Source organism: Protomyctophum parallelum (assembly GCF_964188405.1).
Source record: "Protomyctophum parallelum genome assembly, chromosome: 13".
Taxonomy (NCBI): Eukaryota; Metazoa; Chordata; class Actinopteri; order Myctophiformes; family Myctophidae; genus Protomyctophum; species Protomyctophum parallelum.
Genome location: NC_139708.1, coordinates 46,414,893 through 46,469,878, shown reverse-complemented (window position 1 = coordinate 46,469,878; position 54,986 = coordinate 46,414,893). Strand labels below are relative to the sequence as shown.

Genomic DNA, 54,986 nt, shown 5'->3' with positions numbered 1-54,986 from the left:
AAAGTTAACCTTCCACTCTGTACTTGGCCTGCTCTTTTTTTCCTTCTACACCAAACCTATTCTGAAAATAGCTGATCTGCAAGTTGTGAGCTTGTATATGTGCTATTTTTGGCCCGAGTTCTCAGAATAGGAATGATTGGATCTGTCAGACTAATTATGGGTTGTGATTAAATGTACTTTTTTTTTTTTTGCGTCTTGAAAATGTTTAAACAAAAAACACAACTTTTACTGAATTCCCACATTTCATAAATACTAGTGGAAAATGTCAGAGCTACAAGCTGCTTGCAATGAGTTGAGGTTGGAGATCTGCTATTTTCACTAGTTTGGGTTCTGGGCAAATGGTAGTAATAGTAACGTTTCCGTGATAAGAATACTATAAATGCTAGGTTTGATGTCTGTTGGCAGCTACTGTAGCCTGCCTACTTTTAAGCATATCGTTTCCACTTAGTATATTTTCTTCAGTGGCACTCAAACATTTTCATATCGAGGACCCCCAAATTGAATTGGTGGTCACATTTGGCTGTGTTCCCTCCATATAAAACCGTCAATACTGTAGTCATGTGAATTGGCTTGTAGATGTTAAACTATTTATATTTGAATGCACTTTATCTAGTGCCAAATCATTTGTCTCAAAACGATTTACATCGTTGTCATCGGGCAGAAACCTCGTATCTATACTTGTTAAGTTGTTTCAACTAGAGCAAGTTTTCTTATCTTTTTATTTTAAATGGCTGAGCTCACATGGAGGCGTGATGTAACACATGAGCTAGTAGATTAGGCTATTGGAGTTTATTTTTCCATTTCCTGGTAACTATTTTGGACACGAGTTTCCACCCAACGTCTACGATATTGAGCAGAGAGTAGAGACATGACAGACGCATGGCCATTTAAAATAATTGCCCAGTAAGACGATGCATTCAATGTATTCATCTTCACAGATACTTCAGTAAGCAGGATCTGAAGGAACTGCTCGGCCTGCAGGAGACGCGCTAGCTTCAGCCGCAGAGCCTCCAGTCCAGCCACCGCCTGGATGAACACACAGCGCACCTCCACGCCATGGAGATGTTCGGCATCTCGGATCACCATCTAATCTTCTCGGTAAAAAAATTGCTCAAACAGTGGTCATTCCTTATTGCACCATATTTATTAAAGCTTATTGCTACCAACATTCAGAAGACATCCCCCCCCCCCCTCCTCATTCGTTATTCCAGCTGTATTAACCCATTTTGGGTGGGAACCCCTTTTGGTATTTTAAACATTATGTTATAATTTAGTTATTGAAAAATAGCAGATCTACAAGCTCATAGCGCGCCACTGAGTGGCGCGCTACGAGCTAGTAGGTCTGCTATTTTGGAAAAATCGTAAAAATGTGTTGCAAATATTTGAATATGTTTGCTGCTTGAACCTGTGTAGGTGTATAGGTAGTGACCATGTACCTTCATCTTGATTCTTTGAGGTGGTGGTCAGCGACGAGGAGGACGACGAGGAGTCTCGGCGCCAGATCGAGCCCAGAGTGCAGAAGGCTGAGGAGAGGATGAGGGTGGAGTCGACGCTCCATGCTCAGCTGGCTGAGACGGATGGCTCAGGATGGAGCTCCAACGTCCTCTCGGAAACGAGAGAAGCCAAGGACTCCTGCCCCCTCCCATTAGTGTCCCCAGCCTGATGTGGTGGTGGACCTGGACATGTCCACATCAAAACTGCCTTCCAACTGGAGACGGGAGAGCAAATTCCTCTGCTGGGCTTCAACGTTCTGGTCGTTCAGAGAGTATATTTCACCGTCTAAGTCTTCAGCCCAACGCTCAGAATAAGACATTCCTTGTCAACTCAATTTCTTTAAGAAAGGTTCACAATTTAATATCGGATTCTAAATCGGCACTTCCCATTTTGATCTCGGATAGTTCTTTCTAAAACCCAGGCCTTCACAAAACGGCACCACTTCAAGTTCTCCATAAGCGACAAAGAAAAGTAATCGCAGGGCATAATGCAAAAGTACATTTTATTTATAGAATACAACAAACTCAAAGGTCTTCGTCAAACTCCTCTTCCTCCTTTGGAGACTTCCTCAACCTCTTCCTCACCCTCGTCAAGGACCGTCTAAAGAGGACGAGACGCGAAGGCCGTACGGGTGACGCCATGTTGCTCACATGGTGCTCCATGGAAGGAAAGAAACATGCGCAGTTGAGACCAGGAAGTTGCCCGTACGGTCTTCGCGTCTCGTCCTCTTAAATGTAGTACTTTTTCCACCACTGCAGATGACAGAATGAGGAGAGAGAGGAGTCTGGGTAAGAAGAGAGTCCATCTTTAATTTTCAATTAATCAGAACAAGACATACAAATAAACACTTCTATGCAAAATATTATATAAAATTAAAATAAAAAAGAAACCATCAAATACACCATTGTTTCCTCTATATGCCAGGGGAATTCAAACATTGTGTGGCCAACACACAATCATGACCAGCCACCACAGTATGATTATAGTAACGTAGTATAGGCAGCCGCGAATAGGAATAAATAAATAATAACATGTTAAAATTATAAACAAGAAAAAACAAAGTAAATATATATATATATATATATATATAAAAAAAAGACGCGAAGGCCGTACGGGCGACGCCATGTTGCTCACATGGTGCTCCATGGAAGGAAAGAAACATGCGCAGTTGAGACCAAGGAAGCTGAACGAGGAAGTGTTGGCTGCATAAAGCCCATTGCGCATGTTTCTTTCCTTCCATGGAGCACCATGTGAGCAACATGGCGGCGCCCTTACGGTCTTCGCGTCCCGTCCTCTTTAGACGGCCCCTGACCCTCGTCGGAGCCTTCTTCACACTCCGTTTCCTCAAGGTCTTCCTCTCCACTCGTTTCATGTTATCCTGTGCTGCCCTCGTCAGCGTCCAGGTCTTCGATGAATGACTGATCAGAGAGCGCTTGGAGGCCACAGAAGTGTTCCTTCCACTGCTCTTGTTGGAGTTGAGTGGGGTGGATCCAAGAGGGGCAGAACATAAGAAAATAAAACGGTGCCAATGTAGTCTAAACTAAGTATGCACCCCACTCAATCTTGGGAGTTCAGAACTAAGTGTGCAAGGAGACTATATATATATATATATATATATATATATTCAACTTTCAACAAGAGTGGGTCCATCAATCTTTTGGATGTTTCTCATCTCACGAGTATAAATAAATAATGATAACATGTTAAAATTATAAACAAGAAAAAACAGTAAATATATATATATATATATAAAAAAGTATAATAATAATCTTTCATAATCCTTAATTTATGTTTATGTTCGAAAAAGGAGTAGGAAGAAGTTTATTGAAAAAGACAAATTTGAGACAAATTATTTGGCACTAGATAAAGTGCAATCAAATATAAATTTATAATTCCACACAGCATACCTGAAGGGGTTCTTCAAAGTAGCATATAGCCTTAACGTCCAAGTGGTTAAATAGTAGATAAATAAATAAATTATTAATAATAATAATAAATAAATAGTAGTTAAATAAATAAATAATAATAAATAAATAGTAGTTAAATTTAATAGTGGTTAAATAGTTTGTTAATGTGATGGTCTCCTGCAGGCCGAGCAGTTCCTTCAGATCCTGCTTACTGAAGTATCTGTGAAGATGAATACATTGAATGCATCGTCTTACTGGGCAATTATTTTAAATGGCCATGCGTCTGTCATGTCTCTACTCTCTGCTCAATATCGTAGACGTTGGGTGGAAACTCGTGTCCAAAATAGTTACCAGGAAATGGAAAAATAAACTCTAATAGCCTAATCTACTAGCTCATGTGTTACATCACGCCTCCATGTGAGCTCAGCCATTTAAAATAAAAAATATAAGAAAACCTGCTCTAGTTGAAACAAGTAGATTACGAGGTTTCTGCCCGATGACGATGTAAATCGTTTTGAGACAAATTATTTGGCACTAGATAAAAATCTATATATATAAAAATATAAATAATAATAATCAAATATTAATTTCGGGGCGTGTCAGCGGCCCTTTAAACAATGTTAAACTCACTTTTTGCATGTTGCTTTGACACTCTATGTGCCATTCACTTTAAGCATGCGCATACCCTCTAGTCTATATGGTCCTATAAGGTCGAAACATTGCATTTTGTAGCCTCTAAATAAAGTAAGTCTCGGAGCTCGTGAAACTACCAGTGTGCGGATGTTCTCTCTCTTCCTTCTTAAAATACTAACCTTGGACCAAGACTGTCAAAAAGATATTCTTGGTACGAGTCGGGGTTAGTAAAATAAGTTCACTCGACACATTTGTGTTGAATGTGTCTTTCCGTGCTAACGGCTAGCAAGCGAGCAACTTGTTTTTAACAAACTTGGTGACATTACGAAAATTAGTGGTAGTTTGTTTCAGATTGTTGGAACGGGTTTCAGTTCTTGGTTCAGTTGGTTGCATAACACGTCTTTACATCTTACCTTTAAAGTGTGGAAATTCTTGATCTAATGTTGATTCTGTGCTTCGTTGCTCGTTTCTTCCTCCACGCAGCCGTTTTCAAACCACAATCAACAAAGGTGGTGTTATGTTTGAAGCAGTCTACAGAGGCTTTTATTGACTGCACATGCTGTGTGCTGATAGGCTGCAGCTGGGTGCCTATTCTGGCCACGTGAGACTAGCTAAACCTAATCGCGCGATAAAAGGAGTATTGACAAGATAGTTCCAGTTATTTTATATTAGTTTTATTTTATATATAAAAAAAATAAGTTCCAGTTATACATTATACTATATTGTTTCATAATGTTAGCTACATCAGTATCAGATAAATGTACCCTTCAACTTCTTGTTTATCCCCAAAATGACCATGGCTATAAAAGGTGTGCAATTTGTTGCATCTGAAGAAATATTGTGCCTTAAATGTATGTGTTAGTAAAACATTTGGCTCCTCATTTGCCCTAGGCCCTAGGGTAGATACCTCACAAAAACATGCCAGGGCCATCAGATTGATCACCTGGTCCTCTGAAGTGACCATTTTGTATGTAAGGTTCGTTACAGTGACAGTGTTGCTCCCTCCATGGTGTGAGTTTTGCCGCTCCCCGTCTGGCCGTACGCAAAACGACAAACGTTGTAACCATCCAGGCTGTACAAGGAGGGAGAGCTCTTCAAAGACCTCTTGCTGTGAGGAATGGGGCCAAAGACCTCTTGCTGTGAGGAATGGGGCCAAAGACCTCTTGCTGTGAGGAATGGGGCCAAAGACCTCTTGCTGTGAGGAATGGGGCCAAAGACCTCTTGCTGTGAGGAATGGGGCCAAAGACCTCTTGCTGTGAGGAATGGGGCCAAAGACCTCTTGCTGTGAGGAATGGGGCCAAAGACCTTGTCGAAGGAGAAGGAGTAGTTGTTCTGCGTTTCCAGGGTACGACCTGTATGGATGTGGCCACCCATCCCTCCAGCCAGAAGAGGGCGCACTCTACAGACAACTCTGATGTTCCCCTTGAGCTCCTTTCCCCTCCATCAGGCGCCCCGGCTGGCCAGGGGGAGGCAGTTTAGAGACCAGGATTACTGCATGTTTTTTGTGAGGGTACCTACATATACCCTAGGGGACACGGGGAGAACATGCAAACTCCACACAGAAAGGCCCTATCGCCAACCCCCGCCTCGGGTATGGGCACTGATGACGCGGAGGAGGGAACACGCCGCCAGTGCCCACAGCGTCCCCAGCGGGAATCGAACCCAGGACCTTCTAGCTGTGAGGTGACAGCACTACCAACTGTGCCACTGTGCCCCTAAATAATGCATTATTATGAGGTATAGAGAGGAAGAGTTGCATTGACACAGACATATCATTTAGATAATTGTACTTGTATGTACTGTATGTATATATAATATGCCAAATGTATGTATTATATTAAATATATAAAGTATTTTTATTGATAATATGATATATAGATTAGAATACATTATAGAGCATATGTTTATAAATATATATGACTTGCACTATTACATTATTTAATTATGTACTTAATTTCTCTGTTGTGAATTATTGTTTTGGGAATATTTTATTTGTTTCTATATTGCACTTATTTTATTTCTTTGACTTTTTTGTCTAATTTTATCATGTTCGGAATAAAGTTTTTCATTCATCTTTGAAAAGTTTGCTTTCATACTGGATTATTATTGCTCCTTCCATATTTCCCTTCCTTTTGATCTGATCCTCGGTGTAATATTTGCATTGATTGTGTATTGTAGAAATTATTTTCACGATCAATATAATTATCCATATCATACAATTTATGTTCTGTATATTCAAACGTTTTCAGTCCCAATGTCTCAATTAGTCCATGGTCATTGTTGTTCATTGTCTCCGCTTGGAGACAACTGGTTTATATCGATGCTTGTCATGATTCATGACACTCCAAAACCAAACGCCATGTCATAACGAACTCTATGCAGAAGAGTATGATTCAAAGAGAAAAGAAAAAAAGACATGCAAAAGAGGTCTGTATATTAAAAGGTAATAGGGTTGTTATAGAGACTACATTTGTTTTTGGAGGTAATCTAATAATGGCAGGCTTTATGAAAAGAAAAGTCCTTAAAATTTTACATTTTATTGCTTACAGCAGCTTTAATGTTGTTTAAACCCAGTGATTCATTTCCAAGTCAAGGACCCCCGAATGAATAGATATATTTGTCTGCGGAACCCTCATCTGAAAGCATGTTATGCCATGCAGGAACCCATGATACAAGATATGTGTTGTTAAAGGACAACTTTAGTTTTTTTTCAACCAAGGTTCACCGTTGACTACTACTGGTAAAATGTCATAATTACTCAACCAAGACAATAACTCCCTTTTTCTGTTGAATTTCTTAAACTCCAACTTGTCAGTACATGACGACATGGATGGACTCATCACAGGTCAGTTCATGGTTTCTCAACTAGTGGAAAGAACATTTAAAACAAATCCTACATTACTAAATGCATGGTCAGGGACCACATGCAATACCTCCACGGACCACCAGTGGTCCACGGACCACCTGTTGAAAACCCACAAGTATTAGAGAAATTATAAGGTGAGTGTATTATTTTTTTTCATTTGCGGCTTTCTTTCGTTTTGGATATTTTAGTTGTTTTTGACAGGGGGGCGGGGGCATTTGAGCATGGGGCTAAATATGCATTTCTTTATTTCTTTATTCTTTACTATAGTCCAATTAATAGACCCCACAAAAGATCACGGGATCTACTGAATGTGTCAAACTGGCATATTGAGCCTATGACACACAGTGTGGCTTGCCCCAGTAGGCTACCTTCACATTCAGTAGATCCTGTGATCTATAGTAAATAATACAAAAATAAATCGCTATAAAATTGTAAAGAAATACATATTTAGCCCCATGCTCGAATGCCCCTGTCAAAAACAGCTAAAATCCCTAAAACGAAAGAAAGCAGCAAATGAAAAATAATTAACACTCATATTTAACTTTCTCTAATATCAACCTAAAACATGAACCTTGGTTGTCCTTTAAAAATATTAAAATATATATATATCAAATAATCAAACATTTTTCAAATTAATAGCAGATCTAGAAGCTCACAACGCGTCGCGACGTTTTAAATGGCGAGGGGGAGGGGAGGGGAGGGGAGGGGGGCGGGCTTGTTTTCATAGACCTGGGTCGCTTCGCTTGTTTCTCTCACACAAGCTGGCAACACTGGCTTGAGAGCCAGCCCCCCGAAAATGTTCGTGTGTGTTGTGAGCTCTCGAAGGAGGAACGGAACGGGGGGGACTTTGCGATAAAAAAAAAAAATAATAATACAGTTTTCGTCCGCGAGGAAAGCCGCGACGACGCGGACCACGGATTTCAACACCGTAGCTCGGCTGTCCTCCGACAACCCGGGTTGTTGGAATCGCTGTTTTATCGGGGCGGGCCGGCCCGAGCGGGACGCTTGCGTTGACCGTTTTCCCCCCACGGAGTGATGTCGAATCCTGGGACTCGAAGGAACGGGTCCAGCATCAAAATCCGCCTGACAGGTAAAAAAAAAAAAAAAAAAAAAAAGGGGGAATAAAAAACGGGCAGTGAAGGTTCCTGCCTGTTCACGTCCCGTGGGGTTCTTTTGGTACGCAAACGAGCTGTTGCTACAGAAGAAGGTTCATCTGAGCCGTTGCTTGCTTTCATGCTTTGCCTAAACATCCGGTTTTTGTGTATCGCCAAACATTAGCAGCAGCAGCCAGCCAGCGATGCTAGCGCGTTAGCATAGCGGCTAACCAACCAAACTGCCGTTAAGCTGCCGAGTGGAGTGGAGAGAGAGGACAAGAACCCAACACACAGACAGACAGACAGGCTGCTGACTGGCGCGTTCACACACACACACACACATCACGAAAAGCAATAGAAAAATCACTCTTATCTGATAGCAATATGTTAGCTCTGGTCCATAATAGAGCTATGGACCAGAGCTAGTAGTGTGTGTGTGTGTGTGTGCCATTGGCAGGTTACTAGCTAACATTAGCGGATTTCGTTACTCTAGTTAGCTAGCTACACCCATTTTTTGGGGGGGGGGGTGGGGGCTGACCAAGACCAACCGAGTCCGTCGTTTGTTTGACCTGATGATGAGCTACACACATGACACAGTGAAGTCTTCTGTTCATTTTAACTCCCGATAGTGTAGAATTGAATTGTTGGGGGGGTGTGCATTTATACACTCCCGGAGTTACACACGGGAGGAGTAGGATTTCACGGTGTGTAGTGTAGTGTAGTGTGTACGCTCCGTAGCCAAACGCAACTGTTGCTAATCGATCTCGTCGGCATATTTGACACGGGCAGCCTGGGAATTATGCACGGATATTGATTGGCACTTTTCCTCTCTTCCATCTTTAGTTTAGAGTTAGACAGATGTCTGACTCTTTTAGCGCCGGCCAGCCGGGAAAAGCTTTTTGACACGTTCGGGCTCTCTTCTTTTGATACAATCATTGCTGTGTTGTTCAGCTTCAGGGTCAGACTCCTCTGTTATTTGATGCTCACATGGCAGATGGGCGCGCGCGCGCGCACACACACACACACACACACACACACACACCACTGGAACAATGGGGTTTACTGTAGCTGCCATTGTAGACCTGCTGGGCAACCAGGGGCCTCTTATTCAGATGGAAATGACGACCCTGTGCCGCTGGGCAGACGCCTTGTCCTCTGTTCTCCCAGTTCACAGTCAAAACAACACACACACAGCTGAGCAGACCATGTAGTGTGGCGAGTCAGTCTACTCTGCAACACGCCAAAACAAGACAGTCTAGTGTATGTTTGTGATGGATGGGTTTTGTTTTGAGTAGTAGTGTTTGTCCAAAATGCTGATGTTTTGCCGTGCCCATGTGTTCCCAACTTAGATCAACAACCTCTGTGCCATATTTATTTGCAAGACACAACTCTTGACACATCTTGTGATTGTCCTTGTCACACTGTCTGCTCTGCTCGAGTGCAGACTCTGCTCACTTGCATACAAGAGATAGCTGAGCCTCAAATGCGTGAGTTTTTGTTTGACTGTGTGCTTTCATTTGAGTGAAAAATGTATATCTTTGAAAGTGTGTGTGTGTGTGTGTCTGTGCGTGAGTGGCTGCGTGCGTGCGTGTGTGCACAGGGCAGGCATGGACTGGATGAGGGAGAGAGAACGAGTCATGTGTTTGTGTGTGTCAGCCAGCCATTATTTCTCTTTGGGTACAGGCAGGCAGAGGTTATTGCCCCCACTGTGCCCCGCCCCCACAGGTATGAGAGGAATTCTAATTGGCTGAGGAATGTGCAATGAGCCAATGGGAGTGCAATGCTGCCTGGCTGCCTGGCCAACAGACAGTGTGTTTAGTCTGTGTGTAGAGGTTGTTTGGCCTAGATCAGAGCGAGCAAAGACAAGACCGTGTAGGTTTGTTGCATAGTCTTGGATCTCAGAGCCAAGACTACATATATGGACAGTCACATTGCAGCTAATAGAGCGCCGCAGTCCCGCCCCCTTTTCAGAACGACGAGTGGCCCCGGAAATGATTCTCCATTCATTTTCTCCATAGGTTTTTCAAAAAATACTTATATAAAGACGGTTATGTCCCGGACAAAGCCAACTCGGATCGTGACAAATCATGACAACAAATAAAGGCAGGATACAACACTTTGTTTTGTTTTTCTTCTTACTAATTATTTGATCGGCCCAAAACATTGTAATTATTGTCATGATTTGTCACGATCCGAGTTGGCTTTGTCCGCGGCGTAACCGTCTTTATATAAATAAAGAGCGAGGCTCTATTGAGACAGTGTTGTGTCCTTCGTACAGTGTGTCACTATTTCCCCCCAACAATTACGCCTGAGCTACCAGGGAAGTCTGCTATGTTTTTTTCTAGTGATGGGAGATTAATTGGCAAACACGTCGGTATCGTCCGATTCTAGTTGTTTTTAGATTAATCGGCATCGGTTTCATTAACCCATTCTGACCTGAGATCAGATTCATACAAGGTTTCCACTGGACACACACTGGTCTGATTAACCCATTCTGACCTGAGATCAGATTCTAAAAATGTCAGTCGTTCTTTAACATGATGCTAACACCAAAATGGGTTCCCGTTCAGAATGGGTTAATCAATCAGACCGATTAATTAATCGGTCCGATTAATCTGTCTGTCTTTACAGATAAACAAGCCCAACTTAACAGGTTGAACAGATCTACAAGCTCACAATATTAAATATAAAGGAATTAAAGTTAAATCTGACTTGCCTAACTAAGCCTGCAGTGCAGACACCCTGTTAAATGTATTTTTCAGAATGGACAAAATTATTATTATTCTTTAAATACAGAATGAGATCATATCGACAATCGGTATGTTATCGGCCATAACGGCAATTAATTATATCGGATATCGATATCGGCCAAAATGCCTCATCGGCACATCCCTAGTTTTCTCCATAAGAACTCTGCTGTTTTCAGAGCAATATGGTTGAATGACAAAGTATGAATTAGGCTTAAAAGCTTAAATGTAAAAAAAAAAAGAAATCAAGAACAAATTTAACACTATTCCAAATTTTATGAAATGTTTCTTTTATGTCCCTACTATAAAACTATGTAGGCTAATATGGAGAAACTAGAAAGTTGTTCATCTCTGTTCTACCCTATTCACAGGAGACCGGAGTATTGTCACTGTTGGGGCCGATTCATACTCCTATTTTAGAGCTGAATAAAAGTCGGTTCGGCGCTGCTGTACAGCCTACAATGTGACGCCATTTGAGGTTCGGGGGGGGGGGGGGGGTACCGTCCTAATGTCGGCTCTTCGGTGCTACTGAACATTTCTGACGAGCCAAAATCATTTCGGCACTACAGCGCCGAAACAGCGGTAAAATAGGAGTATGAATCAGCCCTTGACTCAGACTTACTCCACTCACCTGTCACCGGAGGTGTTTTATCAGGCAATTAATTACGCTACAATATGGCCTAATGTATGAATAATAGATAGTTGTCTGCCAGCGGTAGGCCACATTCATCACCCACAGCCAGAACATACCAGCATGCCATGCGGCAGGTGGCTGGACTGGTGCTAATTTCTCATCGCGTCTAGCCGTCTACACAAAAGCTGGATAGAGTTCAGTTTGGGGACCTCGGCAAAGCCTTGTTCAATTTACGGATGGAAAAAGGAGGGCAATGTCTTTGTCCAGCCCGTTTGTGACAGCCTGTTCATAATCTCATCACATCTAATGTGATATGCAATGTGAATACCAGATTCTGGTAAGAAACTAAAGAAAGCTATAGCATTGTTGGTCTCAACCAGCTTAGTTTTTTATATATACTAGTCCTTACCCGTTGTGAGATATTTGCCCCCCCCCCCCTTGTGGCCGTGAAGGGTACTGCGCCTGGGTGCGTTTGTAATTGACTAATAAATAAATTAATAATCAAAAAATCGAAAAAAGGGCTTCGTTACGCCCTCCATATTCATATGGTCAATGCCTGTCTGAAAAGTGGGAGTGATTGGTGCAGGCAGTAAGGAGTTACGGCACTGTTTCTGACAGACACACGGACACACGGACACACAGACATTCGGTTAATTATAGTATGATGTCTAGTAGAGAGAGAGCACCGAAGTCCTGACGCTCATCCCTTCGATTCCCCTGGTTCGCGGAAGTAATTTTTCTATGGAGTATGGAGAATAACATGGGGTGATCTTATATCGTCTACTATAAGCGTTGTGGTCCAAAAATAAACAAGCTGTCTCAGCGTTATTGTCAGGGAGGTGTCTCTGTATCGTTTGCAACAGTCAGTCACTCATATATGATACAGTCTGCTTCTAGCGAAAATGTAACTAATTCAGTAGCAGTAACATTAGCGTTTTCTCTGTCAGTTGATTATTCATATCCATATGAGTGAAGCGGCCGGGATGACATTTTTCAAATACAGTTCTTATATGAGGCGATCTAAAATCCCCCTATGGGGATTTTAATGCAAATAAAAAGTACATGAACCTGTGGATTTGCGCCCTCTACCGATATTGATGTCAGACTTCGGTGCTCTATTAGGATAGCATATAGCAAACATGAAATATCTAATTGAGCAAAATGGCAAGAAAAATAAGACTGTTTCCTGCAGGAAAAGGCCTTGGCATGGTGCTGGGCGCGGCAACATTTTTTATTAATTAATTAATTAATTTGATTAATAAATTAAGATTAATTTGTATTATTGCTCTTGTATTGCTATTGGGGACAATGGGGAGGCACTGGGGTGGCACTGGGGGGGCACTGGGGTGGCACTGGGGGGGCACTGGGGTGGCACTGGGGGGGCACTGGGGAGACATAGGGAGACACTGGGGAGACACTGGGGGGACACTGGGCAGGCACTGGGGAGACACTGGGGAGTCATGGGGAGGCACTGGGGGGACACTGGGCAGGCACTGGGCAGACACTGGGGAGGCACTGGGGAGACATGGGGGGACACTGGGCAGGCATTGGGAAGACACTGGGGAGGCACTGGGGAGACTGGGGAGGCACTGGGCAGACACTGGGGAGGCACTGGGGAGAAACTGCAGCCACTGGGGAGACATTGGGGAGGCAGTGGGGAGGCACTCAGGGGGACACTGGGGAGCCACTGGGCAGACACTGGGGAGGCACTGGGCAGACACTGGGGAGGCACTTGGCGGAAACTGGGCAGACACTGGGGTGGCACTGGGGGAGGTACTGGGGAGGTACTGGACATTTCATATCACACACACTATGATTCACTATCATAGTGTGTTTTAAGCTTGGCATGGCGCGATTTATTTCAAGCATGGCGCAGCGCCATGCCAACAACATTGTGCAGGAAACCCTGTAAGACTCTTAGTTTTAAGACTAAGATTATTATTATTAATGGGGGACAAAGTCAATTCATTTCTGTGAATAAAAAAGTCCCAGTTGAATCACTTTATCCCATTTTAGGCGGTAACCCCTTTTGGTGTTAGCTATTGAAAAATAGCAGATCTACAAGCTCATAGCGCGCCACCGAGTGGCACGCTACGAGCTTGTAGGTCTGCTATTTTTGAAAAATCGAAGAACGACTGACATAGAAACATAGCATTTTCAGGAAACTGTCAGGATGTAGAAGAACATTTTTAGAATCTGATCTCAGGTCAAAATGGGTTAACGGGGGACAAAGCCAATTCATTTCTGTGAATAAAAAAAGGCCCAGTTGAATCACTTTATTGTGAATGGTCGTTTTCCCTGATCTGACAGGATCTTTTGTAATTGGCCCGGCGGTGGAGGAGGCACGTGTCGCTGAGGGTTTAACGCTAGCTTGTGCCAGGTACTCTGATTGGATACTAGCCCATTCTGACCGGGCACCCATTTTGGTGTCAGCATCATGTTATGCTTTATCTATTGAAAAATAGCAGATCTACAAGCTCATATCGCGCCACCGAGTGGCGCGATACGAGCTTGTAGGTCTGCTATTTTTTGAAAAATCGAAGAACGACTGACATTTTTAGAATCTGATCTCAGGTTAGAATGGGTTAATCAGACCAGTGTGTGTCCAGTGGACACCTCGTATGAATCTGATCTCAGGTCAGAATGGGCTAGCAGCACCTTGGCCCAAAGCTCAACACGCAGACCAGAGCCAAGACGGGCCAGACGACTGATACTCTCAAAGAGCTGGATGGGACAGACTTGGAAAGAGGGCAAAGAGGTTAAGGAATGGTTTGGCGGGAGCTGTGCAAGGGAAGCCTTCTAGAGAGCAATCGAAAGCAGAGAGAAGTGGAGAGTAAAGGGGCAAAGGAAGTCCAGTGTACTTATGAAGGAATCGGATGCATGCCAAATGTATACTTATTACTTTACTGCTATATTGCTTGGGGGGGAAAAAAGGTGTCTTGTTCCCCGAAGCATAAATTAGGCCTAATCTACTGGTTGACTGAGGCTGGGGATGCCGCACAATCGCACATGCATTCAAACATGCACATTGCACAGTTGCACACACGCAAAGATATTGTGGGTGTGTATTTGTTTTGCTTGCTTCTCTTGTCTTGTTGGTCAATGGTAAATAGAGATCTACTTTTCTTAATCGTATGCATTGAGCATAAAGAACCATTAGTCGTGTGTTTGAACATCAACATAGTGCTTTTGGCAAGCAGGTGAGATGTTTGCTTTAATAGGACGGTGTCTTTATGCTACTGCTTTTCTTTTGTTTTTTAAAGGGACAATTTTAGTCAGGAAGTAGCTTACCATAATTGTAACCATTTTCTTTGCAACCACAATCTTATTGTGGTTGCCACTTGAGTATCTGTATCTGAGTATCTGAACATGCGTGTCAAAGTTTTAATAAACTATTAACTCACTTAAAAAGTAGAAATATATGAATTTTGTTGTCTTGTCTGAGAAAAAAAGAACACAATTTAACATTACAATGCATTACATTAGGAACTCTCACCCTAACTTACTCAAACCTCACAGGGACAAATGGTTAGTATTTGGCTTGGGTTTCAAAGATGGGGAAATGACAATAATGCAGATAATACATTTTATGCACAAGTATTTATTCATCGATCTGTAGGAAAAGTTTGTGTACAGTTACGTTTATGCATATTGTATATTGTGCTATTGCCATCGAACCTGATAAAACGAAGCCATACTTAACACTGATGCAATGCACACTGTCAGATTAAAATAGGGTGCATCTGCATCCACGGAATGCACTACTGCACTACTGTACTGTTTTTTATTCTAGTTTATTTTGCTAGCTTTAGTTATAATAATCATTTCTTCTTCTGTCTTCTACATCAATACAAACACATTATAACCATATGAAATGAAATGGGAGTTAAATGCTGCAATTTGTAAAAATGGCAAAATATGACGCTTAGCATTTTTCCAAGTAGCACGTGTGCTCCTAAGTCTAGTAGCACACAAATTATTTTAGGAGCACGATGGAAAGTTATCAAATGTGTTTTTGAGGGCTCCTATATACAGCTTTAGTCCCCACACGTCTCAATATTTGCCATTGACAATGAACGGAGAAATTAGGTTAGAATTCCGCTAAATATGACGTAAATTAAACATCAAAACATTAAACGACATTAACATTGAAAGGACAATTTACGTCATATGTAAACGAACAAAGTATGGCCAGTATGAGATGATTCATGATGTATGATGATAAGAGTGCCCCTCACTTCACACAGGTGTGATTTTTCTTTAATAAAGTGATATGAGGTGAGGTAGGGGCGGGCAATATGGCAAAATATTATATCACAATATCTTTTCAGAAATGATCACAATATAGATATTCATCTGGATATCATATTTGTTTTATATAATCTTTATAGTCAATTTGTTTTTATACTGATAGACTATTAGTTTGGTATGCAGATAGATGGATAGATAGATAGATAGATAGATATAGATGGATAATCAATTCATTTTATGAATGGATGGACAGACAGACAGACAGACTATCCGTTTTTATCTTGCTGTTCTATCATGTGAGTGTGACATTTAGTGCCGAGGCTACTCGATGGTGAACATTCTCCTTGGCTTTGACTGCTTCAGTTCAGACAGAACATCGGATATATAGGCTACACCTCGGCGTGGTGGAAGGAGGTGGTGGGGGGGATCTTTGCCTTTTTTTACGTTGCTCGATATGCAGGCCAGTAAGGCCACTGACTAGCTCTGGTCCATAGCTCTAGTCTAATGCGTTGCATTTCGAGTTATGGACCTGAGCTAGCCACTGACTAATATATCCAGCCAGGTCGGTCATTCGTATTGTGCTGCGCACATGCTTTTGTAAGCGAGGTGCTAAGCAAGGGTTGTTTTGGTATATCAATCAATCCGTCCACTCCATGTGCGTGCGCACGTGCACTCTTTACGTGCGCGGCTGCATGCTGTTTCACCCACGTTTGGTTAAAAGTTATATCAAGTGATGTTTTAACATTACAAACTTTCTAAATAACTTTAGTATTCAACGTGTCAGGGTCCTAGCAACTCCTTCTGTCTTCTGTGCTACCATGCTATCCTGCTGCGTTCGCTCCGCTGCTGACAGGGAAGAGAACTGAGCAGCAACACGGGGAGGGGCGGGGCGGTGGGAGCAAAGGGGACAGATCTTCAAATGAACGCCACATTGAGCCTCGACACGTTGTTAGCGTGTAGCTCTGCTCTTTTTGGCGAACGACACCGCCGTTCAGAAATATAAATGTTGGTATAGAACCGCGACTATAGAATGTGCACTTGCTGTAGACAGAGACTTGTCTTTATCACGATTGAACGGTCAAATCCTGTAGTCGCACCTGTGCTACAAATTTAATTTTACAACTCGCACGGTGATATTTTTAGTAGCAAATGCGAGCACCTAGTCGCACTGTCGAGCCCTGCCTACAAGCTCACAGCGCTGCACTCGGTGCCGCACTATGAGCTTGTAGATCTGCTATCTTTCAATAGCTAAAGTATGACATAATGCTTAAAACACCAAAGGGGTTCCCGCCCTGAATGGGTTTATAACGCTGCTTGCTCTGTCAATTGTCTGCAGGTTTAAATGTAGCCCAATGGTTAGGTCAGGTGTAAAGGTTAGCCCTGCACTGGGATTCTACTAGCAGAGCTAGTATATCATAGACAATATAGATGGACTGATTTAGAACTCCATGATTACAATCACATTAGAAGAGATTAAGCAGCCAGAAAATGTACAGTCAGTCACACAGACAGCCAGTGTCAAGAGAGCCGTCTAGCGGTTTAGGATGTGGCGTCTGTGGTGGTTTGCGTGTGTGTGTGTGTGTCTGGCCTAGCCTGTTCTATATCCTGTGATTAATTAACCCATTCTGACCTGAGATCAGATTCATACGAGGTTTCCGCCGGACACACACTGATCTGATGAACCCATTCTGACCTGAGATCAGATTCTAAAAAATGTCAGTCGTTCTTCGATTTTTTCAAAAATAGCAGACCTACAAGCTCGTATCGCGCCACTCGGTGGCGCGATATGAGCTTGTAGATCTGCTATTTTTCAATAGCTAAAGCATAACATGATGCCGACACCAAAATGGGTGCCCGGTCAGAATGGGTTAACATTGCCATGATCCGACACTGTGCGTTCCTGCTGCGAGTGGGACTGTTGGACACATTGGACACGTGTGTAGCATCTGCGTCCATGTTGCATTTTCAGCATAAAACTGGATCTCTTGTCCACTATAGTCCCTCCCTAACATTTTAGTCTAGTTTTTATTTGTCTGACGAAATTGTCAATATATTTAGTCATAGTTTTAGTCGTCGTAGTTTCCAACTTTCCATTTAGTTTTAGTCGGTGAAAAAAGGTAGTCGTCGTCGTCAACGAACATTTCTCGTCTTAGTTTTTAGTTGAAGAAATCAGCACTGATCTATTCTGCGTAGACACTACTGTCACTACTGTTCCAAGACACGGCAGTGAAGTGCAGGTGCCCGGAAGCTTTTCGTAAATTATATTTGTACTGTACTGTATATTTGCTGTCTGCTTGTCATGAAAGTTTATAGTTTAGAGAAATTCAAAGTCCAGCCGTCTGCTGTCCAGCCTCTCCCACCCCTCACTGGGGAAAGTTCTGGGAGGAAAACAGAAACGGGGTGAGTTGTCTTGTTACCCCCTGTCTTTCAACTATCATGACACATAAGGCTGACGAAGCGCTAATTATGTAGCAGTAATTACTAACAAGATTTGACAAAACACTAGTATCGCAGGAAGATAATGTGAAATTGTACGTTTTTGTTTTTTATTCCTATTGCAATATGTTAACCAGTAACGTCAGGGCTACACTGGGCTACACGGAATTGGCGAGTCTGCCACTATAATCAATATATATATATATATATATATATACGGTATGCCATATTCAGGTTCATATATGTGGATATAAACTTAGGAAATATATGTCTCCATATAGCTTATGCAATTTACATTTCCATGTGGGGGGGTGCGTCAGCTAGGTTGGGAGGTAACAGGGGGTGCATCAGCTAGGTGGTGGCCTTGTGGTCAGAGTGTCCGCCCTGAGACTGGGAGGTCGGGGTTCAATCCCCGGGCCGGGTCATACCAAAGAGGGGACCCAGTGCCTCCCTGCTTGACACTCAGCATCAAAGGGTTGGATTGGGGGGTAAGTCCCTGCGACATACTAGCCTCATGTCCAGGGGGTGTACTACTTGTACATCATGTCCAGGGGGTGTACTTGTACATCAAGCTGCCTCACGCTACAGAAACAGGAGATGGGCTCCTGCCCTATGGGCCTCATGGCTCGGCAAGGCTACTTACTACTTACATCAGCTAGGTCGGGAGGTAACAGGGGGTGCATGGCCAAAAAGGATTGGGAACCGCTGCTCTAGTGTCTGTCATCTTGCACTCGACTCTCCATCATTGTTCTTGAGAGAGAGAGAGAGAGCGATAGAACGAGATGTCGGAGAAAGGGGAGACAAAACATTGAGAAGAGGATATATTGAGATGAACTGAGTTTGCCTTTTGGCCAGTTGTGACCTTGTACTAACTAGAGTGAGCCTGTTCGTCTTCACACTGAGAAAGGGCTGGTCACAAACACACAAGCCTCTCAGCAGGCATGTGCCAGAGAAAGGGATGTGAGGGATGTCTTTTGACTAGACTAGACTGGGTCTAGTGAGAGAGGGAGAGGGAGGAGAACACACATAGCAGCAACAGAGTGAGAGAAAGCCATCCCTACTGCAGGTCTAGAGGAGGAAGCAGTCTCTCTCTGTGTCTTTAACGCTGTGGCTGTGGCTCTGACTCTCTCCTACCTTTTCTTGATCTCTGTGCCTTTTCTTTTGCGTCTCTTGTCTCTCAAGTCTCTACCTCCTCAGTGTCTCCGTCTTTCGTTCTGTGGAAGTGATGATGATGGAATGTGTGAGTCAGGGAGGGGGGGGGGAGGTGGAAGGGGGAAGTATGTCCTGCAGCCATTCTCCACGGGTTAATCACAGGATATAGAACAGGCTAGGCCAGACACACACACGCAAACCACCACAGACACCACATCCTAAACCGCTAGCCGGCTCGCTTGACACTGGCTGTCCGTGTGACTGACTGTACATTTTCTGGCTGGCTAGAGAGACTGCCAAGTGCCAACTTTCTAAAAGTACCGTAGGGCCACAATGTCATATTTAGGTATCCAAAACTAGCAATTTGTCTGCAACAATGAAAACGGGCAGACATGGAATATAAATGTTATTTTTTGTGTTTTTTTTTACCCACCACCATACTGTTATTCTTGCTATAGTCAACCTCTCAAAAAGTTTGTCTACATAATTTCAGTCGTCTTACAATCCTGACTTTCACTGCTCCGCTTGTTTTGTCCTCAAATTGAGTTATTGGGTAGGAGTCTCTCTAAAAACCCAAGGCTGTCACCTATCACCTGGAAGGGATTTCCCTGTGCGCTTTGGGCCTCTCAGCCACACAAACGGATAAAGATTAACCAAAATATGATATCCGATTCAGTGGACCTGTGTAGAGTGTAGACATGTAAACTGCTTGGCCCAGGCGGTGGCGTAACCGTCTGGGCACCCGACTGGTAATCCAGTCTCAGTGTGCCGCGGGTTCGACTCCCGAGCCCGACACGGCCTTTACTGCATGTCTTCCCCCCCCATCTCTCTCCCATTTCCTGTCAGCCAGTCAGTCTGTCCCTTCAAAAACCAATAAAAGGTGTAAGCCGCAAAAAAATATCTTAAAAAAAAAAAGAAAGACATGTAAACTGCAGAGTTTGAGAAACAACGCATCGTTGACTTGAATTGATGTGAATTGGTTGAATCATGAAAGCAAAGCCCAAATAAGCAACTACACTTCAGAAATAAGGGGCACGGTGTGGCACAGTCGGTGGTAGTGCTGTCGCCTCACAGCTAGAAGGTCCTGGGTTCGATTCCCGCTGTGGGCGCTGGGTGGGGTGTTCCCCTCTCGTTTCCCAATGTTGTATTAAAAATCACACCTGTGTGAACCGAGTGGTGCAACTCCTCTCGCTCTCTCGCTCTCTCTCGGGGGGGGGGGGGGGGGGGGGGGGGAGAGATAGAGAGGAGTGAGTTTCCTAGTAGTTGAGTGCTGTTCTCATGGCCTCATTGTTATTAACTGATCTGACCTGATGTAACATGGGCTCTGCTCTCATACCAGACAGTCTGGCCTCCTTCACTCAAAACATTTAACAAGGACGCACACATGCAGTGGAAGCTGTAAACACTGAGTACAGTACATATATATATATATATATATATATATATATTATATATACAGTGTATATACACAGTGTATAAAGTACACACACACACACACACACACACACACACACACACACACACACAGTGTCTAGGTCAGTATGCACTTTGCGGTCAGATTTCCCTGAGATGTGGCAGAAAGGGAGACCGTTCTCACTGTGTGTGCCTCAGCATGGCACTAGCCTATATATTTTACTGTGGTGTCTGACTGTCTGTGTGTGTGTGTGTGTGTGTGTGTCCCAGCTATGTTCCCTCGGTCAGCTGTAGCCTTGGGGGGGGCTTTTCATCATACATTGTCCTCCTAGCTGGCATTCAAACCCACACTGGCAGACTTTCTCTGCATGGCAGCATAAATATGCCGCAGCCTACACGTGGAACAATTCGTTTTTTTTTTTTTTACATTTGTGCACACTTGTCTCTTTATCCCCAACTCTGGCATCAAATGTAATTCGTAAAACGTATTTACAATTTACAATTTAGGCATTTAGCAGACGCTCTTAATCCAGAGCGACTTACATTAAGCAAGAACAAAAAGCATGGGAATACATCACATAAAAAGCATTTATCATGAAACATGCGTAAGCTAAGAACGTAACAGTGGAATTATATCTATATTATGAAACTATATAAACTATACATATATACTACTATGCTATACATATGTCCTATGACGTGCTATGACTGCATACAATGCAATTATAATGCTGTCTACATAACATGCTATAAGTCTGTATCAAATGCTATCTAAGTCTACAGAAATGCTATCTAAGGGGGTGGGGTAAGTGCTATGGGCCATGATGGAGTCTGAAAAGGTGGGTTTTCAGACTACGGCGGAAGATTGGGAGTTCTGTTCTGTTTCGTGTGACGGGAGCTCTGCTGTTTCTTGACCTCTCTCTCTCTCTCTCTCTCTCTCTCTGTTCCTTTTCAGTGTTATGTGCCAAGAACCTCGCAAAGAAAGACTTCTTTCGTAAGTAATTTGGTTCACTTTTTTTCAATTCTCTCTTCTTTTACATCCGTCTGAATTATTGTTGCGTCTGGGGGGTGGAGTTTAGTGTCTGGGGGGGTGGAGTTTATACGTAAAACGATGTCTCGGTCTGTCTGGCCAAAATGTCTGCCATTACACCCGAAACATATGGGCGTTTCGGTGTGTTTATAAACTGATAGCCCTTGTATTTGGCAGCATAGCGCGCGCACGCACGCACACACACACACACACACACACACAGACACACACACACACACACACACACACACACAGACAGACACAGAGAGAGACAGACAGACTCTGTTTGAGGCTTACAGATTGCAGGCTTATCCAAGGGGATGATCCATGTACGGTCTACACATGCTAGGCCTCCTTAAAGCTGCTCTAAGCAATAATATGTCAACTTTTTAATGACCTTTTTAATGTAGTCTCTGTGACACATCTAGGGGCCGCAATCTGCATTTGTCATTGGTCGATTTGCCTGTCTGCTTCCTGATTGGTTAGTTTTCTTTTCTCCGACCAATGACAAAGCTTCTAGGAACATCTTTGAAGGCAGATGTTCTTTTGGGAGCGTTCTACCCATTGCTGGCTGTCTGAATACCAACAAAATAAGAAGGTCATTAAAAATGTGACATATTATTGCTTATAGCAGCTTTAAGTCCACACTATGTAACCTTTTCTAACTTATTATTGATATCATGTTTCACAATAGCCACTCCGAGACAATGTCTCTAAACACTACTTTTTAGTTGCACCGAAATGCAACGCAATCATAATCTAATAACAAATGCAACGCAATCATAATCTAATAACAAATGCAATGCAATCACAATCTAATAATAAATGCAATGCAATCATAATCTAATAATAAATGCAATGCAATCGCAATCTAATAATAAATGCAATGCAATCATAATCTAATAATAAATGCAATGCAATAATAATATGCTGCCGTTGTTCAGGTACTGTACATTTCTGACACCATTGTTGTTACTTTGTGAAATATTCTCACATACACATACTGTATATATATATATACAGTACATTTAAGGGGGACTTTCGTTTCAAATGGAATCTCAGTTCCAATGGCCAGACGGACTACAAAAACGAATGACATTATATAATGGTTTAACAACCTGTGTGTGTGTGTGTGTGTGTGTGTGTGTGTGTGTGTGTGTGTGTGTGTGTGTGTGTGTGTGTGTGTGTGTGTGTGTGTGTGTGTGTGTGTGTGTGTGTGTGTGTGTGTGTGTGTGTGTGTGTGTGTGTGTGTGTGTGTGTGTGTGTGTGTGTGTGTGTGTGTGTGTGTGTGTGTGTGTGTGTGTGTGTGTGTGTGTGTGTGTGTGTGTGTGTGTGTGTGTGTGTGTGTGTGTGTGTGTGTGTGTGTCAGTCTGTCTGAGTTCCTTCTAAGCTCATAGTCATAGATTGCTTAATGTAAGTCGCTCTGGATCAAGAGCGTCTGCTAAATGCCTAAATTGTAATAGTAGATCATTGTATCTGTCTGTCCTGTTCATGCCACATGTGGAGCATGCTGATATCATCATGACTAGCCCATTCTGACCTGAGATCAGATTCATACGAGGTTTCCGCCGGACACACACTGGTCTGATGAACCCATTCTGACCTGAGATCAGATTCTAAAAAATGTCAGTCGCTCTTCGATTTTTCAAAAATAGCAGACCTACAAGCTCGTATCGCGCCACTCGGTGGCGCGATATGAGCTTGTAGATCTGCTATTTTTCAATAGGTAAAGCATGACATGATGCTGACACCAAAATGGGTGCCCGGTCAGAATGGGCTAGATCCGGCTCCCAAGTACTCAGATAATTGTCACACCCGCTTAACAGCGGGTACATTAAGTACTCTTTATACCACCGGTACAATGGGTATTGCATAACCGTTGGTATTGAATAACCGTGTCGGGGCTTGCTTTCCCAATGGGCAACGTTCCAACCGGGACATTGTGCATAAAGGGATTTGGGAACTTTAGCAATACACTTAACCCATTTTGGGGCGGGAACCCCTTTTGGTGTTAGCATCATGCTATGTTTTAGCTATTGAAAAATAGCACATCTACAAGCTCGTAGCGCGCCACCGAGTGGCGCGCTACGAGCTTGTAGGTCTGCTATTTTTGAAAAATCGAAGAACGACTGATATAGAAACATAGCTTTTTCAGAAAACTGTCAGGATGTAGAAGACATTTTTAGAATCTGATCTCAGGTCAAATTGGGTTAATGTGTGTGTGTGTTTGTGTGTGTGTGTGTGTGTAGGCCTACCTGACCCATTTGCTAAGGTGGTGGTGGACGGATCGGGCCAATGCCACTCCACAGACACAGTCAAGAGCACACTGGACCCCAAATGGAACCAACACTACGACCTGTGAGTAATAATAATAATAATATCCTGTGAGTAGCGCTGGCTGTGTCATCATTACAGTTTAAAGTTGGCCATTACTTTCGATTTAACGATTTTAATTGTGTTTTTGGCATTGGAACATTTGGTAAAATTTTTATTTGTTTGTTTTTTTACGGCTTCATACGGTAATCACAAATTGCACAGGGCAGATATGACAAATAACTTAAATATACAAAGAGTATGTTTTCCCCCTCCCCACGAGAAGCTAAACTTATACTAATTAATTACTCCACATTCCACACCTATTTATCTTCAATATGCGCTGGGCATTTGAAGTATTTCTATTTACAACGTATCTTTAAACAATGCATGGACAATCAATTGAATTAATAAGTATTATTGCTTCCCATAAAAACCTACTGATACAAGTTAACCCATGTTGGTGTTAGCATTATGTTATGCTTTAGCTATTTTTGAAAAATCGAAGAACGACTGACATAGAAACATAGCTTTTTCAGAAAACTGTCAGGATGTAGAAGACATTTTTGAAATCTGATCTCAGGTCAAAATGGGCTTAAACAATGCATGGACAATCAATTGAATTAATAAGTATTATTGCTTCCCATAAAAACCCTACTGATACAAGTTGATGCAACCTGAAGCGTCTCTGCTTAGGGGACAACTTAGCCCCATTTTACCAACCTGTAGGTGTCTCTACTTAGGGGACAACTTAGCCCCATTTTACCAACCTGAAGCTGTCTCTGCGGGGGGGACAACTTAGCCCCATTTTACCAACCTGAAGCTGTCTCTGCTTAGGGGACAACTTAGCCCCATTTTACCAACCTGAAGCTGTCTCTACTCAGGGGGACAACTTAGCCCCATTTTACCAACCTGAAGCTGTCTCTGCTTAGGGGACAACTTAGCCCCATTTTACCAACCTGTAGGTGTCTCTACTTAGGGGACAACTTAGCCCCATTTTACCAACCTGAAGCTGTCTCTGCTCAGGGGACAACTTAGCCCCATTTTACCAACCTGAAGCTGTCTCTACTCAGGGGACAACTTAGCCCCATTTTACCAACCTGAAGCTGTCTCTACTTAGGGGACAACTTAGCCCCATTTTACCAACCTGAAGCTGTCTCTACTTAGGGGACAACTTAGCCCCATTTTACCAACCTGAAGCTGTCTCTGCTGGGGGGACAACTTAGCCCCATTTTACCAACCTGAAGCTGTCTCTGCTGGGGGGACAACTTAGCCCCATTTTACCAACCTGAAGCTGTCTCTGCTCAGGGGACAACTTAGCCCCATTTTACCAACCTGAAGCTGTCTCTGCTCAGGGGACAACTTGGCCCCATTTTACCAACCTGAAGCTGTCTCTACTTAGGGGACAACTTAGCCCCATTTTACCAACCTGAAGCTGTCTCTACTTAGGGGACAACTTAGCCCCATTTTACCAACCTGAAGCTGTCTCTGCTCAGGGGACAACTTAGCCCCATTTTACCAACCTGAAGCTGTCTCTACTTAGGGGACAACTTGGCCCCATTTTACCAACCTGTAGGTGTCTCTACTTAGGGGACAACTTAGCCCCATTTTACCAACCTGAAGCTGTCTCTGCTCAGGGGACAACTTGGCCCCATTTTACCAGTGATACAACAAGGCAAGGCAAGGCAATTTCATTTATATAGCACCTTTCATACACAAGGCAATTCAATGTGCTTTACAGATTAAAAACAAATACAGAGTGCAACAGTGCACTTTAAAATGAATACAGATTATAATAGATACAATTAAAATAAGATATAGGAGCATATAAATTACAACAAATGCCACCTTTTTAATAAAAACAGAAAACACAGCTGATTTAAAATCCAGGCAAGACCCAGCTGTGATCACTGGGATAATATGCAATGTTAACCTGAAGCGTTCTCTGCTCGGGGACAACTTAGCCCCATCTTACCAGTGCAGCCTGTTTAACTTGGCATTACAAATAGTTGTCATTTTGCCAACTGCTTCCTGCGAGTATTTCTCTGGGTGTTGTCACTATTAGAAAAGTGTCCTTCTGCACCTTTTCTAAAGGGATATTTCACTTAAAAAAACCTTTTGGTCATTTCATCGACTACTCGGTCTTATGTGACTCCAGACAGTTTTTAAGTTACTTGATTCAGTACCGTTTAGATATTTGATGTTCATTTTAGCTGCCCCGCCCCTTTCCTATACAAACCCATTGTAACTTCAAACTTCATTTTAAAGGTATATTCAGTGATTTCACTCAAAAAACCTTAGGTTTCGTTTTTGGCTGTGGGACCCAGCCTTTCGTCCAATCAGGATAGATAGTCAAAAACGAAACCTAAGGTTTTTTGACCCCCAGGGGTTAACTGGGGACAGGGAGGAACTCCTTATATGGCCAGCACACTCTATAGTAGGGAGGATTATCACAACAAAACAAAACAATAAGTGAAATTTAAATTAAGTGAAATCACTGAATATACCTTTAACCATGACAGATTCAACCTTCTTTATGGTGACTGATACTGTCCTTCTAATACGTGAGGAGGGGGGGGCCGAGCTTTTTCATTTACTGTTTTCATTTATTTTTTATAATTATTTTGGAAAAGAAGCTCATTGAGCGCTGCTCAAAATAAATCTAAAATAATTCTTAAAAATAAATCGAAACGGTAAATGAAAAAAAATCCACAGCCCCTTAACGTATTAGGACAATATCAGTTATAATGGGTTTGTATAGAGGGTATGCGCATGCTTAAAGTGAATGGCAAATCGAGTGGCGAAGCGACAGGCAAAGTGAGTTTAACATTGTTTAATGCAATCAGATAGGACTGTTCTGTGTGGATGTCTGGGGCTGTCAAGGCCAGAAAGTAGTTTTTTGCCACTCAGTAGGCATTCCTGCATAACTTCCGGGTTTGATGATGATGTCACGCGAATTAATATCAAATATCTAAATATTGAATGAATTATAGCATTATATTATGCTTTAAGCTATTGGAAAATAGCAGATCTACAAGCTCATAGCGCGCCACCGAGTGGCGCGCTACGAGCTTGTAGGTCTGCTATTTTTTTAAATCGAAGAACGACTGACATAGAAACGTAGCTTTTTCAGAAAACTGTCAGGATGTAGAAGACATTTTTAGAATCTGATCTCAGGTCAGAATGGGTTAAGTCGTTGCAGATATAGTGACGACACAAACAAAGCCTTGCAATCAATTCAACTCATGAACGAGTTAACTCTGTTAATCTTCATGGCTTGGTGTCTTAATTTGAACAATAAGCACTTGAATAAATTACAGTAGACAACACTTCGTTCGCACATTAAAAGTCAAGCATGTTTTCCCACATATTGATGTCTGGCATGTTTTTTTTTTTTTTGTTAATTATTTATTTGTGTAATTATTACACAAAGAAATAATTAACCCATTTTCGGCGGGAACCCCTTTTAGTGTTTTAAAGCATTATGTTATGCTTTAGCTATTGAAAAATCGTACCGCGGCACTCAGTGCCGCGCTATGAGCTTGTAGATCTGCTATTTTTGAAAAATCGTGAAAATGTGGTGCAAATCTTTGAATATATAATCTTCCAGAGTGAATGTTTTTAACTCAAATCTTTGTTTCTGGGAGGTCCCTGGAACAACATATTTTCAGATGGGGGTCGGCGGCCAATTACATATGATATTGGGGCTCCTTACATGAAATAGTTTGAGCACCACTGACATAGACACATGAGGGTTTTTCAGGAAAAACTGTCATGTTTTAGAAGACATTGTTAGAATCGAACTTGGGTCCAAATGGGTTAAACGTCAAGCATGTTTTTCCACATATTGATGTCTGGCATGTTTTAATATTTTTGTGTAATTATTACACAAAGAAATAATTAAGAAATATTCTGAGCTCCTCCTAGAAAACACGCCAGACATAAATATGTCTGGCGTTGCTTGACATTAATGTGTGAACAAAGTGCTGTCTAGTTTTAATTTATTCATTAAATTATAATATATAATTATAATATATAACCCATTCTGACCGGGCACCCATTTTGGTGTCCGCATCATGTTATGCTTTAGCTATTTAAAAATAGCAGATCTACAAGCTCATATCGCGCCACCGAGTGGCGCGATACGAGCTTGTAGGTCTGCTATTTTTGAAAAACCGAAGAGCGACTGACATTTTTAGAATCTGATCTCAGGTCAGAATGGGTTCATCAGACCAGTGTGTGTCCGGCGGAAACCTCGTATGAATCTGATCTCAGGTCAGAATGGGATAATATGAATCCCTAAAGTCAGTGCAATGCATCCATGACTGCCTACATCTTCTATATGTACATTCTAACGGATGCTGTATTTTATCTGTTTTCTCCAGATACATTGGGAAGACCGACTCCATCACCATCAGCGTGTGGAACCACAAGAAGATCCATAAACGACAGGGCGCCGGCTTCCTGGGCTGTATACGACTGCTCTCCAACGCCATCAGCAGACTAAAGGACACAGGATGTACGTCTCTCCCTCTCTCCGCCTCTTTCTAACAGTTTATTGCGAACGCAGTGATTGCGAACGCAGTGAGCACTTACTATGAGACCCTGCAGATCATGTCTGTGTGTGTGTCTGTCCCGCTGTTACACCACCCGCCCGCCACCAGAGCGCAGCTGTATCACACAAAACACACCCACGCACACACGCACTCACACACACACACACACACACACACACACACACGCGCGCACACACACAACTTAACTTTAAAAAAAACTTAACTTAAAAAAAAACTTAACTTAAAATGAAAAAGAAAAAACTTAACTTAAAATGAAAAAGAAAAAACTTAACTTAAAAAAAAACTTTAAAAACACTTAACTTAAAAAAACTTAACTTTAAAAAAAACTTAACACAAAAAAACTTAACTTTAAAAAAAAACTTTAAAAACACTTAACTTCAAAAAACTTAACTTCAAAATAAAATCTTAAAAAAACACAAAAAAGAGAACTTTAAAAAGAAAACCTTAAAAAAGTATGTAATTTATTCTAATTGTTATTGCCATTTACGAGCTGCGTTCGCTTCCCGCGTTTGCGCGTCTTACTTGTACTGTTAGTAGCGCCATGGTTCACATGGCGCTCGTACTTCACGAGCGCCATGGCGTAACACCCCTATCGTTTTGGCTACGTTTAGCTGCTACATCCACATCCGGGATAACATCCGGTCCGTCTGTAGAAGTGCTCCGCTGCTATAAATCGCTTGGGCGCTATGATGTAATGGATTAACCCATTCTGACCTGAGATCAGATTCATACGAGGTTTCCGCCGGACACACACTGGGTCTGATGAACCCGTTCTGACCTGAGATCAGATTCTAAAAATGTCAGTCGTTCTTCGATTTTTCAAAAAAATAGCAGACCTACAAGCTCGTATCGCGCCACTCAGTGGCGCGATATGAGCTTGTAGATCTGCTATTTTTAAATAGCTAAAGCATAACATGATGCTGACACCAAAATGGGTGCCCGGTCAGAATGGGTTAAATAACCCTAATCGGAGTGTTAACTTCCGCCTGTTTAATGCGATCGCTACATTTTACACTGAAAACGTGTACATAAACATCACATTTCAAATATATAATACTCTCCACATGGGCCACGCTGTCCCATTTGCTGGGACAGCGATTTAGCATTGCTGCATTCCGCCTTTATACCTTGCTTATTTATAGCTTTATTTATAGCTTGCTATAAATCCAAAATGACACAAGGGGCATTATTTCACTGCTGGATGAAACTGCAGTCACTCAATGTTAATATTATTTGTAGTAGATAACAGCAGCACAATTTGAAATGTGCACCCTATGGCCAGACAAATAATGAAGTCTGTGTGTTTGACTGGATTGCTGAATTCCTACAATGCCCATAATTCTTCAGTGCACTTCCCCTCCTTGTGGAGAGAGGGGGGGGGCTGCATGGAGGTGTGACTTTGTAGTCCAGGAAGAAAGTGACCACATTTTCATAACACGTTTTTGGTCATGAACATGCATGACTAAAATAACAAACAAAAAAAAACATATTACACACAAAAACTGCAGGAAAGTGTTTCAGAGGGAAATGGTAATTAACCCCAATATTTTCTGCTGAAATAACCTTTTGTTTAACAGGATAAGTGCCAGGGACGTAATCCCGTAACCGAGACGTCTTTGCACTGAGTGCCATGCCCGTAAAGACGTAATAATAAATAAAATAAAACGCCCTCTCTTTTTTTTATAATGGGAGAATTGGCACTCAGAGCCTAAACTGGTGACCACCAGGTGGCACTGAAGGAGTAACATAATGTCATGTTTAAACAATGCTTTCAGGGGTAACTCCTGGTAACAATTTCGTCAACAGCTAAAAACTAGACTAAAATGTCAGGAAGGGACTAGTGGACAAGAGATCCAGTATAAGTCATTTTACACTTGGTTGCATGCTGAAAATAGTAGATCTACAAGCGCACAACGCGTTGCGCTGCGACCCGTTGTGAGCTTGTAGATCGGCTATATAAGTGTAGAATCAGCCATTACGACGGCATCAAGGCCCGCCGAAATTATTTCCAGTCGACTAAATCAACTGTAGATTTAGTCGACTAAAATCTTAGGACATTTAGTCGACTAAAACTAAAACATTCCAGGCGACTATAAAATGTTACTAAAACTGAATGAAAACTATTCGAGAGACTATGACTTAACCCATTCTGACCGGGCACCCATTTTGGTGTTGGCATCATGTTATGCTTTAGCTATTGAAAAATAGCAGATCTACAAGCTCATATCGCGCCACCGAGTGGCGCGATACGAGCTTGTAGGTCTGCCATTTTTGAAAAATCGAAGAGCGACTGACATTTTTAGAATCTGATCTCAGGTCAGATTGGGTTCATCAGACCAGTGTGTGTCCGGCGGAAACCTCGTATGAATCTGATCTCAGGTCAGAATGGTTTAAAACTAAAAATCTGCTGCCAATAAGAACAACACTGCTCCGCTGCACCCCGAATGGGATCTAAAATGGACCCAGAGAGTGACTCTCTCCTCCACTGGTTTACATGGTCTCCTGTACTGTCCTGTCCTCCTGTCCTGTCCCCATGCAGACCAGCGGCTCGACCTGTGTAAGCTGAACCCCTCAGACAACGACGCAGTACGGGGACAGATCGTAGGTAAGACTGCACACACACACACACACACACACACACACACACACACACAGCACCACGTGTCTGATTGTATTAGTATTGTAGTTGCAACTATTATGTAGCATATTACAGAAGTGTGCCGCAGAATTCCTACCTTTTTGCGGCACACATCATGCAATATGTCAAATCTAATTGCTTCATTGGGAATGGTGTGCTTGAAACTTTACTAACGGATATGTCTTAGATTTTATGAACCTTTTACACTGGAGGTCAATGGACAGTCTGTCTGTCTGTCTGTCTGCCCTCCTGTACAAAGTGTAAAGTTCCATTCAGTCCATCCATGGTATCCTCTGTATGTGTGTTGCAGTGAGCTTACAGACGCGAGACCGCATCGGCAGTGGAGGTCCGGTGGTCGACTGCAGAGGGCTGTTGGAGAATGAAGGGTGAGTTCTAGACCCGAGGCCCATTCTACAAAGGCCTTCTAACCCATTTTGACCTGGGAACGATTCTATAAATGTCTTCTGAATCCTGACAGTTTTCTGAAAAAGCTATGTTTCTATGTCAGTGGTTCTTCGATTTTTCAAAAATAGCAGACCTACAAGCTCGTAGCGCGCCACTCGGTGGCGCGCTATGAGCTTGTAGATCTGGTATTTTTCAACAGCTAAAGCATGACATGATGCTAACACCAAAAGGGGTTCCCGCCCAGAATGGGTTAAATGCTAAAGGTTCTCTATGTCAGTGGTTCTCTATGTCAGTGGTTCTCTTGGCCTCACCAGATCACTTGCGGGGTGCTGAACCATAGATCCAAGGAAGCTCTTAGAAGGAAGGGAAGTGGTCACGTGACTGGGCTGCGCCATGACACTTTCATGGGAGCCAAACTCACACCGGAAGTGCAATGAATACATGGCAGTGAATGGAGCCGGCTGGACCAGCTCATAACAAACATTATTCATGAACAATTGAGACCTTTTGTAAAGTAATCACTATTGGAAAATAACAGAAGACATATCACAGGTTGTTTTCTAATCACTTACTGGCTCGTTTTACTGGTATCGTTTCTGGCTCCGAAAGTATCGCGGGATTTTTTGCTGCCAGACAGGAAACGGTGGGAAGTCTCGCGTTACTTTGGTGCGTTCAGAAAGGTTTGTGCTCTTTAGATACCATACCTCTATAAAAATTACACAGTGTACACATCGAATAACAACACAGCAGACAATAATGTGTTACATGTCTTCTGTTATTTTCCTAGAAGTGATTACTTTACAACAGGTCTCAGTCGTTCATAAATAATGTTTTGTTCATGAGCTGGTCACTGAGCTCTCATTGACTCCAGTGCATTCTGCCAAACTTCCGGGTAGTTTGGCTCCCATGAAAGTGTCATGGCGCAGCCCAGTCACGTGACCACTTCACTTCCTTCTCAGAGCTTCCTTGCCACAGATGAGGAAGGCTGTGGTAGAGAGTACTAATCATTAATGTTGTTACAGGCTCGGTCACAGCAGGGCTTAACGTTTTGATCCTCTTGCTTCTCTGTGATCCCCAAGTACCAAATAAAAAGCAGTTGACCCGTCATGTGACTGACTGTAATGACTCAAAGAAAACAACATGGAAAAACAGGACTTTATTTCTTTATTTATTCTGTGTGTGTGTGTGTGTGTGTGTGGTGTTTCTTGTTGTGTTGTTTTTATTGGCAGCAAATGTTTGTTTTAGTCAATAGTTTTCATTTAGTTTTAGTCACTTTGTTTTAGTGTGAGTCTAGTTTTAGTCGGTCTAAATATCATAAGATTTTAGTCGACTAAATCTACAGTTGATTTAGTCGACTAAGCGGGCCTTAGTTGATACCGTCGCAATGGCTGATTTTACACTTGCTAAAAATAGCCGACCTACAAGATGCTAGATCGCTTGTAGATCAGCTATTTTCAGCATGCAACCAACTGTAAAATGACTTGTACCGGATCTCTTGTCCACTAGTCCCTTCCTAACATTTTAGTCTAGTTTTTATTTGTATACGAAATTGTGAGTATATTTAGTCTTAGTTTTAGTATACAGTATTTAGTCTTAGTTTTAGTCATCATAGCTTAGGTTTCATTTAGTTTCCATTTAGTTTTCGTCAGTGAAAAAAGGTAGTCGACGAACATTAGTTTTAGTCTGTGAAATCAACACTGTGTGTGTGTGTGTGTGTGTGTGTGTGTGTGTGTGTGACCCAAAACAAATAAAAATCTTAACTAGGTACAGACTCAGTGAGCACAGTCTCGCGATCGAGAAAGGCCGTCATAGGCAGACCTGTATCCCGAGAGAAGACAGACTATGCACCCACTGCACACAAAATGAAGTGGAAACCGAGCTACACTTCCTAACCATCTTTCCATTGTACCAAGACATCAGAGACACATACTTCCCACAGATTACAACCACACACGGAGATTTTGAAAACATGAACAATGACAAAAAAACTCCCATATCTGCTGGGCGAAGTACAACAATGTGCAAACACAGCAGAAAGATTTGTGAGTTGCTGTGATAGGAGAAGGATATCAAATGGAACACAACCACCCTAAAGACTAATCATTGTGTATATTCCTGCACTATACCTGCATCGAGTGATCTTGGTACATATAATTTGATCTATTGTAGATTCTGACCTTCAAATGTACATCATTCTTGTTTTGATTTTATTGCTGTATTGTTGTATTGTTCTTTCTGCTTTGGCAATGTAAACGTATGTTTTCTCATGCCAATAAAGCCCTTTGAATTGGTGTGTGTGTGTGTGTGTGTGTGTGTGTGTGTGTGTGCAGGCCCGTGTTCGAGGGCTGTTTCAGCGAGGAGCCGCTGCCTTACTCGGACACCACGGGCGCGGCGGGCGGCGGGAACTGCCGCCTCGACTCGCCAGGTCAGGAGAACCGCCTTCAGACGCAACGAATCAGAGGCCAGGACTCGCGGAACCATGGCCACACCCCTCAGAACAGACCGCACGGGCACCAGTCACCTGACCTGCCCGAGGGATACGGTGAGACCCCGCCCCCCTCCAGAGACCCTGTTCATTCTCCCTCATAGACTTTTCACCCATTCTGACCTGAGATCAGATTCATACGAGGTTTCCACTGGACACACACTGGTCTGATGAACCCATTCTGACCTGAGATCAGATTAAAAAAAATGTCAGTCGTTCTTTTTTTTTTCAAAAATAGCAGACCTACAAGCTCGTAGTGCGCCACTCGGTGGCGAGCTATGAGCTTGTAGATCTGCTATTTTTCAATAGCTAAATTACAACATAATGCTAACACCAAAAGGGATTCCCGCCCAAAATGGGTTAACCCATTCTGACCTGAGATCAGATTCTACAAAATGTCTTCTACATCCTGACAGTTTTCTGAAAAAGCTATGTTTCTATGTCAGTCGTTCTTCGATTTTTGAGTGGTGCAACCACTCCTACAACCAGCACTGACTAGTACCAGTAGGGGCGCTGTTTGCCAGAAACAGAGAGAGATATAGTATTAGTGCTGCCTGTTGCCTGCTAATGAGAGAGAGAGAGGGGAGTTGCACCACTCAGTTCACACGGGTGTGATTTTCAAAAATAGCAGACATACAAGCTGCTTGTAGATCTGCTATTTTTCAAAAGCTAAATTAGAACATAATGTTTAAAACACCAAAAGGGGTTCCCGCCCCCCAAAATGGGTTAAAGACGTTTACGCTGCAGACAAAGCAAACTGGAGTTGTGACACATCATGACAATAAACACAATGTTTTGGGCCAAACAAAGAATTGGAAAGAAGAAGAGAAAAAAAAAAACTTTTTTGTTGTTTTTATTCTTTGTAATGATTTGTTTGGTCCAAAAATATTGCGTTTGTTGTCATGATTTGTCACGACTCGAGTTGGCTTCGTACGACGCTTAAAAGGTCTTTAAATAAATACCTTTTGAAATGTCTATGTGGGAAAATGCATCAGGAATTAATTCCTGGGCCTGGCGTCGTCATGACTGCGACGTTTCTATTCCATCTATAGTCATTCTCAGTGACTCTGGGTTTATCTGAGAACGATGGGAGGTCGGGCGCTCATCGACGGGAGAGATTATTGTACAAGGAAGAAGTGCTTCAACATGGAACATTGTTTTGGCTGAAAGTTCTACCAAATGCAGCCTGAAAAATGTACGATCTGAGCGACGTCTGAACATACCTTAACCCATTCTGACCGGGCACCCATTTTGGTGTCGGCATCATGTTATGCTTTAGCTATTTGAAAAATAGCAGATCTACAAGCTCATATCGCGCCACCGAGTGGCGTGATACGAGCTTGTAGGTCTGCTATTTTTTGAAAAATCGAAGAACGACTGACATTTTTTAGAATCTGATCTCAGGTCAGAATGGGTTCGTCAGACCAGCGTGTGTCCAGTGGAAACCTCGTATGAATCTGATCTCAGGTCAGAATGGGTTAAAACATGGCTTATTTTCCTTTTAGCAATCAGCATAGAGTTGAGGTTAGTGGTTAAAGGTATTATGACATGATTTATAACATAATTTTAACAACATTAAAAGTCTTGGCCATGGTCCTTCAAACGTGTCTAAAAAGTTTGAACACTCAACTCCACTCCAGTATTTCTTTTTTTCTCGTTTTTGTGTATGTCTAATCTTCATCCTGAAAAGCCATGGAAAAACACATTATTTTAGCCTGTAGATGTCGGTAATTCCCCCTTTCCTGTCAACCCAAGATGCGCTACTTTGACAACTTGGTAGGAAGTCATCGTCAAAAATAAAAGAGTCATCTAGGCCAGTTGGTATCCAGTGTAAGGACTTGTGTTGATTGACACAGCCAACAACAGAGCAGATTGATTTTTCTCTAGAAGCCATTATTAGTAAGTATTACAAAGAAACAAAGTCGCGATCACAATGAGGAAGCGGAGAAGAGAGGGTAGGCACTAGGCAGGGAGCAGAGGGGAGGGGGCGGAGCTTTAGCGGAGATCTACGTATATCTCTGCCGTCCAACCAGATGAGACATTTTTGCATAATTATTCACAGAAGTCCAGAAAGCAGAGAATACACTGAATGTTCAAACTTCGTTTTTTTTTGGTGACATTGATGTCAAGAAAAGCCAAAAAAGCCAAAAAATCTACAACTAGAAAAAGTGCCCTTCCGGGCACAGGTCTCCACCAGGTTATCCACAGATCCGTGCAGTTAGAGGTAAAACACTTTTCGGCCAGTTATAGCGCCACCTTGAGGCTGAGTTGAAATTGTTCATGTGGCATTTCGTCCTCGGCCTAGTGGGAATGTGGGTGCACAATTTCACGGAAATCACGCGATGTGTTCATGATTTGCAGCATTTTGTTTGAAACTGAGCACTCCTGTGAACTTTGGAAGCCAATCTTAACCAATCAGGATGGAGTCTGATAAATCTGAAAGACCCGTTTCGTTGAATGGCTCTAGAGAGACTGTGTACCAATTTGCGTGATGTTTGGACAAAATCTGTAGGTGTACTGTGCAAAAACTTGTTTTGCACAAAGCGGCCTCCTGGTGGCGCTATAACAGGCCGTTCTGGAAAGTTTGGGGCAGAGGTTCATGGTTGGCATCCAGGGAGTGTGTGTGCAAAATATGGCATTGAAAAACTTGTTTTGCACAAAGCGGCCTCCTGGTGGTGCTATAACAGGCCGTTCTGGAAAGTTTGGGGCAGAGGTTCATGGTTGGCATCCAGGGAGTGTGTGTGCAAAATATGGCATCGACCGGGTTAACGGTGGCCGAGATTAGCTGTTCACGGACACACGGACACACAAACGGACACACGGACGGACGGACACGCGGACGGACGGAGTGCAAAACATACTCTCCCCACATGCCTTCGGCCTGGTGGAGACAAAAATGTGTTTTAAATGTCACAATCCCTTTAATGCGTTTTGTGTGTGTGTGTGTGTGTGTGTGTGTGTGTCTGCAGAACAACGAACCACCGTGCAGGGCCAGGTGTACTTCCTCCACACGCAGACAGGGGTCAGCACCTGGCACGACCCTCGGATACCACGGTGAGGTTGCACAACACCCATAGGGGGTTTTATCTTTAAACTATTTAACCCATTCTGACCTGAGATCAGATTCTAGAAATGTCTATTACATCCTGACAGTTTCATTATTAAACTTGTTGGAATAATAATATACTAATAATAATCTTTATTGTCCCGAAGGATATTCGTCTTCACGAATATCTGAAATTGAAGTTGGTCTAAATTAACCCGACTCCGCCAGCTGGTGGCAGCAGTGAGTCAGAGACGATGTACTCCGAACTAAATCTGATCGGAGCGATTTGCGATATGCGTGAGACTGGTGACGTATTGTAGCGCTGCCACAGCGCAAATGTAAACACAAAGCTAACAAGACTACAACTTTAATGTAAACGCAAAGCTAACAAGACTACAACTCTAATGTAAACGCAAAGCTAACAAGACTACAACTCTAATGTAAACACAAAGCTAACAAGACTACAACTCTAATGTAAACACAAAGCTAACAAGACTACAACTCTAATGTAAACACAAAGCTAACAAGACTACAACTCTAATGTAAACACAAAGCTAACAAGACTACAACTCTAATGTAAACACAAAGCTAACAAGACTACAACTCTAATGTAAACACAAAGCTAACAAGACTACAACTCTAATGTAAACACAAAGCTAACAAGACTACAACTCGGAATTATTATGGAGATATTTGGAGATTTTTGTCCCGCTGCTTTCGGTTCATCGTTTCTGCTTGAGAGAAACCAGGTCAAGGTAGGAGGAGGGAACCTGTGAACTCGATACTGCCCGCAATCTGGCGGAGTCAGGTCACAATCTATAAAACTCACTCCTAGAGCTTGTGTTTTGCCTCGCAACCCGTGCTGTTAAAACTGGGTTTTCATGTTGTTTCAACACCAAAAGACGAATCGCATTAAAAGCTCTTAAGCTGATCACCCACCAGAGGGATGGAGCCTCAACTTGAGTACCGTATGCTTTCGCTACTATGCCAGGAGACAAACGGTATGCAGGAGACAAACGGTAAGCAGCCAGGAACAATTTTTAACTCGAGACACCTGAGGCAGCATTTCTCTTATCAAGACAGAGCGTGTAATTACAGTGTGGCTTCCCTGTCCATTCTTTAAGTAAGGAGTGCTTAAAGATGGAGAGGCTTATTGTCTTGTATCGGGCCGGGGCGCGGGAGTCTGTCCCTGTTCCACAATGCGCTAGACCTCTGGGAGATGTGTTGCTGAGGTGGAGCGCAGTATCTTCCATCAGCTCCCCACTACTCACTTGCCACTCGTACACCGAGTCGACCGCGCTCAAGATCCAACGCATGACCTTGTAGACGACCGAGCTACCCGGACACAATCCAATCTCGTCCAATCTTTAGCTAATGATAGTAAGTTGCTGTGTGTGCGGTTTATGAATGAAGCTGCAGAAATCGCATTGCCTGGTCAGTGTTGATTTTGTCGGCCAATACTATGACAAAACATTTTGGTTTCGACCACCTTTTTTCACTAACGAAAACTAAATTAAAACTAAGCTATGATAACAAAAAACTAAATATATTGACAATTTTGTAAAAAAAAAAAAAAAACTAGACTAAAATGTTAGTTGACTAGTGGACAAGATATCCAGTATAAGACGTTTTACCCTTTTGTTGAAAATGTCCATTTCTAGAAGTAATGCATTTCTATTCATTCATACATACATACAGTAGGAACTATAAGTGGGAAACTGTATTGCTAGACTGTGGGAACTCACCTATGCTTTTTATGGCATAGGCAGCTCACGGCAGGATCCGCCAGGAAACTAGGCACAGCTGCTGGACATGAGACTAACTAAGCGACAGAGAGAGTGAGTGTGTGTGTGTGTGTGTGTGTGTGTGTGTGTGTGTGTGTGTGTGTGTGTGTGTGTGCGCGCGCGTCAATTTAACAAAGGTGCAGACGATCAGAAATCAGCAGAGAGTGATCAACGTTTGCTATTTACTTTTAAAGTCGTAAAAATGTGGTGCAGATCTTTGAATATATATTCTAACGTTTTTAACTCAAATCTTTGCTTCTGGGGGGGGGTCCCTGGAACTACATATTTTCACATGGGGGAACACGGCCACATACAGATAATTCTGGGGGTCCTTGACATGAAAAAGGTTGACCACCACTGACATAGAAACATGAGGTTTTTCAGAAAACTGTCCTGATTTTGAAGACATTTGTAGAATCGTTCCCAGGTCAAAATGGGTTATACAAAATTGTGGTAGTATTGTGCTCAATAGTGTCTGTTGTTGACGGTCTCATCAGGGACCTGACCAGTGTGAGCTGTGAGGAGTTGGGTCCGCTGCCCGTCGGCTGGGAGGTCCGAAGCACAGTTTCTGGCCGGATCTACTTTGTGGACCACAACAACCGAACCACGCAGTTTACAGACCCCCGCCTACACACCATCATCAGGTACGCACGCACGCACGCACGCACACACACACGCACGCACAGAGTGAGTGACCGTAAATATACTAGCAGATCCTGTGCGTTCTATTTTTGTAAGGCTGCAAAGATCAATCGTAATCGAATCGATTGTTCAATTAGTTGCCGACTAATTTAGTTAATTGTTTTGGGTTTTTCTTTTTGCAATGAATGTCATACTGTTACCTTTTTAGACTGACACATGTGTAGCTATTATTTAATCAAATCTATGGGTGTCTTTAATTTATTTTCGAAAATTTAATAATGTATTTTTGAATAAATTATTCAACTTTAAAAGATGAGGTTTTTTTTAAACATTGCATCATGGTTAAAAGATAATAACATAAGTTGACAAATTAATTCATGAAGAAGTATATTCATTATTTTCTTTTATTGGACGATATTCGACGACACGGGTGTGATTTTTATTCCTCATGTCTAAGGATGTCCCGATACACTTTTTTCGCTTCCGATCCGATCCCGATACCTCAATTTCTGTGTTAGCCAATATACAGAATAGCGATACCAGTGTCGTGATCTCATGTTGTGTTTATAGCTATCTAGCTATATATCTCAAGTTGTGTTTATAGCTATCTAGCTATATATCTGGTGTTGTGTTTATAGCTATCTAGCTATATATCTCGTGTTGTGTTTATAGCTATCTAGCTATATATCTCATGTTGTGTTTATAGCTATCTAGCTATATATCTGGTGTTGTGTTTATAGCTATCTAGCTATATATCTCGTGTTGTGTTTATAGCAGACTCCTCACTCAAATGTGCACTTGCAATTTGGGCAACGCCAAAGCAAACTCCACATGCCTCAACATTGTATTTACCTGCCATAGTGTCAACCCCTTACCCCTGTGTCGGATCTGTGGTTATACTGGCATATTCACAGATACCGATATGACCCAATATGACAAATGAGGGCCGATCCGATATTTTTACCGATACAGTATCGGGACATCTCTACTCATGTCTCTCTTGTCTCTTGTCTCTCTTCTTCCACATCCAGCCAACACTCCCAGGCCAAGGAGTCCTCCCAGGCCCCTCAGATGGAGGTGGGGGGTGAGGAGGGGGGCGGAGGAGGCGTCGTGGGCGTTGGGGGCGGAGTGGAGGGGGGAGGGGAGATGGCGGTGCGCTACGAGAGAGACCTGGTGCACAAGCTCAAGCTGCTCCGCCACGAGCTGTCTCTGCAGCAGCCACAGGCGGGACACTGTCGCATCGAGGTGTCCCGCGAGGAGATCTTTGAGGTACGACCACAAAATGAGTTGATAGCACAGGCAGACTCGTCACATACTAGAGCATGAAATAGACATGAATATGAAATAAATGCTTAAACATGTAGCTAGTTGTAATGTTAGAGACCACAGAAGTGAACCTTTCAAGGCCTCAGTCAAATTTGGTCACATATGTTGCCGTCGGGAGGAAACCGCCTAACTGAATTTCTTTAGTTTAGTTTTTTTTGCATAAATCAGTGCTATTGAACCCCCTTTACGTCTTCATGTTGTATAAATACTATTGAACCAATGGAGATGGGGGGGGGGGAGCGCTTCGGACAAAACCTCAACTCCATTGGACCCTCAAACTGTCAAACCTTTTACATTTTTCATTTCCTGAAAAATTAACATATTGACTTTGACTGGTTTCTTCCCGACAGCAGAGTATCTAGTATACAAACCCAAATGATGAAGACACTCGTGCGTGAGCGTGAGCGTGTGTGTGTGTGTGTGTGCGTGCATGCCACGCACGTGTGCCTGACTGTGCAGTGTGCGCCCACACTCGTACACACTCACACAGATTTGCAGTCACTCTGTGGTTGAATAATTCAGGAACATGGGGTACTTCCTCCTTGTATACTCTCACAGAGAGGGAACAATACTGTCTCTGAGTCACACACTTTGTCACGGCACACAGCTGTCTACAGAGACTGCCTGCTGATCGTGTGTGTGTGTGTGTGTGTGTGTGTGTGTGTGTGTGTGTTTAGGAGTCGTACCGTCAGATCATGAAGATGCGACCAAAAGACCTGAAGAAGCGTCTGATGGTGAAGTTCCGAGGAGAGGAGGGTCTGGACTACGGCGGTGTGGCCAGGTAGTCACTCTTATTATTATTAACCCATTCTGACCTGAGATCAGATTCATACGAGGTTTCCGCCGGACACACACTGGTCCTGATGAACCCATTCTGACCTGAGATCAGATTCTAAAAAATGTCAGTCTTTCTTCGATTTTTCAAAAAATAGCAGACCTACAAGCTCGTATCGCGCCACTCGGTGGCGCGATATGAGCTTGTAGATCTGCTATTTTTAAATAGCTAAAGCATAACATGATGCCAACACCAAAATGGGTGCCCGGTCAGAATGGGTTAACCTCCCTGAACACCTCTCTTCACAACCCTGGACTTTTACTAATGTATTTCTGTAAACGGATTGCAACGGATTTGTTTCCCACACCGTGCCAACATTGCAGAAGTCCTAGGGGGGGGGGGGATTCACAAATACGGTCTGCCTGGTCCCCGCTAGTCGTGATTCACGTTAGCCTTGATTATAAAAAAAAGATCTCTGTGTGCAGCTTTTTGTCTCACCTGCGATCTTTTTCACATTTGATGTCATTGTACATGTTGCTGTGAAGTCCATTCTGTCTGCTAAATTGTACACGATACTATTAGAACAGGAACGGGGCTCTTATTACAATGCAGAATTACAATATTGCGTGTACTGTTTGTTTATCCAATACTATTTGTGTCTTTCACTGCATGTAGCATGACTGCCCGTTTAAATGCTGCTAAATGAACGCTTCCGACTCTCTCTTTTACGCCAGGGCTCCACTGGGCGCGTTGCGTCACGCGTGCGTCACGCGTGCGTGCGTCAAAAAACGAACCGGTTCAATTTTATGGTGACGGAGACGCGACGCAACGCGGGCAGTGGAGCCACCCTCCATTGATTAAAAGGGCACATTCCCGACACTGACGGAGACGCGACGCAGACGCGCCGCAGACGCGCCCAGTGGAGCCCTGGCGTTAGGGAATGGCTGTACCTGCTGTGTCACGAGATGTTAAACCCTAAATGAATGCTTCCTTCCGACTCTCTCTTTTAGGGAATGGCTGTACCTGCTGTGTCACGAGATGTTGAACCCTTACTACGGCCTGTTCCAGTATTCCACTGACAACATCTACACACTACAGATCAACCCTGACTCCTCCATCAACCCTGTGAGTTGTTAGTCGATTAAATAATCTTCCAACGATGAAGGAATGACAAAGTGAAGTGTTGAGAATTTATTAAGACGATTCTGCGGAGAAACGACATACAGAGAGTGAGGAACATACAGAGAGTGAGGAACATACAGAGAGTGAGGAACATACAGAGAGTGAGGAACATACAGAGAGTGAGGAACATACAGAGAGTGAGGAACATACAGAGAGTGAGGAACATACAGAGAGTGAGGAACATACAGAGAGTTAGGAACATGCAGAGAGTGAGGAACATACAGAGAGTGAGGAACATACAGAGAGTGAGGAACATACAGAGAGTGAGGAACATACAGAGAGTTAGGAACATGCAGAGAGTGAGGAACATGCAGAGAGTGAGGAACATACAGAGAGTGAGGAACATACAGAGAGTGAGGAACATACAGAGAGTGAGGAACATACAGAGAGTGAGGAACATACAGAGAGTGAGCAACATACAGAGAGTGAGCAACATACAGAGAGTGAGGAACATACAGAGAGTGAGGAACATACAGAGAGTGAGGAACATACAGAGAGTGAGCAACATACAGAGAGTGAGGAACATACAGAGAGTGTGGAACATACAGAGAGTGAGGAACATACAGAGAGTGAGGAACAGGCCTCCTTGCCTGTTCCAGCAGCCCCTCCGGGCGCAAGCCTCCCCAACCCCATTCTCAGACGAACCTTATAGTCATGTAATGTCCATATACGGATCTGTGATAAACATAAGGGCGACACACAAATAAGTATACCTTTGCTGACAGCGTGGAGGAGTCAAGTCAGCTGTTAGATTGACAGCTGCATGAATTAGACTGAGCACATTGGTGAGCAAAGAGACGTAATGGAAGGAAGATAAATACACAATAATGCATATATCTGGCACTGTAGTTGGCATTCTAAAATTCCCATTACAGAGTGCACACTGACGCACGCACGCACGCAAACATGCAGACACTCGCACTAGAAAGTGTTTTGTGTGTTTGCTTGCGTACATGCGTAATGTCATGTGAAGAAATGTAAAAAATAAAGTTTATTAAAAAAAAGAAATGTTTTAACCCATTTAGGCCTGACCTCAAAATTAAGAAAAATTATTATAAACCCTCCAGTTTTCTTAAATAAATATTTTCACGATTATTTTCAAAAATAGCAGACCTACAAGCACTCAGTGGCGCGCTATGAGCTTTGGAAACCACTGATATAGAAACATTTTCAGGATTTAGAATTTTATTTTATTTTCTAGAATCGTCCTCATGGGTTAAATGGGTTAAATCTTGTCTTTCAGGACCACCTGTCGTACTTCCACTTCGTGGGTCGGGTCATGGGCCTGGCCGTGTTCCACGGTCACTACATCAACGGGTCCTTCACGCTGCCCTTCTACAAACAGCTGCTGGGGAAACCCATCACGCTCAACGACCTGGAGACCACCGACCCCGAGCTGCACAAGAGCCTCGTCTGGATCCTGTGAGAAGAACACACACATACACACACACACACACACACACACACAGTTCTAGATCAGGGATGGGCAACTTTGACATTGGAGGCCACTATATTTCCACACTCACTCCAGAGGGGCCACTATAGTTCCACACTCACTCCAGAGGGCCACTATAGTTCCACACTCACTCCAGAGGGCCACTATAGTTCCTCACTCACTCCAGAGGGCCACTATAGTTCCACACTCACTCCAGAGGGCCACTATAGTTCCACACTCACTCCAGAGGGCCACTATATAGTTCCACACTCACTCCAGAGGGCCACTATAGTTCCACACTCACTCCAGAGGGCCACTATATAGTTCCACACTCACTCCAGAGGGCCACTATATAGTTCCACACTCACTCCAGAGGGCCACTATATAGTTCCACACTCACTCCAGAGGGCGACTATAGTTCCACACTCACTCCAGAGGGCCACTATATTTCCACACTCACTCCAGAGGGCGACTATAGTTCCACACTCACTCCAGAGGGCCACTATATAGTTCCACACTCACTCCAGAGGGCGACTATAGTTCCACACTCACTCCAGAGGGCCACTATAGAGCGTTGCAGTCCAGCCCGCTTTCATGACGACGCCAGGCCCAGGAAATAATTCCCAATGCATTTTTCCTCATAGACATTTCAAAAAAGTATGTATTATTTAAATAACCTTTTAAGCATCGTACAAAGCCAACTCGCGTTGTGACAAATCATGACGACAAACACAATATCTTGGACCAAACAAAAAAATTACAAAGAAGAAAAACAACAAAAAGATTGTTTTTTTCTGCTTTCTAATTATTTATTCGGTCCAAAACATTGTGTTCATTGTCATGATGTGTCACAACTCCAGTTGGCTTTGTCCGCGGCTTAAAAGGTTATTTAAATAATAAATGCTTTTTGAAAAGTCTTATGAGGAAAATGAACGGAGAATTCTTCTCCAGGGGTCTCTCGAGTTCCTTTTATGGAACTGTACTGTAGTTGTTTGAAAGAATGTGGTCATTATGATATGAAATATGCCCTCTGTGGCACAGTCTCATCTCCTGCATTGTGTGTGTGTGTGTGTGTGTGTGTGTGTGTGTGTGTGTGTGTGTGTGTGTGTGTGTGTGTGTGTGTGTGTGTGTGTGTGTGTGTGTGTGTGTGTGTGTGTGTGTGTGTGTGTGTGTGTGTGTGTGTGTGTGTGTGTGTGTGTGCGTGCAGAGAGAATGACATCACGTCGGTGTTAGACCACACCTTCTGCGTGGAACACAGCGCGTTTGGGAAGTTTCTCCAGCACGAACTGAAACCCAACGGACGCAACATCCCAGTTACTGAGGACAACAAGAAGGAATATGTCAGGTAACTTAACTAACTAACAAGCAAGTAATGGAGTGGTAAAAAGTGCTTTTGCAGCAAAGTCTGTTTTTTTGCCATTGCAAAATACTAAAACGGCAGGGAATAAATGAAACTGTTATTAATATTATAATTTTTTGTTGTGACTGATTTTTGAACGGTGCTCAAAAGTGTGTGTGTGTGTGTGTGTGTGACACCTAGTATTAATAATAATAAAACTTTATTTGTATAGCACCTTTCATGACATGAAGTGCAGCTCAAAGTGCTTTACAGAGCAATGGAGGGAAAAAAAAGAAAAGAAAAGCAAGGCATAAACATTAAAAAACAAGCAGTAATGCAATAAAGTGAGGACATGAATAACAAAAAATAAAATATCAATTAAAAGCAAGGGTGTAGAAGTGGGTCTTGAGCTGTGCTTTAAAAATGTCTACAGAGGCTGCCTGTCGAAGGTACAGTGGGAGTTTGTTCCATGCCGTCGGCCCCTAGAAGCAGAAAGCTGCTTCCCCGTATTTTTTAGTTGCCAAAGCGAGCAGGCCAGCAGTGGAAGACCTTAGCTGGCGGTTTGGGACATATTTAGGCAGGCAGTCATGTAGGTAGGTAGGAAGGAGACCATTGAGAGCTTTATACACAAGTAAAATCATTTTAAAATCAATCCTAAAAACAACCGTATTGACACGTAGTGAGTTTTAATGGGGGGTCTTACAGCCCTCCTGCTTAAGTCAACAACTGCTCCTGATTGTCTCACACACACACACACACACACACACACACACACAGGCCAGGGAGGGGCTTGTCTTCTCTCACCTGTACAGTACAAATAGTACCAGTAATACAGTACGTATAGTTGCACCACTCAGTTCACACGGGTGTGATTTTCCAGTTGTGTAAAACTTTATTTCTGTTTTGTATCCTCTTAAATCCTAATCCTGAACAGGTGTGAATCTTGTTCTGATTACTGGGCCTGTATTACTATCTCAAAGGCCCCCAGAGGGCGCTGTTGAGTGCAAGTTGACATCCTATAATGTGTGTAGTGGTCTTCATTTAGGATTTATGCAGCACCAAGACTAGTTTTCCATTATTTTTGTGTGATCACAAGAACATTGATGCACACTGGCTCTTATGTGGATAAATATTATTATTATTATTGTCTCCACCAGGCCGAAGGCATGTGGGGAGAGTATGTTTTGCACTCCGTCCGTCCGCGTGTCCGTCCGTCCGTGTGTGTGTCCGTGTGTCCGTGAACAGCTAATCTCGGCCACCGTTAACCCGGTCGATGCCATATTTTGCACACACACTCCCTGGATGCCAACGATGAACCTCTGCCCCAAACTTTCCAGAACAGCCTGTTATAGCGCCACCAGGAGGCCGCTTTGTGCAAAACAAGTTTTTGCACAGTACACCTACAGATTTTGTCCAAACATCACGCAAATTGGTACACAGTCTCTCTAGAGCCATTCAACGAAACAGGTCTTTCAGATTTCTCAGACTCCATCCTGATTGGTTAAGATTGGCTTCCAAAGTTCACAGGAGTGCTCAGTTTCAAACAAAATGCTGCAAATCATGAACACATCGCGTGATTTCCGTGAAATTGTGCACGCACATTCCCACTAGGCCGAGGACGAAATGCCACATGAACAATTTCAACTCAGCCTCAAGGTGGCGCTATAACTGGCCAAAAAGTGTTTTTACCTCTAACTGCACGGATCTGTGGATAACCTGGTGGAGACTTGTGCCCAGAAGGGCACTTTTTCTAGTTTATTGATGCACTCTGGCTCTTATGTGGATAAATATTATTATTTTTATTTATTGATGCACTCTGGCTCTTATGTGGATAAATATTATTATTTTTATTTATTGATGCACTCTGGCTCTTATGTGGATAAATATTATTATTTTTATTTATTGATGCACTCTGGCTCTTATGTGGATAAATATTATTATTTTTATTTATTGATGCACTCTGGCTCTTATGTGGATAAATATTATTATTTTTATTTATTGATGCACACTGGCTCTTATGTGGATAAATATTTTAATTTTAATTTATTGATGCACTCTGGCTCTTATGTGGATAAATGTTGTCACACTGGGAACTGGAGCCTAAAGACCGCTAAAGCCCTTATCCCTAAACTTCTTTGCCTTTTCTTTTTACTATTTTGAGAAACATTTTTGAATAGTTCGACTAGCCAATCTACATTGACACGTTGTGAGCTTGTAGACTGGCCATTTTAACTATTCAAAAATGTTTTGCAAAATGGTAAAAGAAAAAAGAAAAAAAAAAGGCAAAGAAGTTTAGGGATGAGGGGTTTAGCGGTGACGAAAATGGAGCCCTAAATGTTTAACCCATTTAGACCTGAGAACTGATTCTACAAATGTCTTCTAAATCAAGAGTTTTCAGAAAAATCTATTTTTCTGTATCAGTGGTTCTCAAACTATTTCATGTCAAGGACCCCCAGAAGAACCGTGCAGCACTAGTTGGTTGTCCAGTTCATTTTAGTCAACTCTTTATTTTTAATAAATGGTGTGAGAATTGTGGAGGAAACCGAGATTCTCATTTGAGCAAGAATCTTAACCCATTTTGGGAGGAAACCCCTTTTGGTGTTAGCATTATGCTATGCTTTAGCTATTGAAAAATAGCAGATCTACAAGCTCATAGGTCTGCTATTTTTGAAAATTTGAAGAACGACTGACATAGAAACATAGCTTTTTCAGAAAACTGTCAGGATGTAGAAGAACATTTTTAGAATCTGATCTCAGGTCAAAATGGGTTAACATAATCTGTACATATGTTAACTCATTCAGTATTTTTAGGGCCATTATTATGTATTGTGTGTCTTGGTTGTCTTCTCTCACATGTATGTATTGCATTTCCTCTCAGACTCTACGTGAACTGGAGGTTTATGCGGGGAATTGAGGCCCAGTTCCTGGCGCTGCAGAAAGGCTTCAGTGAACTCATCCCTCAGCACCTCCTCAAACCCTTCGACCACAAAGAGTTGGAGGTAAACGCTGCCGTGTTGCCTGTGACGGATCTGTGTTGTTTTTGGTTTTAGTCCTATAGTCTCTCCCAATAGTTTTCATTTAGTTTCAGTCACATTTTAGTCACCTGGCATGTTTTAGTGTTGGTCTAGTTTTAGTCGACTAAATATCATAAGATTTTAGTCGACTAAATCTACAGTTGATTTAGTCGACTAAAATGTATTTTGGCAGGCCTCGATGCTGTCGTAATGACTTGTTTTTACACTTCTCTTGTCCACAAGTCCCTATTTCCTTCCTGACATTTTAGTCTTTTTATTTGTTGATGAAATTGTCAGTATATTTATTTTAGTCATCTCAGCTTAGTTTTCATTTTGTTTCCATTTTTCAATTTAAATGTATAAAAAAAATAGCTGCTCTACAAGCTCAAAACGCGTCGCATTGAGAGACGCGTTTTGAGCTTGCAGATCGGCTATTTTTTGCTACGACAGTAATATGCACTGTGGCCCCTCCGGAGTGAGTGTGGAAATATATTGGCCGTCGACATCGTCAAAGTTGCCCCACCCCTGATCTATACCTTCCAGGCGACGGTGGCTCAGGGGTAGAGAGTGGCTGGATGGTAACCGCAAGGTTGCCAGTTCGAACCCTGTGGGCTCCCCCAGAGTTAGTGTCGAAGTGTCCTTGAGCAAGACACTGAACCCCTAATTGCTCCTGATGTGCTGATTGGTGCCTTGCATGGTTTCCTCTGCCATTGGTGTATTAACCCATTCTGACCGGGCACCCATTTTGGTGTCGGCATCATGTTGTGCTTTAGCTATTGAAAAATAGCAGATCTACAAGCTCATATCGCGCCACCGAGTGGCGCGATACGAGCTTGTAGGTCTGCTATTTTTTTTAAAATCGAAGAGCGACTGACATTTTTAGAATCTGATCTCAGGTCAGAATGGGTTCGTCAGACCAGTGTGTGTCCCAGTGGAAACCTCGTATGAATCTGATCTCAGGTCAGAATGGGTTAATGTGTGTGTGAATGGGTGAATGTAATGCACAATCTATGTAAAGCGCCTTGGATAAAGGACGCTTTACATAGATTGTGCATTACATTCACCATTTCCTTCTCCCTGGTCCTTCTCCAGCTGATCATCGGCGGCCTGGGGAAGATCGACCTGGCCGACTGGAAGGCCAACACGCGGCTGAAACACTGCACGTGTGACTCCAACGTGGTGCGCTGGTTCTGGACGGCCGTGGAGGCCTTCAGCGAGGAGAGGAGGGGACGCCTGCTGCAGTTCGTCACCGGCTCCACCAGGGTGCCTCTACAGGGCTTCAAGGCGCTGCAGGGTGGGTGACGCACCGACATGATGGCACACCATTCTGGACCGGGGAACCACCTTTTTATCCATTTAGACACGTGGACGATTCTACAAAATGCCGTTCTAAATCCTGACCGTTTTCTTGAAAAAATCCATGTTTCTATGTCAGTCAGAAGCAACGATATGAGTTAACCCATTCTGACCTGAGATCAGATTCATACGAGGTTTCCACTGGACACACACTGGTCCTGATGAACCCATTCTGACCTGAGATCAGATTCTAAAAATGTCAGTCGCTCTTCGATTTTTCAAAAATAGCAGACCTACAAGCTCGTATCGCGCCACTCGGTGGCGCGATATGAGCTTGTAGATCTGCTATTTTTCAATAGCTAAAGCATAACATGATGCCGACACCAAAATGGGTGCCCGGTCAGAATGGGTTAAAAACGTTGGCTCTGAAAGAATATATATTCAAAGATTTGTGCCACATTTTCACGATTTCATTACTTTTTTTTTTTTTAGGAAATAGTACTAAACAGTAAGTGTTCATACAGGTCACTTTGGTACTCTCTTGAGAGTTACAAATTGTAATTCAGTATTAACATTGAGGATTTTACTGTGGATTATTGTAAATATGCATATTTATCTACATGCCCTTCAGGGAAATTGGGAGAACAATGAAAACTATAATGTTTGTGTAAAGTTGTACAGGTGTATCGTAGCAGTGGCGTGCACAGGCATTTAGAGGGGCAGGTGGTCAAGTGGAAAAAAGGGCACCTTGTGCAGCATGTGGAACCGTCCTTAATAGTGTGATATTTATAGATTTTGGGGGCCTAAATAATATATAATCTTTTTAGCAAGAATGTATCAATGTCACCATGGTCCACATACTGTACAGCAGGGTTCCCCAATTAACTTTCCTCAAGGGCCATATTTTGAGTAGGGTACCAGGCTGGGGGCTGGAACAGCAACACATCATCATGTCGTGCTTTAGCTATTGAAAAATAGCGTGAATTCTTCCAGGGGTCTACAAGGGGGCACAGATGGCCCGCGGGCCGCTAATTGGGGAACCCTGCTGTACAGTGTACACTGTACACAAATAAATAAATCAAAAGGGGCACATTGCTGTCTAGACTAGAGGGGAAAGGGCAGGTGCTCTAGCACCCCCTAGTGTCTATATCTGTGCACACCACTGCTTTCGTAGAACTATGAAAACTAGAATGTTTGTGTAAACATGTGTATCACGGTAGCACAGTGCTAACTGCGTGTGTGGTTCTACAGGTGTATCCTCATAGAACAGTGATAATAGAGTGGTTCTAACAGGTGTATCCTCATAGAACAGTGATAATAGAGTGGTTCTAACAGGTGTATCCTCATAGAACAGTGATAATAGAGTGGTTCTCCAGGTGTATCCTCATAGAACAGTGATAATAGAGTGGTTCTCCAGGTGTATCCTCATAGAACAGTGATAATAGAGTGGTTCTAACAGGTGTATCCTCATAGAACAGTGATAATAGAGTGGTTCTAACAGGTGTATCCTCATAGAACAGTGATAATAGAGTGGTTCTAACAGGTGTATCCTCATAGAACAGTGATAATAGAGTGGTTCTAACAGGTGTATCCTCATAGAACAGTGATAATAGAGTGGTTCTAACAGGTGTATCCTCATAGAACAGTGATAATAGAGTGGTTCTAACAGGTGTATCCTCATAGAACAGTGTTAATAGAGTGGTTCTCCAGGTGTATCCTCATAGAACAGTGATAATAGAGTGGTTCTCCAGGTGTATCCTCATAGAACAGTGATAACTAGAATGTATATGTGTAAGGTTCTACAGGTTCTGCAGGACCAAGGCTCTTCACCATCCATTTGATAGACGCCAACACAGACAACCTGCCCAAGGCACACACATGGTAAAGACACACACACACACACACACACACACACACACACACACACACACACACACACACACACAGACAACCTACCCAAGGCACACACACACACACACACACACACAGACAACCTACCCAAGGCACACACATGGTACACACGGACGGACGGACGGGCGTGCATCAACGATACATTAACCAAAAATATATCGAATACTTACAATCGAATAATCAAAGTATCTATTTTTTTAATATAAAAGTGTATTTTTCTTCTATGTCAACGAATCAACACAACAAAAATCTAATCTCTTCAGTTACCTAACCCTGTATTATACTTTGTTGTACAATGGTGTCCAATTGTAAATAACACACCTTTAGCCAACCTCCCAAGATCACAACGATCATTATTGTAATTATTGAGGCAAAGGTTTGAAATAACCCATTCTGACCTGAGATCAGATTCATACGAGGTTTCCGCCGGACACACACTGGTCTGATTAACCAAATTCTGACCTGAGATCAGATTCTAAAAAAATGTCAGTCGTTCTTCGATTTTTCAAAAATAGCAGACCTACAAGCTCGTATCGCGCCACTCGGTGGCGCGATATGAGCTTGTAGATCTGCTATTTTTAAATAGCTAAAGCATAACATGATGCTGACACCAAAATGTGTGCCCGTTCTGAATGGGATAATGGTGAATAGTTTGAAGTCACATTGCCCGGCCCTATCACAAAGCATCATTGGCAACAATCATTTGTTTTTTCTGCTCGTACTTTATTTATATGTGGTTCCCAAAGTGGGGTCCTTGAGGGAGTTCCAGGGGGTCCCCAGCTAAATGACAGTTGGGAATCAAATGGACCCTTATCCCATTCTGACCTGAGATCAGATTCATACGAGGTTTCCGCCGGACACACACTGGTCTGATGAACCCATTCTGACCTGAGATCAGATTCTAAAAATGTCAGTCGCTCTTCGATTTTTCAAAAATAGCAGATCTACAAGCTCGTATCGCGCCACTCGGTGGCGCGATATGAGCTTGTAGATCTGCTATTTTTAAATAGCTAAAGCATAACATGATGCTGACACCAAAATGGGTGCCCGGTCAGAATGGGTTAAATTAATGTTGATTTTACAATATAAATTGGGGTCCAAGAGAGAGAAATGCCATTAAATGGGGGGGTAAAATGCAAGTCAAACTGGGGGGTCCTTGAAAATAAAAATGTTTGAGAGTCACTGCTATAGAGCTGTAAAAGTCTTCAAATGGGCGGTCTGCTGAATGATAAGTGTCAATTTGAGTGAACCAATGTTTTATACCAACAAGTAAATGAGCTTGTCTTTTCTTTGTCATTTCTCCAGTTTTAACAGAATAGACATCCCTCCTTACGAGTCGTACGAGAAGCTCTACGAGAAACTCCTGACGGCGGTGGAGGAGACCTGCGGCTTCGCTGTGGAGTGATCAATCCACACAGACAGACAGACAGACAGACACGTTCTAAACCTACACACCACTTTGTGACCTTTTAAAACACACAAGGTTGAGACGCAGCAGAGGCCTAGACACAACCGAAGAGGACGTGCACACACACACACACACAACAGAGACACACAAACAGACACACAACGCACATTTGCCTCCTCTTTACCTCCAAACTGTTTGGCGTTAATATGGGGAGGGCCAGCAAGAGAGAAAAGAAACTCTAAAGAAAGGAGTATTTTAAGATTTTTTTTTTTCCCCCCCAGATTGAAGAAGAGCATTTTTATCCTTCAGTTTTAACAAGCTATGATGTCATTCTTCAGAACAAACCAACAATGACTTTTTTCTGTTGAAACTCCAATCAACACTCGAGCTCCAGACAGAATCAGCCAATCGCATACGAGAGCCCGTGAGAGCCAGAGATACTCCCACCAATCAGATCCGTCTGAGCGGAGAAGGCGGACGGACGACTGGATTGCCTTTTCTGTCGGACGAGCGGATTAATTGACTTGTTGTACTCATGCTTGGTGTTTAACCACTGTTTATTCGAACGTGTGTGTGTGTGTGTGTGTGTGTGTGTGTGTGTGTGTGTGTGTGTGTGTGTGCGCAAACATGTGTGCATGTGAGAGAGCAAGAGTGTGAGATTGATATCTACATCTGTGTGAGAGTGTGTGTGTGTGTGTGTTATGCATGGCACCTGGTTATTAATATCTAATAAGCAGGTGTGAGAGTGTGTGTGTGTGTTATGCATGGCACCTGGTTATTAATATCTAATAAGCAGGTGTGAGAGTGTGTGTGTGTGTGTTACGCACACCACCTGGTTATTAATATCTAATAACCAGGTGTGAGAGTGTGTGTGTTACGCATGGCACCTGGTTATTAATATCTAATAACCAGGTGTGAGAGTGTGTGTTGTGTTACGCATGGCACCTGGTTATTCTTTGTAAAAATGATCAAATGAGCCTGAGTTCCTGTTTTTTTTTTGTAACTTTTTTTTTTGCCTCTTCAGTTTGTATACCTGCAACCACTCTGATCCACTCTGATATTGATCGTTTAATGTCTGATTTTATTATTATTTATTACTAAGTGATTACTGACCATGCTGCTATTCATTCTGCTCCACGGAGAGCCCACACTAATCTCTTTCATCTTTATGCCCCCCACCACCACCACCGTGGTTTTTAAAGGGTCAATTCATTTTCAATTCAATGCAAGGAAAAGCACGTTCGTTTTTTTTAATTCAGCCAATTTTTAGGAAGTGGATTTTGTAGCAACCTAAAAAAAAAATTGGTCAAACTTCTTCTTGTTTGGGGGGTCTGAAGTTGAATTGTATGTTTTTAGAATTTCCACATTACAGTAATTGAACTGAAAGTGAATTACCCCCCCCTTCCCCAAGCCCAAACCTGAGAGTGACAAGAGCTTCATATAACATATTGTTCTATGTGAGCTGGATGGATGGATGGATGGATGGATGGATGAATGAAATGAGCCCAAAGGTACTGTAACTCCTCTGGGTGTGTGAGTGTGTGTGTGAGCGAGAGAGACTGATTTATACTTCTTCGTATGACGGAGTTGTGCAAGCAAATGTATCCGATCTACTGTCTTGTATAGAGCTTGTAGCTCTTCTATTTTTGGCAAGCGACATCATAAGACGGAGTATAAATGAAACATAAGAGAGTGTGAAATATGCAATAAAATCTCCAGACTTTTTTTTTTAATATGTTTCTCCATCCGCCAT

At 42.7% G+C, this 54,986-nt stretch overlaps 1 protein-coding gene across 2 annotated transcripts; it reads left to right on the top strand.

The window, feature by feature from the left end:
• Positions 1 to 7,685: 7,685 nt before the first annotated feature.
• Positions 7,686 to 53,484, top strand: smurf1 (SMAD specific E3 ubiquitin protein ligase 1). 2 transcript variants are annotated; one of them, XM_083780829.1, is made up of 18 exons: positions 7,686 to 7,990; positions 21,583 to 21,621; positions 23,907 to 24,015; positions 28,356 to 28,489; positions 31,087 to 31,152; positions 31,496 to 31,571; positions 33,921 to 34,132; positions 37,045 to 37,129; positions 39,403 to 39,549; positions 40,579 to 40,816; positions 41,551 to 41,654; positions 42,659 to 42,773; positions 44,074 to 44,252; positions 45,473 to 45,610; positions 48,483 to 48,603; positions 49,711 to 49,912; positions 51,720 to 51,795; positions 53,131 to 53,484. In XM_083780829.1, the coding sequence occupies exons 1-18, from the start codon at positions 7,936 to 7,938 to the stop codon at positions 53,228 to 53,230; spliced, it is 2,196 nt and encodes a 731-aa protein (XP_083636955.1). In that variant the 5' UTR covers positions 7,686 to 7,935; the 3' UTR covers positions 53,231 to 53,484. The 2 variants fall into 2 exon arrangements, with proteins under 2 accessions (XP_083636955.1, XP_083636954.1); XM_083780828.1 differs by having other exon boundaries at positions 51,711 to 51,795.
• Positions 53,485 to 54,986: the final 1,502 nt, after the last annotated feature.

What these genes read in the sequence shown, in the direction of transcription:
- smurf1 (XM_083780828.1), top strand. Translation starts at nt 7,936, where the DNA reads ATGTCGAATCCTGGGACTCGAAGGAACGGGTCCAGCATCAAAATCCGC. An exon ending in CACGACCCTCGGATACCACG is followed by an intron (nt 37,130 to 39,402) that starts GTGAGGTTGCAC and finishes CGGTCTCATCAG; the next exon opens with GGACCTGACCAGTGTGAGCT. An exon ending in CTGCCCAAGGCACACACATG is followed by an intron (nt 51,796 to 53,130) that starts GTAAAGACACAC and finishes TCATTTCTCCAG; the next exon opens with TTTTAACAGAATAGACATCC.